This window comes from Prionailurus bengalensis, chromosome D2 (assembly GCF_016509475.1).
Source record: "Prionailurus bengalensis isolate Pbe53 chromosome D2, Fcat_Pben_1.1_paternal_pri, whole genome shotgun sequence".
NCBI lineage: Eukaryota > Metazoa > Chordata > Mammalia > Carnivora > Felidae > Prionailurus > Prionailurus bengalensis.
In genome coordinates, this window is record NC_057351.1 from 31703559 (window position 1) to 31757889 (window position 54331).

The 54331-nt window shown below is 55.6% G+C and overlaps 1 protein-coding gene across 2 annotated transcripts; it reads left to right on the forward strand.

The window, feature by feature from the left end:
• The first annotated feature begins 1117 nt into the window (after nt 1-1117).
• On the forward strand, nt 1118-44701 carry SLC29A3 (solute carrier family 29 member 3). Of its 2 annotated transcripts, XM_043596560.1 has the most exons (7): nt 1124-1212; nt 4235-4533; nt 26336-26418; nt 33703-33929; nt 37452-37614; nt 42453-42908; nt 42997-44701. In XM_043596560.1, coding segments are annotated over exons 1-7 (1269 nt in total). In that variant the 5' UTR covers nt 1124-1211; the 3' UTR covers nt 43037-44701. The 2 variants fall into 2 exon arrangements, with proteins under 2 accessions (XP_043452494.1, XP_043452495.1); XM_043596559.1 differs by having other exon boundaries at nt 1118-1212; nt 42453-44701.
• The last annotated feature ends 9630 nt before the right edge of the window (nt 44702-54331 follow it).

Here is a 54331-nt window from a genome sequence, read left to right on the forward strand (position 1 = left end):
ATAAAGATTGTTTCAGAGAAGGTTGTTTGCCAGGGGAAAAGCAAGAGCCTTATCATGCGGATTGCCTTATCTTTCTTTGAGGGAGGGGAATGGGGAGGACCCTAGGTGACAGATTCATTGGGGCTGACGGAAAGAAGTATTTCCTGATTGACCAGTTAAGGCCACCTTTCTGGAGGGGACATTGAAACTGCGCTGAGTTTGGGGATTAAGCTCCGGTTTGGGAACTCAGTCTAAATGGCCATCTGGGACCTGTGGCTTTCTTTTCTTATATCACGAAATCACAGGTCCTCACTGCAGGGCCTGGCACGCAGTAGGCCAACTGAATGAAGGAAGCACGGTGTTCTGAGTCTCACCTTGCCCCAAAGGCACCTAGCACTGAGCCCACCCTGTGCCTTGGGGGGCATCCATCACAGGCCCGCAGAGACTTTAGAACCGCGGCTGCATCTTGGTTTCCCATATGCCCAGCTCTCCTTGCCCCTCAGGCATGTGAGGGGTTAGGACACAGTGGACGTAAGGGGCATGGCAGAGAGAGAGGGTACTTCTGGTAAAGGTGGCCCCCCTCGGCCTGTCACTCAGACACAAATGTCTGGGGGCTGGTGGGAGGGCCTGGCAGACGATCCTGAGGACCGTGTGCCCTCCAGCCCAGCCACCCCTCTGCCTCAGCCAGACAAGGAGTCTCCGGAAGGCGGTGACAAGGCAAAGCGCCATGGCGCTGGCCTGGCATACGGAAGGCCGGACACCATGCGCAAAAGCTGGGTGGCTGGGCCAGCAGAGGGATCAGGGAGGAGTGAGGCGCTGCAGTTAGAGGGGGCGCCCTCTGCGGGAGTCTGGGGGCAAGGTGGAGCTCTTCTGGGTCCCGGGGTGCAGGCTTTGGAGACGATCGGGTCCCCGGGTCCGGCTCCCGCGGGGGGGGGGCGGGGAAGGAGCGCGCAGGGCCCCCGCGAGCTCCGGGGCCAGCACCGGCGGTGCACCGGGCGGCCGGCGCCTCGCTTTGTCCGCCCGCGCAATGGGCGCGTAGCCGCAGCCCGGCGCCGGCGCGCGGGGGCCGGCCCAGGACAAAGGGAGAAGAGGGTTTGCAAACCGGGAAGCGCCGGCGTCAGCGGGCCGGGGCGGGGCCGGGAGGCGGAGCTCGGCCTGCGGCCCCGCCGAGCCCCTAGTCGCAGTGGCCGCGGCGGCCGGGGAGGCAGCGGCGGCGGCGGCGCGGCGGCGACAGTAAGTGCGGGCCGGAGGTCGGGCGCGGGCCTGGCACCCGACCAGCTCTTCAGGCTCCCGGCGGTCCCCTGGGGCTCGCGCTTCGGCGGCCTCCCCGCACGAGCCCTCCGGGGGACTGCTGCACGGGAGAGACCTCGGGGCCTCCGTCCCAGCCCCGGCCCCTCCTCTTGGGCGCCTGTCGCTGTCTCCCATCCCATCGTCCCTTCTCTTCCTTCTTGCTCCCCTCGCCCTCAATTTCCCCCTTTCCGGGTCGCTATCCTCTTTCTCTCCCCGCGCCCCATTCTCTGCCCTCCTCTTTCTCCTCCTCGTGGATTTCCTGAGACCGGACCTCACCACCTGGGGGGCCCGGGTAGGGACACATCAGCCCAAAGTATCCAGAAGGTGGCTGACGCTCAGTTCCAACTGGGGAGTCTGAGGCTGGAGGTGTCCACAGCCCCAAAGCCCATTCTGCCACGGCCTCTGGGCGGCGCCCTGTGTTCCCCAGCAATGTTTTCCCATAGGTTAGCACCAGCTCCCCTGCCCCCCGTTTCACAGGCGGGGAAACCGAGGCCCGAAGGGGAGATTGACTTAGCCACAGTCAGAAACCAGGTCGGAACCGGCAGCCACTTCCAGATGGTGGCCTGCAGCGGCCCCAGGCACCACCCACTTCTGCTTCTTGGTGCAGGCGCTGCCCCTACCCCCACATCCCCCAGGAAGGGAGCAGGGCCAAGCCCGGCCGGCTCCTGCAGGTGCCTGAGGGGCACGCGCCAGGCCACAGCCCGCCCGTGCTGACGATACCACGGCTCTTCCTTCGGTTTCTTTTTCTTTCTTTTTAATCCAAAAGCCAGCAGCTAGCTTTTATGAACCATAATAAGACTTTGCTCACTCCAATGCCCTGGCCTGTGACCCAGGTCGGAGAACATTTCTGGCTCCTTCTTCAGAAGCTCAGTCAAGGCTGAATGGTCCCGGACAAATAAATGCCTGGAGATGAGAGTGGGCTGGAGTGACCCCACCGTTGGCCCCCACACCCGCCCCTGTAGCTGGAGCATCTGGAAGGAACCACTTGCCCTTTATGTCTGTTGTCCTACACGGGTCATCATTTTTACATTTTTCCACACTAATATAGAAATTTGTGTGTGTCTGCACATGCCTGTGTGCCCATCCTGGTTAGTTTGTTAGTGCTGGGCTCCCTGTGGATCAAGGCTAGGAAGGGCTGTGCTCAACCAGGGGAGTTGAAAATAGACTTGCTGGCTTGGAGGCTTAGGTATGTACCTCTTGCCTGCCGCTCCGGGGTACAAGCTACCCCGGTAGGAGAGAATATCCTGGCCACGCAAAATCCATTCATTCAGCAAACATCGCTGAGGGTGCCCTGCACCCTCTTTGCCTCTGCTCACAGCTCCCTGGCCTTGAGGCCTTCTAGAAGGAGATCTGGACTTGGAGCCAGCAGACGTGGGTTCACACTGCCAGCCAGCCTCCTCTCCCGCCTGGGCCTCAGTCTGCTTGGCTGTGCGACCTCTCTCTTGCCATTTGGGGGGCTGTGTGATCTCGGGCACATGACGGAACCTTTCCGAGACTCTCTCTTCCTCTGAGAAATGAGTCTCAGCGTAGTGCCTGTCACGCTGGGCTGTTGTCAGGCTCAAGTGCGGGCCTTTGGTCGGCATTGCATGGTACCGGGTTGTGTGTTAACTCTTGGCGATTCTTACTGCTCGAATGTGGGACAAATCAAGGCCTCGTTCTTCGCCCCTGAAAAAAGGAGGCAGTAATTCCTGTCCTGACTTCCAAGGAATGTTGTGTGGCCCTCCTGAAATAGCAGAGAAGGCTCTGTGCCTGCGGGACGGGGTGTTCCCCTGTCCCCAGGGAAGAAAGGCTCTACTTGGCCTGGCTTGATGCTGTGACTTAAGGCTCAGCCTCTTAATGGGAGCCGAGCTGCGCTGCGTTGATTTCTTGATGTATTGGGTGACGGAGGGGGAGGGGAGCTGCTACGGGAGACACTACAGTGTCCCATCGTCAGCTCTTTGGAAGTACTGCCATTTATCAAGCTGCTGCCATGTCCTAGGTGCTATGTAGAGCATAGAAGCAGGCATACGACTTTTCAGCCGAATCCAGCAGCCAGCCAGCCAGGTGACAAGCCCACGGTGGCAGGGAAGACGCTGACGTCTGTGTAAGAGCTGCTCCCACGGTCCAGGCACTGACAGCCAGCTGCGGTTGTATAACCATCGTAAGAAGGCCTCCCTCGGTTTGCAGACGGGGAAATCGAGGCTCCAAAGCATGGCCACTTGCCCAAGGTCATGTCGGCGATGGTTCCTAGCAGAAATTTCGGTTAGTCTTAGGTGCTATCGCAGATTGGGAGTGGCCGTCTCCTGGTGGGATGTGAGGGACAGAGGTGGGGGCCGGGGCAGGAACTGCCAACCCAGCCTTGGCCGTGGACCCGGTGTGTGACCTTCCACTCTTCGGACCTCTAGCTCCCGCAAATTAAATGAGCGAGTGGACTGTTAGATCTCTTAGACACCATGGATTTTTGGTGGTGGTTGTTTTTTTAATGCTATTTACTTTGAATGTCTTTGCTTCTATTTATGGTTTTATTTCTGAACACATAATACATTCATGTCGTTCGAAATTCCAAAGGCACACAAGAGTAGGGAGTGAAGATCCCTCCCTCCCCATCGCCCCCAGCCTCCCGCCTCAGACGTAGCCACTGTTTGAAATTTCTTGTGTGTCCTTCCAGAGGACGTACATACGTATGTGTATATATTCTCCTCCCCATGCAGCCCAGCCCTGCCTTCTGGCTTATTTGCTACCTGTGTTGGCCTGCGTGGGAGTCGGGGGCGGGGGGCGGGGGGTGATCCTTTGGTCACTTACCGTTCCGATATCTTGTCTTTCTCCCTGATCCTTTAAACGTGAAGCTCTCTGTGAAGCTCTCTAACCGTGCTGTGGTGACCCAGGGTGGGGGTGTGGTCAGCTTGTAGGACGGGTGCGTCCCTAGCTGTGCCCAGGCTAAGCTTCTGATCACCTGCCCTGTCTCCGTTTCCCTCTCCTCCAATAGTGGCCATGATCTCAGAGGATGACTTTCACCACAGTGCAAACGCCACCTACAGACCTGCAGGCAGCAATCTCCGAGCTGACCAGGAAGCACTCCTTGAGAAGCTGCTAGACCGCCCGCCGCCCGGCCTGCAGAGGCCCAAGGACCGCTTCAACGGTACCTACATCATCTTCTTCAGCTTGGGCATTGGTGGCCTACTGCCATGGAACTTCTTTGTCACTGCCAAGGAGTACTGGCTATTCAAACTCCGCAACTGCTCCAGCCCAACCGCAGGGGAGGAAGCCACGGGTTCGGACATCTTGGTAAGGAAGTGTTCATCCCGGGAGCGGGTGGGGGCGGTGGGAGCAAGCCGCCTGGTTGGGGCGAAGGGCAGCTTTGCTTGGGTTTCCAGGATGCCGAGAATATGGATGCAAGCCAGCGAGTTGTGTGGAGCACAGTAGAAAGGCTTTAATCCCGCGACATGCTTTGCGTTGTGTGTGAGGCCTCATGCTTCATGTGGTGGGGAAAATGGAAATAGATAAGACACGATGGCAGCCCTCAGACTGCTTACTGTTTCACTCGGGCAGAAGACACGAACGGTGAATCTGTGCAGTGTCACAGGGTGAACCCAAGAATCCAGAGTTCGTGACTCCGGGGATTGGAAAAGGTGGCTCTAATAGCATTAAGGTCAGCTGTTACAGAAAGTTCCAAAAAAGCAGTGCTAAAACAAGCTGGAAGGTAATTTTTCTCTCGTGTTCAAGTCTGGAGGGGCCAGCCCAATGCTGGTATGATGTTCCGTGGGGTCAGAAATTTTGTCGCTCTATCAGGTATAGCTTCCATATTAAGGATCACCTCACAGTCCAAGATGGCTGTTGGAGCTCCAGCCATTACCGCAAGAGGAGGAAGAGAGGCATAAGCACATTCCTGGAAGTCACACTCATTGCTTCTGCTTACATTGCATTGGTCAGAACTGAGTCACATGAGCACACGCGCTGCAAAGGAGGCTGGGAAATGTAGCCTTTAAATGTTGTCATTATCCCAGAGAACCGTGTGCCCGGATAAGCTGAGAGGTGGTACGGTTAAAGGCGATGGGGGGAAACGAAGACTCGAGGATAAGTCCTTGTCACCAGGGGAGAGATGGCTGTGACTCAGAGCAGGTGGAGAAGAAGGGAGAGGAACTTTCAGGTGGGAGAAAAAAACCTGAGCAGAGGCAGGATGGGGGAAAGTTCTGGTGTGTGAGGGGCAGTAAAGCACCGAGCGTTACTCGATGTGGGGTGCACCTAAGAGAAAAACGAGGCTTGAGGTCATTGCCCGGGCCCCGAAGTCCTTGCTCAGGCCTTGAATGCCAAGGTGAGCAGTGGACATCGTGTTTAGTCGGCAGTGGCACCACGCCCCCTCCCACCATCGGGGCCCTTCACTGTGTGGTATGACTTTTCCCTCGGGCAGGGGCAGTGTTGAAGAAATTATTCTGCCACTTGTTAAAACGGTAAGGAAGGCTCCACTAAGGGAGAGAGGTCACGCTCAACTCCAGATACTACAAGGACGTGTGGGGATTTATAGCCGAGGAGGAGGGTGAGGGCTCAGTGGATGAAAAATTAGTATGAAGAGCCCTCAAGGGCAGGGGGATTCTTGCTAAAGGCAGGCCAAGGGCCTGTCCACCAGGGGTGGGGGATGTGGAGCTTGCTCCTATATCCAGGGCGATCAGATATCAAGGATGGGGTCTTCTGGAGAAATTGACTTAGCAGGATTCTTGCTAGGACTGGGCTGGGCCAAGGTCAAGGCCTAGTGGAGAAGAGGACTCAGAGGTTTGGTTAATCTTTATCTGGAGCCTCGGTGCCCACAGCCGATCTAGGCTGGTGTCTGCTCACTCCTGAAAGCTCACGGATGGGGAAGGTGGGGCATCTCTGAAAGCCTGCCAGATTGGGGGTTGCCAGCTGCCTCTCTCCTCCAGGAGACAAGAAGAGGGAACGCTAGCAGACGGAGCCATACCCCTCAACTGGCCCAGGCAGTGGCTCACCACCCCCTTTTCTGAAAGCACTTTTGAAATCCCTGACCTAACCCTGAAGAACTTTCCCCAGTCTTGTAGGGATAAACCTGACTTATTGACTGGAGCACCCCTGTTGTCTGTCTCAGGGACTCTACGTGACTCCACGTTGGAATCACCCAGGGAGTTTTAAAAAAAATCCCAGTCTGCGGCGCCTGGGCGGCTCAGTCGGTTGAGCGTCTGACTTCGGCTCAGGTCACGATCTCACGGTTTGTGAGGTCGAGCCCCGTGTCGGGCTCTGTGCTGACAGCGTGGAGCCCGGAGCCTGCTTCGGATTCTGTGTCTCCCTCTCTCTCTGCTCTTCCCCTGCTCGCGTGCTGTCTCTCTCTCAAAAATAAGCAAAGATTAAAACAATTAAAAAAAAAAAATCCCAGTCTGAGCCCCACCCCAGAGATTCTGATCAAATTAGGCTGAGGTGGGGAATGGACAGGGTTATTTTAAGACTTCACGCCCTCTCGCCTGGCCCCAGCCCCTTGATTCTGACCCCCTGCCAATGCCTGTTCCTATTGACTGAGGAATTTGTGGACACCCCCAGAGCCAGAGCAGTGTGGTGTAGACCCATTTCCACAGCTGAAGGGATGTCATGGGAAAGTAGTCTAGTAGTTTATGTTTATTTATTTTTTATTTTTTTATGAAATTTATTGTCAGATTGGTTTCCATACAACACCCAGTGCTCATCCCAGCAGGTGCCCTCCTCCGTGCCCATCCCCCCCCTCCCACCCCCCCATAAACCCTCAGTTTGTTCTCAGTCTTTAAGAGTCTCTTATGGTTTGCCTCCCTCCTTCTCTGTACCTTTTTTCCCCCCTTCCCCTCCCCCCTGGTCTTCCGTTCAGTTTCTCAGGATCCACAAAGGAGTGAAAACATATGCTATCTGTCTTTCTCTGTATGACTTATTTCACTTAGCGTAACACCCTCCAGTTCCTTCCACGTTGCCACAAAAGGCCCTATTTCATTCTTTCTCGTTGCCACGTCGTATTCCATTGTGTAGCTAAACCACAGTTGCTTTATCCATTCGTCAGTTGATGGACATTTAGGCTCTTTCTGTCATTTTAGTCTAGTAGTTTAGAGCCTCCTACTCAAGGTGTGGTCCCCGGATCGGGCATCACCTGGAAGCTTGGCAGTGAGGCAGGCCCCTGCCCCAGACCAGCTGAGTCAGGAGCTACACGCTAACAAGCCCCCCAGGTTCCTGAGGGGCGCAGTAGAGTTTGGGAAACACTGCCTGGGGCCTGGCTTCTGGAAGCAGACTGCAGGGGTTCACACCCTGCCTTTGTTTGTGCCTGGCTCTGTGGCCCCCGTGCTGCCTCATCTCCCTGGTATGTGACAGGAGAATGCTGCTATCACCAGCTTCTTAGGGTCCTTACGAGGATTAAGTAAATTAAGACGCGTACAAAGCCCTGAGCACAGGCTCGGAGAAGCTACCCCTCTAAGTTGCTGTATAAACATTATTATCGTTATTATCACTCGGGGGATGGGGCCCACACTTCTAAGCTGCGTGTGGCCCTGGTGTATTTCCAGACGTCTGGCTTGGCTGGGGTGCTTTATGATCCGCTTTTATGGACCAGTGACTCAAGCATCCCGGTTTCTGCCAGCCTCGGTAAATTACCCAGCCCACTTGGGCTTCGTCCAGAAGATCCCCGTCTGTCTGGGCCAGCACCCGGCCATGGCAGCCCCCAGGGCTAGACGGAGCGTGCACCTGTTCTGTCCAGCACCTCCCCCCTTCCCCCCACCCCCGGCCCCGGGAGCAGGCTGCCCCGGGCAGGAGAGGAAGCACAGGCCGGTGTCTGGGAGAGGGGCCTCGCACAGTGGACGTGTACCGCGAACTGCTCTCGCTGTAAGGCGGTCCCTTCCCAGCTGCAGGCACTTAGCATTCCAGGCCCTGCTACGATGCTTTATTGCCTCTTTCCAAGCGTTGGCAGGTGCAGATGTAGTATCTGCGGCTGCCCGGAGCTCCTGGCTCTTGGCATCACAGATGAGAGACCTGTCACCCCTCGATTCATGGGCCGGGTTTGGGAAGCGAGCATGCTGGGGCGTCTCTGCATTTCGCAGGCCGTTTTTCTTTGCCTAATTCCTCGTTCCTGCCACCCACCTCCCCAGTTCTTTCCCGCTCTCTTCCCGATTTCCCTGCAAGAAGGGGCTGGCCGGCTCTGGCACCTGAGGGCCACTTTGGGCCAAGGAGGGGGAGAGTCAGATGGGTCTGTCTCCAGCCGCCACCTGCAACTCCATAAGCTGTGGGTCTGGATGTCGGGTTTTTTCTGTACTTTCCTTTTAATATTTCCCAGGGATGGATACCATTGGATGGGGAGTTGGGCTTAGTAGGATTGTTTGTACAGAGCCCCTCCCCTCCGGTTTATGTCACTTTCAAGATCACCACCCGTCCCAGGCTCATTCCCTTCTGCCTAGAACAGTTTGGGGGATGATTTAGAAAGCGTCCTGCTCACCCGCCCCCTTGTCTCTAGTCCCCGGAATAAGAACTTTGAATAAACCCACCACAGGCCTTTGGGCCCAGAGCCCAGAGCCCAGAAAATTACAGCATAAACAAGGAAGAATTTCTCTGAAAAGGTTGTGCCGCAGGGCACCACGGTGGCCGCCGTCTTCTGTCTTCTGTCTTCTGAGCCCGACTCTGGGCCCCCTGAGCTAGCAGGGGTGTTCAACTCGCCTCTCGTTAATTCTGTTTCTTCAGACAAAAATCCAGGCCCAGAGAGGTTCAGTAACCTGCCTCAAATCACATAGCGAGGAAGGGCTGTTGAGAGTGTCACGGAGAATTTAGATGAACACATGTTTGCAAACTTGGTCAGGCTCAGAGAGTGGCGTAGAGGGGACTCTCCCGGAGACGGGACCACCCCGCACCCTGACTCTGCCAGATGGAGAGCCTGCCCTTGGTCCGGCCTCCTTTTCCACCCTGGGAGAACAGGTGCCTCAGCAGAATCCAGCCCCTGGATTCTGGACCCACCTTCCAAGCTGTCGGCATCCCCGATCCCTTCCCCACCCCCGCCTGGGGTTTGTAAGCCATCCCTGATCCCGCGGGGCATTCCTGGCCCTCCACTGGCCTCTCCTGCAAGCCTGTCTGGGCTGCCCCTGGGCCAGGGAGGATAAGCCACACACGCCCCTCTTCCTGTCCCCAAGAGGAGGGGGACTGCACCTTCTCCTGGTCGTTCCCTGCCATGAGCCCTGCGTGGCCGCCTCCTCACACACTCTTCTTATGTGCCTCGGCCTGTCCAGGGCTCCTCTCCGAGGGGACTGCAGGACACGGCCAGGTCATTGGCGGGGGGGGGGTGGGCAACCTACAGTCTGCCTTGATGTCAGAAGGGCTGGGCCCCCGGCCTGGCAATCTGCTGCTGCCCCATCCAACCCATAACTGGAGGGAGCCCCAGTAGCCCAGTGTACCCCCATCAGGTGCTTACCCCACGACTCACTATGTTGAGTGTCTGGGGTGGGGGGGGGGCAGGGCACTGCTCAGCACGTTGCCGGCCTCAGCTCATTTAACCCTGCAGCACCTCCACGAGGCAGGGCTGTTATGATCCATGATGAGAGTGCCCGCTTCACAGATGGGCACGCCTCCCCCACTGAGCTGTGAGCTCATTGGGGACGGTGAATGCAACTCTTTTATCATACATCCCTGTGCCCTCGGCCGCCACAGTGCCCAGCACGTCGTAGCAACAATAAAAATTCGTTGCGTTACTTTTTGTATGGTTGGGGAGGGGAGCCCCATCACCCCAATCCAAGATAGGGATGGCCTGGGTCTGCAAGGACCAGAAGAAGATCCGGGAGTCACGGTGGCCACCACGAAAGTAGTCCTTTCACGGGCGTTGCCACGGACATGAAGCAAGACCCTGACGTAGGGAAGGGACACAGGTTGGTCTAGTTCAGCAGGTGGGGGGCCTAGGACATCCCCTCATTTATAGCACCCTCACCCTGGCCCAGCCCCTCAGGACTCCCCCCCCCCCCCCCCCCCCCCCCCGCCAAAGCAGCAGAGCGTGACTCGGAAGCTATTCCTATGAATAAGGACAGACATCTCAATCCAGAGAGGTGGGGTTAAAGGAACCAGGGTAACTGGTTTGGAGAAGAGTAAACTGGAGGACAGGTTATCAGAGGGGTCTTGGCAATGACCTGCTGACTTTATAAAACCCCTGCTATGAAGCCCATGCCTATCCGCCTTTGGACCTACTATCTTTATCTGCGGGATAACCTGGTGAGTGAGGTACTGTGCTCCCCAGTTTCCTAACGGAGTAACTGAGGCTCCCTGGCCCATGGTCATCTGCTAGCGAGTGATAGAACTGGGTTCTGGAGCAGTCCAGAGGTGAGCAGGGCCTGTGCTGCTAACCAGCGTGCTCTCTGGTCTCTCCATCTACCCCGGTGGAATAGACTAGAATCCCGTGGCGAGCTTTTAAAGCCTACCTGCCTGCCCCAACCACCCATCCAATTCTGGTGTAATCGAAGGAGGGGCCTGGGCACGAGCATTGTTAAGTTCTCCAGGTGAGGCCAATATGCAGCCACATGACCCCAGTGAACCGTTACCATGGGGGGGGGGGGGGGGTTGGGTAAGGAGGAGCTGTTCTCTGTCCCCACCAGAGCACCCACCAGGCTACATGATGAGAGTTCTCTGGAAGAACTTGCTCCCGGACAGGTCATCAGAGCTCCCCTCGGCTGCCGGCTTTGGGCCCCCTGTGCACACAGACCCCGGCGGCATCTACACAGTGTTCGAGATACCACCCAGAGGGAAGCGCTCCCCAGGAGCCCAGCCACTGTGCTGAGGGTCCTGGTTCGATCAGTAATTTCGCAGCATTTGTTAAACACCCTGCTGTGTGCCAGAGGCTTTATTTTCATTGTCCCTTTTGGTCCTTCCTACAGCCCCAAGGGATAGGGATTATACCCATTTTATAGAGCAGGAAACCAAGGCTCAAAAAACCAAGGGAGTCTGTGCTCACTAAGCGCGAACTAAGTGACAACCGGGACTCCAGCTGGGCTGCCGGAACCCATGCCGTCCATGGTCCTAACCCTGTCCTCCCTACCAGCGTTTGCAAGTGCTTTCAGACGGCTTTTGACCACAGTGCACATTTCACTGGGCAGGACTTGTGTCTGCGACAGGGACAGTAGCATCCACTCGCGAACAATCTCTGGTCAGAGTTGGCAAAGAGGAGCCAGTGATTGTCAGTGATGATCTTATAAGTAAGTGGCTACAAGCCACCTAGGCTGAGGACGGAGAGCTGCCTTTGGATTTAACCTCGCGTGGGTCCTCTGCGGCCTTGGGGAGCAGTGCCGAGGGGGAGGGACAGAATCTGGACCCCAGGCTGTGAGCCAGAGGACACAAGAGGAACAACACTGGAGGCGGCAAACGTGAATTGTCTCTCGGAGTTTTGCCTTCAAAGCTCTCATTCTGGGGGCGCCTGGGTGGCTCAGTCGGTTGAGTGTCCGACTTCTGCCCAGGTCATGATCTCGCGGTTGATGAGTTCGAGCCCGGAGCCGGGCTCTGTGCTGACAGCTGGGAGCCTGGAGCCTGCTTCGGATTCTGTGCCTCTCTCTGCCCCTCCCCCGCTCATGCTCTGTCTCTCTCTGTCTCGAAAACAAAATAAACATTAAAAAACAAAACAAAACAAAAAAACCAAAGCTCTCATTCTAGAGGAGTGAGGCAGGAGTTCCAGGGAAGTGTGGTCAAGGAGGGTATGGATTTCCTGGCTTGGTTTTATTTTTAACTCAGGAGAAAGAGCAGCCACTTTGTGTGCTCATGCAAGTGGCCCAGGAGAGAGGGGAAGGCCGGTGCTGAGGAAGAGGAGGACGCACGGTGAGCAAGGTCCATGAGCGGAGGGCATCGGCTCCGGTGCACGGGGCCGGAGGGGGGGGGTCCCAGAAAAGAATGCAGGTGATTCATCCGTAGGAGAGAAGGCAGCCGACGATAAAAGGAAATAAAACTGTAGTCGTGACCCATTAGATGGATCTCAGATTCTTCAGTGGCTTGCAGCCTGTAATTTGAAAACCTCTGCTCTACCTGTTTGCCTCGAGCCAGCCATGAGAATGCATTTTGCCCTCATTGGACAGAGGAGGAAAGTGTAAGCAATAAGTAACTTGCTGATGCCACAGGACTGTGAAGACAAGAGCAGGATTGCATCCCAAGGGTATCTGAGCCTGCATCATGTTTCCTGGTGCCCTTGGCAAATACCCAGATTCCCAGATCCCGCCCTGCTGGCTCCTTCCCCCCAGGGTGGGCCCGGTGCCCCTGATATATCAGGGAATCACTTCTCCATGCCACATTCTGTTCCTCCAGAAGGATGTAGACGTATCGACATGTTCCTGCAGACCAATCCTAGTGCCACTCGGATCCCTCCAAATGGAAAAAAAAAAATGCACGGACTCCATTTGGGAATCCGCTATTTAAGAGCAAAATTCCAAAGAATGGTGTTGAAACGCCTTCCTTCCCCCCGAAAGCCTATCGAGGCAGGATTTGATCTCCTGAAGGGGAGATGGCAGAGACGGTCTGGGGCTCCGGCAGGACAGGAACGGACTCCGGGCTTCCTGTGCAGGGCATGGGTGAGTGGCCATCGGGCAGAGAAGGCAGGCCCCTCCCCACGGCCGCCCAGTGGCTTTGGCTAGTGGGATGGCAGCCCTAAACCATTTTTAAAAATTAGAACCAAACGTGAGTCATTTTTTTTATTCCCTTGTCCACCCTCTGATTCTAACTGCAGGCCCAGCCAGCAGGCTATTCCCAATAAATATACCTGTGATGGCTTTTTCTTCTGTTTTTAGCTCTCGCTGCGTCCTGCAGAGGGAGAGAAAAAGCCCGACTTGAAACGCTGTCAGTCATGCCTTTGGTGGCCTCGACTTCTCAAATACTCTTTTTATTTTCTCCGAGCGAGCTCGCGGCCTCCGCTCCCCACCCACGCCTTGCTCCCTGGCCCCCCTGGGCTATCGATCGCTCCCCACCCCCCCTCCGCCTTCGATTTTATTTCCTCCCGCACTCGTCCTTGGAATCCAGAGGCGATTTCCTCGACAAATTAGAACATGGCCTGGGCCTTAAGTGCTCAAGTGTCTCCTTAACTTGATTGATCATCGTGTGTATCCTGAGAGCGGAGCCAGACCACAGTCTTTGCCTGGTGCCTTCGTTACAGGGATCATCATCTGGGAGGGGTCTCTGGAGGCAGCGAGGGCTGGAGGGTCCCGGCTGGCCTCTCGGGGGGTCCTCTGTGTGTGTTGTTTGTGCACACACCTGAGGCCTGAGCGGCCGTGGTTTCCATCTCCCTGCACACATGTCAGGTGCTGGCTGGGTCTACTCAGGGCTCTCTCTTCTTCCTCTTCCCGGTGGTTGTCCTGGGTTTCCTTCTATGGAGAGCAGCCAGAGCACCCCCACATGCCGTATGCCTGGTCCCTCTGCCTCGCTGTCAGTCCTGGGACACTGAGGCATGTCGGCCCTCGGGGGACTGCAGAAGGGGCCTGATGAGAAGAGGGCTGTGTGGGTAGATGGGGAGTCTTCTTAGAAGGCCTCCTCCTCCTCCTCCTCCTCCTCTTCCTCTTCCTCCTCCTCTTCCTCTTCCTCCTCCCCTCCTCCTCTTCTTCCTCCTCCTCCTCCTCCTCCTCTTCCTCTTCCTCCTCCTCTTCCTCCTCTTCCTCCTCCTCCTCCTCCTCCTCCTCCTCTTCCTCCTCTTCCTCCTCCTCCTCCTCCTCCTCCTCCTCTTCCTCCTTGCCCTGGCCACGTGGTCAGGCTGCAGAAGAGGAAGGACAGGCCAGCCGGAACATCAGCAGTGACCGAGCCCTGAGTCAGCTCTCACCCCTCAGAGGTCAGGATCGCTTGCACGTGGATTGATGAGGCTCACTGTGTCTCTGGCCCTTCCCTCTCTCTGGTTCTGAGTCCTTTCTCTGCCTCCTGAGGTTTCAGCCTGAAGGGCGGGTAGGCGAACAGAAAGGATGAAAATCAGAGGCCAGCTTGCCTTGTTGGAGAGCTTGGGAGAGCTTTGGTGGAGGGGTGGGGTGGAAGGCTTGACAGAAGTAATGCTCCCCTCCAGTGGTAGAAAGACCTGAGGTCGAGGAGAGCTGGTTTGGTTTCTTATGCTGTTTCAAATTTGCTGGGTGACTTAGGGCTCTGTTTCCTTACTTAAGAAACCAGGTGGGGGGCATCTGGGTGGCTCAGTTGGTTGAGTGTCTGACTTGGGCTCAGGTCATGATGTCAAGGTTTGTGAGTTCGAGCCCCACGTTGGGCTCTGTGCCGACAGCTCGGAGCCTGGAGTCTGCTACGGATTCTGTGTCTCCCCCTCTTTGTCCCTCCCCTGCTCGCACTGTCTTTCTCTCTCTCAGAAAATAAACATTTAAAAAATAAATAAATAAAAATTAAAAAAATAAAAATAAAAAAAGAACCGAGGTGGATGTTGGCCAGCTTTTTCTGCAAACGGCCAGATGGTACATAGTGGAGGCTTTGTGGGTCACGTGATCTCTTTTGTAAGCTACTCTGCCCTGTACCACAGATAATCCATAAACAAATGGACCTGACTGGTTTCTTTTTTTTTTTTTTTAATTTTTTTTTCAATGTTTATTTATTTTTGGGACAGAGAGAGACAGAGCATGAACGGGCAAGGGGCAGAGAGAGAGGGAGACACAGAATCGGAAACAGGCTCCAGGCTCTGAGCCATCAGCCCAGAGCCCGACGCGGGGCTCGAACTCACAGACCGCGAGATCGTGACCTGGCTGAAGTCGGACGCTTAACCGACTGCGCCACCCAGGCGCCCCCTGACTGGTTTCTAGTATTTACAAAACTGGAGATGGGCAGATTTGGGGACAGCCGATTGCTGAGCCCTGGACTAGGCGCTCCCTTACAGGTCTTTCCCCACTAGTGTTCTGAGATCTGTTATAGAGGCACCTACCCTGGCCTGGGTTCTGTTTGGAACGCTGACCGCTGTCTGACGTATCATCTATTTATTTGTGCGTGCATTTGCCAACTCTCCTTGACCAGGCAGTCAGTTCCATGAAAGTGGGAACTTGGGCCGAGTCCCGCGTGCCTAGGATGTCTACTGAGCTCAACCAATACGTGCAGAATGATGACCTCATCTCTAAGGGTTTGCGGAGGGCCCGGCTGGTGCTGGGCCAGCGAGGAGAGGGACCAGGAGGAGGGCCCCCGTCTCAGGATTGTGCGCTGTGATCCCGCACTCAGGGTTTGGACTCACGGCAGGGTCATTGTTTGACCGGCACACTCGGGTGATACCGGAGCAGACAGTCTCCACTGCCCGACCCGCCGTGTGCTCTACTTAACAACGAGTTGGTCAAGCCTGAAACTTCCGGGTTCCCCTTTGTTTCGTTCTGTCTTCGCGCACCCGGTCTGTCAGCGAATTTTGCTCATTCCGCCTTCTGAAACGTCTCAAGTGCCTCCGGTTCTCTCCTCCGTAGCCAGCACCCCTGCCTCAGCCTTGCTGGCTGCTGGCCCTCTAAGGTCAATTCCATGGCCATGGAGGCTACAGAGGGGGTCTCTTTAAGGTATAAAATAGGCCATCCGCTGCGCCAGGTAAGGGCACAAGCTCTGTGGACAGAGGGCTGGGTTGGAGCTGTGTGACTTTGGGCAAGTGCCTGACCTCTCTGAGCCTCAGTTTCCTCATTTGCAATATGAATCTTCCCTCAGAGGGATGCTATAAGCATTCGGAACAGCAGAGTGCGGGAAGGGCTCTGGGAATGTGTGCCAGGACCAGGTTTCCCAGCTGGTTAGGATCTTGTAGTGGCTTCCTGCTGCACTTAGAATAAGATCCAAACTCCAACCTCTGCCTGTTCGCCCCGCCCCGCCCCTGACTCCAGCTCGGTCTCCCCCTTCTCTCCCTTACTCCCTGTAATCCAGGATCAGCTTGCTTTGTCAGTTGCTTCAACACACCAAACTCACTCCTGCCTTGAGGCCAACCGGATGCTGTTCCCTCTGTCCAGAATGCTTGTCCCCTCACCCCTCGCGTAGCTTGTCCTTGGGTCCAAATATCACGTCCCTCAAGAGGTCGTCTCTCACCACCCTCGCCAACATCAGCACCCCCACGAGGCTCTATTATAGCCCCTTACTTGGTTTTTCTGTTTATTGCACTTAATATAACTTACAGTCTCCCCCATCCCCACCCCTTAATTTGCTGTTTACGCTTTTTCTTGCCTCCCTCACTGGAACCTCATGGCATCCTCAGCCTCTAGCACATTTTGGCACACATAAGGTGCTCGGTCGTTACTGTCAAATAAGTGAATGGGCTCTATCTGCCTTCGCTGTTTCCTGAATGAAGAAGTGAATGGATAAACACATAGCCATTGTTACCTGCTGCTCCCCCTGAGTTCAGTCCACCTCACCTGCCGGGTGACCCCTGTTGTGCGCAGCACGGATCTTATCAGCGCTGTGCAGAAGCCTTCTTCCATGGCTCCCTAGTTCCTTCTGAGACAAACACCCCTCTTCAGCCTGCTACCTGAGACCATCCGTAGTCTCCCCTCCCTGCCTCCCTCACCTCACATGCCCCGTCATTTAACCAAACTGGAGCCCCCAGGGTGTCCTGGAAGGGGGCCAAGGAGAGGGGCCTGTGTGCTGAGGAGCCTGAGGAGGGCTGGGGGGCCAAGGCTCCATAGAGGAGCGGGGAGGTAGCCGAGCCCTGCAAGGCAGACAAGGGCCAGAGTCGCTCTGGAGTTGGGGAGGCAGAGGGTGGCCAGGCCCAGGGAGAAGCTTGAGCAAGGGGGTGTGGGGGAAACGTGGGGGAGGGCCTGGAGCCCTGGGTGGCAGAGGGGAGTCCGGGGGTGCGGGTGGGAGTGCAAGCCACTGTCCTTTGCTAGGGATGTGGGATCTAGGGACAAGTGATCGACCTGGGGTGGTGAAGAAAAGCAGAGAAACTTTGAGGAGGGCCACCGAGAAACGGAGCCTCGGGAGAGGTGGCTTGGGGTCCTCTTGAAGGTGTGCCTGAAGGCCTGTGATTTGAGAGCTTGGAGCCGGGGCTCAGCAGACCACCCAGGCGGGATTTGAAAATTGTTGAATTTCAGTGAAAATTGTTTTGGAGGCAGAGATGGATGGATGTAGGCACGGGGTTTGGGACTACTCGAAGCCGGGAGACAAGAGCGTCCCAAGGCAGGAGTGTGGGACAGAGGAAACTCAACGTGCGGCTCGGGAGGCACCTCTGGTGGCGGAGTGCAGAGGTAGACTGAACTGCCTCGAAAGAGGAGGAGGAGGGGTGGCCTGGGAGTTCAAGTGCAGAGCGCTGGAGGGAAGGTGTGGCCGTCTCCTGTGGCTGCCGTGACCAGGCGCTCAGATGTGGGCACAGGATTTGCTTCTCACGGTTCTGGCGTCCAGAAGCCCCAAACAAAGAGGCCAGCAGGGCCATGCTTGCCCCCAAAGACTCTAGGAAGAATCTCGCTTGCCTCTTCCGGGCCCCGGGGGCTCCTTGGCACTCCCTGGCTTGTGGCCGTGCGATTCGGTCTCTGCTCTGTTCACGTGGCTGTGTCTCGGCATCCAATGCCCTCTCCTGCTTATGTGGACACCAGTCATCGCATTTAGGGCTCACGCTGGTCCCGTGTGACCCTATCTTAACTAATTGTATCCACTAAGACTCTATTTTCCAAATCAGGTCACATTCTGAGGTTCTGGCTAGACATGGGCGCTATTCAACCCATTATAGCCGGGGGGGCCCATGGTATAAGAAGCCTGACCACGCCTTGGTTATGGGTGGGCTGCAAAGAGGCCCCTTTGGAGGAGTCTTTCCCCAGAGCAGTCTGGGAGGGGTAAGGGTAAGCATGGAGGGCATAGGCTGCCTTTCTAAGGAGTTTGTGGCAAAAGGGAGGAGGGACCTGGGGCTGGAGGCAATGAGATCAGACAGGTTGTTTTCCTTAGCTAGATGAGAAGGAAAGCCAGCAGTGAAGGAGAGACGGAAAATGCAGGCAGGGAAGGCAAGTGTTCATGGTGCAGATTTCCTAGAAGTCAGCTTAGGCTGGGGGGAGAAGGTGTGCTCTACAACAGAGGTGGGGGAGGCAGGGAGGCTCATTCCCGAAAATCTCAGCCACTCTGCTTATCCCCTGGCGGGGATTCCAGAGGAGGTGTAAAAAAGGATCGCGGACTGGGGAGGGCCTCATGGGTGAGCAAGATTTACAGTGGCCCCGAGGAACCGGGGCCTGGAGGTGATCCATGAGGCCGAGCCTCGGTGGGCTGATGTGGGAACCGAGTACACAGGTCTGTCCTTTGAGTGGCTCGGTCTGTCTGGCCAGCATCTTTCCGGACCTTACTTGTCTGATTCTGACCCAGCTTTGTTCTGCCCTTGGGCCCCTGGATACCCCATCACGCCTTGGTGGATCCGGGCTCCCGGGTCCCTCACCTCTCTGGGCCCTGAAACTGGCATTGCCCAGCTGGCCCCCCCCCCGCCCCTCCACGCCCCCGTTAGCTTTCCTGGGCCAGTGCCCCCACAGGAACCCAGAGGCAGGAGGCCAGCTGCAGCCCTTGGGGACACCTGCCCTCGGCTCGCTTCGTGGCCGATGCCAGGGCGATGGCGCCTCCCCGCAGCATCCCAGGCCATAGAGCTCGGCCATCCGAAGGCAGCAAGTTTGCAGCAAACTATTCTTGGCTCCAGCCTGCTCGCTGCTGCTAATTTCATGCCCCTGTGATCCAGGTAACGCTTTGCTGCCTCGAGCTGCCACCCCCGGGCCTGAATCGCTTTTTCTCGCCCCGCAGGAGCCAGCTGCCTCTGCCGCCGCGCTCTCGAGGTGGGGGCTGCCCGAAGCTGCCTGGGAGCCGCCGGGCGGCCGGGCACCGAGTTAGTCTGCCGCAGCTCGTGACTAATTTGCTGCACTTATTTCAAAGTGCCCAAATAGCATTTAGGGGAGAAGCAGCTTAACCAGGGCCTGCCAGAGATAAACGGGCTCATTTCGGGGCCTCCCTGCCCGAAGAAACCTCTTTACCTGGACTCGGAGCCCAGAATTAAATTCTTCCAGAAGAGACGCTTAGCACGGAGCCTCTCGGCGTGGCGGAGGAGGGGGGACGCGTTCCCCGTCGTAAAATGGGCCTCACATCTGGCCAGCTGGCTCCGGTGGGTTTTTAAATTGCGTTTGCCGAGCGGCTCTCCCCTTTTCCCGGGGTTCGCAAACAGGGCCGGAGTGGGGACGGATGAAAATGAGTTTCTCATCTCCATCACGAGCGGATCGAGTGCCCCGCACCCAGGCCAGAGCGGCTCCCCCACTCCTAGCTGGCACCGCGGGGCCAGGCTCCGTGCCCGGTCTGGGTTTGGGACCCCACCTCCCCTCAACCCGGGGCGCGGGGCGCTGCCCGAGTTTGCACAGCCAGGAGAGAAGCTGGAAGCCTGCCCGGCTCTTCCCACCTATTATGTCCTCTGTACCATGGTCCGTGCTCCTCAGCGGACCGTGGCCATCCATTTCGGGTGGCTGACAGAAGTGACGGCTCTTCTCTGCAAATGTTTCCTTTTAACTCTGCTCAGAGCCACAGCCCTGTGGAAATGCCCTGGGGAAGGGACCGTTGGGGTTTAAGGAGAAGAGAGTGAACCGCAGAGGGGAGAGGAATCAAACCCCGTCGTTTGCTGGCTTGGGCAGGTCACCCGTGTTTAAGGGCTGGGGCAGAGAGCCGACGCCTCCCTGGTGGCACCTCAACTTCCACGAGCTGGTCCCTGCTCACTGCCGGGAAGACGCATGGGCTGCCCACGCCGGCCACTGGGGCGGCCCGGTGACATGCCTCAATCCCGGGGACGTCTGCGAGGCAGGCGGCCGCAGCTAGAGTGGCGAAATATCCCCCCACCCCACCCCTGCCCTGCCTGTATCAGGAGATCTGCCACTCGCCAGGTAGGCGCCTCTGTGCAGGTGATCGCCTCTGTGGGTCTCTGGCTCCGTATCTGTAAAACGGAAGCACATCAGCGCTGCCTTGCTCTTACAGGCTGCGTCAAGAGCAAAGGGCCTGAGGTCCGTGCAGGCCACGCGTGAGCGCTTTTGATCACTTGGCAGTTACCCGGTGCTCCGCAGGGGTTCCGTGTTGCTACTTGGGTTGCCTGACCAGTGCCAAGGATGACTTTTGGTGTTACTGCTGCCAGGGTGCTGAGCCCCCCCCCGAGCCCCCAGGTAACCGCAGCATGCAGGGAGATGGCTGAGGGCGGGGAGTTTAGGTTAGCTACACAACAAGAAAGATACTCTTTCTTCCTCAGCTGGGCCTCGCCTCCCACGGGCTTGGCGAATTCAGAATGGTGGCGGATGGGGCCACTCCCTGAGCACCCTGAAAGGGGGGAGGGCGTGGCGTGCCCTGGTTACATTCCTGCCTCTCCCAGCGTGTTTGGATTCAATGGTTTTGTCGCAGTTCAGCAGATTCCTGTCAATGCCCAGGAAGTCCGTTCCAACAAAGGAACTTCGTGAGTGGCGAGGAAGCATCCCTCCATGCCTTTGCACATGCTGTTCCCTCCTCTTGGAGTGCCGTCTCTCCACCAGCAGCCCCTCCTCCCCCCTCTGTCTGGCACACTTCCCCCAGTCTTTCAGGCTACAGTCTGAGAGGGCCTCCTGTGGGAAGCCCTCCGGCCCCTCTCTCTGTCCTCCCGCCACATCTCGTGTCCACTGTGCTCGAGCTATAGGATCGTGCCAGGCCACGTGTCCCCAGAGGGCATCAGGCACCCTGTCTTTTCTCTCTTATACACCAAGCCCCCAGCACAGTGCGGGGCACACAGGGGTGGCTACATGTTTGGTAAACAAGGGAAGGGGTTGTGGGCCGAGGGCCGTGGGATTTGCCTCTGGGTCTCCTGACGGCTTGGAGAGGCCTTGTCTTCTCATCAGGCCCTGCCCTACTGCATCCACCCACCTTCCGGCCCTGCCTTCTTGCTGAATCAGTTTTCTGCCTGCAGGAACGTGAGCCCTAGACCGATCTCCTTAGGACTTAGGTTTTCCATGGAAACCTATAAACAGGGATGCCGTGGGGCCCCTGGGTGGCTCAGTCAGTTAAGGGTCGGACTTCGGACTTCATGGTTCATGAGTTCGAGCCTCACGTTGGGCTCTGTGTTGACAGCTCAGGGCCTGGAGCCTGCTTCGGATTCTGTTTCCCTCTCTCTCTCTGCCCCTCCCCCACTCGTGCTCACTCGCTCTCTCTCAAAAATAAACAAACATTTGAAAAACAAAAAACAAAAACAAGGCTGCCATGTTGCACAACTATGAAGAGCTTCATTTATATCATAGCTTCAGGACTGGTGCCTCCTGTGGGTGTGGAAAGCATAGCCTCCGCTGTCACCCGAGGTGGCCTGGTGCCACTGCCCCAGTGTTCTCCTCATTCCTGCACTCCTGCGTGGCTGGAGCTGGGCGTTGGGGTCTTTGGGTTCACCCTGTTCATGGTCACGGTCGTCAGTCATGTTGGGGGGCACCTGGTGTGATAAATAACAGAGCCTTTTGAGGCAGCTCTTAGGAATCAGTCCCAAGTGCAGGCGAACTATGGCATGAACCATCCCCAGCCATCGCATGACATAAGATTGCCCCATGGGATGGAGATGACAGGTTGCTTTGGAGGGGGCAGGCCTGTTACCAATGTTTTTGAACCAGTATTCAGACGTTTTTGCATTTCCCGGGGTAAAATAGGAGACGGTGGCCCCAACATCCCTTGGAAGAAAACGAGATGAACCCAGGAGGGAAATGCCAGCTGCGAGCCTGCAAAGGGCATCATCCAGGATGGAAAGGAGGGCCTTCACTGGGGGATGCTTCTTAGAAAGAAGCCCAAGGCCACACGTTCCATGCCAAGGCCATCTCAGGGTGTGCAGTTCTAGGGAAGCAAGAGTGAGGGAAAAGGGAAGTGAGGCGGAGATGAGAGAGAGAAAACGCAGGCCGCAGCATTATTGGGCTGGCCACAGCTTTGCGACGAAACACAGCTGGCTGCTCAGGCGCCCAGCACACATCCAGAGAAGCCACGGGGGCCACCGCATTTTTGAACAGTTGGTTGGGGGAGACGAAAGTCAAGAAGTTTATCTCTTGTCTCCTCTCCATTTCCTGCCTCTCACTGGTCACAGCCTGCCTCGCGGGGCTTCGCCTTCCTCGACTTCGGGGAGTGTCACCTGACCCTTCTCATTGTCACCCGGGGAGCAAGAGCCTCTGGGACGCAGCCTGGCCAGGACCCGGGCACAGGGGTCTCTCCTCAGCAGCCAGCTCCTTCTCTGGGGGCAGCCGTGACAGTGGCTTTATGACCGGGAGGTCAGGTAGCGAGGCAGATGTCCTGAGAGCCAGGCAAGGTGAGCAGATCTGGTGGTGGCCCATGAACTGAGTCCTGTTTCTTGGAATCTGTGCACGCCACCCGCAAAAAGGATCCTAATTTCGGAGGATTTGACAAGGACCTCAGCAAGCATAACCTTTGTCCCCCTCGTGGACAGACATATTGGTCTTCGTGTCTGGCAAGATCATGCTCAGCTGTCCCTGTTTCCGATGAGACGCTGAGTTTAAACTACAAGAAGCTGGCGATACTCAGGAAAACCCCGATAGCAGGACCTCAGCTGTCTAAAGCCCTCTTTTTTTTTTTTTTTTTAATTTTTTTTTTCAACGTTTTTATTTATTTTTGGGACAGAGAGAGGCAGAGCATGAACGGGGGAGGGGCAGAGAGAGAGGGAGACACAGAATCGGAAACAGGCTCCAGGCTCTGAGCCATCAGCCCAGAGCCCGACGCAGGGCTCGAACTCACACACCGCGAGATCGTGACCTGGCTGAAGTCGGACGCTTAACCGACTGCGCCACCCAGGCGCCCCTAAAGCCCTCTTTAATTAGGAATCTATTGCTGTGTAACGAAATACTACACACTTTAGTGGCTTAAAATAACGCATTTATTACCCCACGGTATCTGTGGTCCAGGGGGCGGGGCACAGCCCTCGGCTCCGGGTCTCACACGGCCGCCATCAAGGGGGTCACCAGGGGTGTGGTCTCGCTGGAGGCCCGGCTGGAGAAGGATCACTTCCAGGCTTACCTGGATTGTTGGCAGAATGCAATTCCTTGCTGTTGTGGTAGGACTCAGAGCTTCAGTTCCTTGCTGGGTGTTGGCCAGAAGCCTCTCTGAGCAACTAGGGGTCACCTGCAGTTCTTGCCACATGGGGTTCCCCAGCATGGCCACTTGTGCCCTCTAAGCCACCAAGGGAGAGAAGAAAGGAGACCAACGAGACAGGTGCTACCATGTCGTGTAACATATCCCCAACACACGATCACAGATGTCGGTGGCCCCTTGCTTGGTCAGAAGCAAGTCACAGGTCCCACCCACACTTAGCAGAGGGGATCACATACAAGGGTGTGAACACAGGAGGCTGGGACTGTGGGGACCATCGGGAGGGTCTGCCCACCACACCTCATTTTGCTAGAACTCTATTCACAGGCAAAAGCGGCAAGTAAGTAACACCCCCCCCCCCCCCCGCCTGCATGTTTATATCAGGAACTAAGTTTAAAAAAAAAAAAAAAAGACAGCTCCCTGGGGTATGCTGAGTCAACCCACATAGCCATCTGCAGTCCCCAATCTGTACCAGTAGAAAAATGGCCCAGGGTCAAGTCCATTCTGCCCCTTCTGTGTGCTCTTTGTGAAGCAGAGAAAAGAAGCTCTGTCAACAGAAAGGGAGTCACAAGCCCTACTCGGGCGTCAATATTTAAAACCCTCTCCAACATTAGAAGGATAATTTTCTGCTTAAATATCGACAAACCGGAACATTCAATTACCTAGAAAATCCCCGTTCCTAAAATGTTCAGGGAACCTGAGCTTGCTTGAAAAAACAAAGACAGAGACTCTGCATCCCATGTGATGGTCGTTTGTAGACTGGCCACGGAGCGAGCAGCCACTGAGTAAAGAGAGCCTCGCCGGGGGCTCGGATTTGGGGCAGGCTCGGCCCCCACCTGCAGCTGTCTCTTCCTCGGGGCCTTTCTCCATGGTTCCCGCCTGCCACCTGCCTGGCCTCACGTAGGCTCAGCCACTGTGTCAAGACGTAATTGACTGAGTGCCTCGGACCAGTCCAGGCTCTACTGAGCCCATCAGGGCAGGAACAATGAGGTAGCACCTCAGAGGAGGAAGGCTATTTCTAAGGCTCATGGTTGATGGGCCGCACTAGCTGTGATTATCATTTTAATTGCAAGGCCACCACAACCTGATATTCAGGGTGCAGATTTCAAAGACCGCAAAGCACTCTGCAGGCTTAAAAAGGGACCGTGGAACAATCCGTTGCAGACCAGGAGGAGCTCGTTATGGTATCTTTCCTTCTTGCACTCCACGCTGCGGTCAGACTCCCCCAGAAAGGACAGATCTGACCCTCTCTTTCAAGGTTTGACTCCGTTCCCACCACTTCGGGGACCTTTCCCCAAACTGGTACTCGCTCCCATTCTCTCTCGTGATCCGCCTTCCTGGTCCCACTCCCCCCACCCGGAACCCCTTATAGAACACACTGCTCCTACCTCTGACTTGGCAAAAAAAAAAAAAAAAACCCACGGAATTCTGACATCTCTTCCTGTGGTGTTTTGAGATGAAAATACCTTCACACTCTATCCTACACTCCCAGTGGGATGCTTCGTTCTTAACGGGCAAGAAGCATGTCTCATTCTCCGTAGTGATCCCTACAGTCGCCACACTTCTTTGCACATTGGCAAGCTTTTGCACACATTGTCCTTTGTGCTTGGCACATTTGTAACTCAAAATGTTTCCTCAGTGAAGTCAATCTGGTGAGCTTTCCAGAGTAGAATACTCACAGCTTCTTTTTTATTTTGTCGAGTAAACAATATACTCCATATAAAGCCCTTGTATTTGGCACACAGTAAACGCTTAATACGTGTAATCTATTACCACGGTTCAGAACCCATGATCGTTACCAACCTGGGGTTCGTGGTGCAACGTACAACAACCAAAGCCAAGATCTGTCAGCCTTTTCTAATTTTTTTTAAGACAGGTGTATTGAGAGATACCAGATACACAGTAAAATCTACTCTGATGAGTGGACAGTTCTCTGAGTTTCGAAAAACGCTTTCGGTTGGGGTGCCTAAGTGGCTCAGTCAGTTAAGTGTCCGACTCGTGATCTCGGCTCAGGTTGTGATCTCATAGTTCATGAGTTTAAGCCCCGAGTCAGGTTCTGTGCTGATAGCCTGGAGCCTGCTTGGAGTTCTCTCTACCTCCCTCTCTCTGCCCCTACCCCACTCGTGCTCATTCTCGCTCTCCCTCTCTCTCAAAATAAATAAATAAACTTAAAAAAAATTAAACACACACACACACACACACACACACACACACACACAGTTGCCCTACAGCTTTCATAATCAGGATTTCTTTGTCGTGTGGTCTCATGTACACTTCGTCTGGAATAACCCAGAACTGCTTCTAGAAAAATGCCCTTTGTCCTCATCTTGGCCAGTCTAGGAGCCATTTTCCAAAATGGCTTTGACCTTGGGTAGCAGCTCTATTGAGGAAGCAAATCCAGAGTTGGAACAAAGTTTCCCTACAGGGATCAGTCTTGGTGTGTGTCTTTTTTTTTTTTAAACTAACTTTTTCATGTTTATTTTGAGAGAGACAGACAGAGAGTGTGCTTAGCAAGGAGCCCGATGCAGGGCTCGATCCCATGACTGTGAGATCATGACCTGAACCTAAGTCAAGAGTCCGACGCTTAACCGACTGAGCCACCCAGGCACCCCTGGGTTGGTGTATTTCTCAGAGGCCTACTTGGTTGCAGGAACATGAGAATGTGGCTGGGTCACAACACGCATTTGGATAACTGAAATTTGGCAGTGGGCAAAGAAGGCCGGTGGGGCACAGTCTTTCTGTGTATACGTGCTCACAGTTGAGTCCTGTCCCCATTGCCTCCCCTGTGGATGGACACGTAGAAGAGGTGGGAGTGGAAAAAAAAAAAAAAAGAATAGGTGGGAGTGTGGGCTGCAGAGCATTGGGGGCCTGAAGGCAGGGACAATGTCTTATCCTAACTTGTGTCCCCAGCACTTAGCACAGCTTATGTTGGCGTCTGTTGTGTGACCGAGTAAGTGGTCCTAGGTCGTAAAGAGGCGGGCCCATGCCGTCTTGGGCTAGACTTATCCATCAGTCGTATCTGAAGACAGTGGGGAGAAGCCCCCCAGGAGGGCCCTGGCTCCGCTCTCGAGTGGGGCCCTCCCGTCCCTCCCAGGTGACATCAGCAGCCTCCTCACTTCTGTGCTTGCAGAACTACTTTGAGAGCTACCTGACCGTTGCCTCCACCGTTTCCTCCGTGCTGTGCCTCATGGCGAACTTCCTGCTCGTCAACAGGTAGGCCACTTCCTTTCTCTGCCAGCCCCTGACCCTCACCTCCTTGCGTCTCCACTTGCCTTTCGTTCACAGCGGCTGCTTTTCTGCCGACTTCAAGGGCAGCAGCCTAAGTAGGGAGGCAGGCAGCCCACACTCCTCCATAATGATGGAGAAGTCAGATCCGTGACCTCCCGATGGGATGCCCAGCTGGGGAGCTGGTCTTTCACTTCCCAGCCACACGCCGTGGCATGGTGTCAGCAGCCAGCAGGAGGCATGTGGGGACGTGGGTCTTCCTCCTTTCCCTCTCATGGGAGCCTGTCAACAGCTACCTGGGCCGCAGACTTAGCAACCAAAGGACAGCATGTAGATGGCGGCGGGGGGTTGGGGGGGTGCTGGGGAACAAGGGAGGCTGGTTTCCCAAGCATGTCTGAGAGCCGTGGGAAGTTGAGAGGCTGGCACCCCCCAATCCTGGCTCTCGCTCTGGGGAAATGGGTCACCGGCTCACGTGTTGACCACTCGCAGAGGGTCAGTGGGGAACGTCTGACACTGTGTTAGAGTGGGGGCCGGGAGAGAGCTGTGGAGGAAGGACTGATTTAGGAAGTAGCCAGGCAAGTTAGCATGGCCCTTAGTCCCACTGGGGGACTATTGCCATCCACTGTCATTTAGGTTCACAAGAGCAACAGCCCTAGCTACTCTGCCTACGTTGCCCCTGAGTTACCACCAGAGACCTGGGCTTCTCTGGGCACAGCCTACTGAAACCTTAGCTCACCGATGGCCAATCAGTTTCACTCAGTGCAGCCACATTTATCGTGACTGCCTGGATCTCGGGGGGAACAGGACCCTGAGGCAGGTCCGGCCGCAGGGAGTGTGCCGCGATTGATTGGTGATGTCTGCTCCGCGCATGGGAGGAGAGAGGGCAGCACCTGTGCCTCACGTGTGCTAAGCCTGGATAGACCGGACTCTCCAAACATAAGCTATGGGGCTGTTCCAATCCCCTGTCATTGCGCTAAAATGACCCCGAAGCACCGTGATTTAAGACCGTAACAGTGGTTAGTATCGCTCAGGATCTGGGAGTCATCAGGCTCAGTTGGGAGCTCTGGCTTTGTGTCTCTCATGTGGTTGCAGACAGCTGGGCTGGAGCTGCTGGGCCTTCGCCGGCCCCTGTCTCCTTCTCCCCTCCCCTCCCCTCCCCTCCCCTCCCCTCCCCTCCCCTCCCCTCCCCGTGGTCTCTTGCAAGTTGGCCTCAGGCAGGAGGATTTTTCCTGGTGTGGCTAAAGAGCAGGTGCTCCAAGAGAGCAAGGCAGAAGCTACAAGGTCTCTGTAGCCACATGGTGGCACTGACGCTGGACTCAGCCGGTCAAGGCACTCACCAAGCCCACTTGGTTTCAAGGGGACACGGACCCGCCTGTCACGAGAAGGAAAGTGAAAGGATTTGCATCCATTTTACAACCAAGGTGCAGGCTGTAAGAGCGAGAAGCAGAATGGGCTCCAGATGGCCTGAGGGCTTTGCAACCCAATCATAAACCAGCTGACCCTTAACCTGCCTCCTTGTGCCTTCCCCTGGCGCACAGGGCTACCCTCAGTGTCCTCAAAGGTGGGGTGCCGCCTCCAGAGGACCCCCCCCCCGCCCCGCTTCCAGGAGGAGGGAGAGGAATGGAGCTCAGGGCAGGGCCACGTGTCCCCTCAGCATTGCCAGCCCCTGGAGGGAAGAGCTGGGTCTTTGGCAGAGGCTCACAGGAGGGAAAGCAGGAGGGAAGAAAGGAAGGGGACACAAAGGGAGGAGGAGGATGAAGAGGGGGTGACAGCCGTGGTGGAGAGCCCCTGGGTCTCTCTCACTACCCCCTCCTTTTCAGGACTCTCGTGATCCCCTCCGTCCACTCGCCTGGCTGGCCCTAGGGATGCGGGTTTGTCCAGCAGGGATAGCCCAGGCTCGTACAAGTGACGGATCTGGAGTCATTGTCTGAACTATAACAAAGGGTTGACACCTGGTGACACACAGCGACCCGGGAGGGAGGCCATGACATTAGCCACTTTTCAGGTGAAAGTCAAGAGATGTACCCAAGACCACAGGACCAGTAAGGGATGGCCCAAGCTGGCATCGTACCTGGGAGTGCCTCCTCTGTGGTCGTGGGGTCTAGCAGGCCAGAAGCCAGCCTGGGACAGGGGTCAGCAGTGGTGTCAGGGGCCAGCAGTGACAGGGATCTAGGAGAGTAATCTCTAATAAGAGGAGTTAGCACTTTTTTTTTTTTTTTTTAACTTGTATTCAACTTTGAGAGACAGAGACAGAGTGCAAGCAGGGAGAGGCAGAGAGAGAGGGAGACATAGAATCCGAAGCGGGCTCCAGGCTCTGAGCTGTCAGCACAGAGCCCGACGTGCGGCTCAAACCCACCAACTGTGAGATCGTGACCTGAGCCGAAGTCAGATGCTCAACCGACTGAGTCGCCCAGGCGCCCCGAGCATTATCTCCTTTAATCCTTACAACAGTCCGAGAGCTGGAAACTTGTTACCTTGTTTTATAGATGGGAACCAGGCTCACGGAGGTCACATGGCTATTAGCAGGGTGAAGCCAGATGAGAACTGGGACCCATCTCGCCCTACACCTGTACCTGGAACCCCTGGACCACTTGCCTCCTAGTTTGCCGGCCCCTCCCTACAGCCAGAGATGCACCACAGACCCGGAAGGAAGGAGGTGGTGAAGAAGGTCTAGGTCTGTCTGTAGCGGGGACAGTGGATGGCCAAGGCAGCCACCCTCCCGAGGTCAGGCAGGGAGCTGGCTCTGAAGGCTTGGCGTTACAGGGCACCCTCCAGAAGGTCCAGCCCACCCCAGGACCCGCCCTTGCCCCTCTCCTGCCTCCAGCAGAAGGGCGAGGACAGTGTGGGGAATGCTCGCAGGCCTCCGTCTGTTTCTGGGTTGTGGGAAGATGGTTTGGGGCTAAGCTGTTTTTTATTTAATGTGCGAGATTGAAATGTCTCCTTTTTTCCCCTCCTGGAGAACCCTGGCTTTCTCTGACTGGCTCATCCATAATCTCCAAGTGTTTTATTATGTTAAATCTGCAGCATCATAAATACTTATGAGGAGGATTTACATTTGAGAGACTTATGAAGAAATCAGTCCCCTGGGGTGCTGAGCCCTCATGAGCAAGGGGGTGGGGAGCTGGCAGCCCTCTGAGAGAATCTCATATTAACGTGGCCTGCCCCAGGGTCCCGGGGCTGAAGCAGTCATCTTGGCTATCCCCCGTCCGAGAGCAGAACCACGGACTCCGGGGCAACATTTGCCTGGACTTTCCCCACAATCCTAACGGCATCGCCGTCCCCTGGGCCACGCTCCCTGCCAAAGTGGAAGAAACAGAGTGAAGCCAGCCTGTCCCCCCTTAGTGCCTGTGGGGTGGGCTTCTTGCCATAAAGCTTTATGGGCATTGAAAATAGCCCCAGGCAAGATCCCTGAGGTCCTGGGGCCCAGGGATCAGGGATCAGGAGGAGAAAGGGTCCTGCGGCAGGTAATTCGAAGGTAAGGAGGAAGCCTGTGCGGGTGAGGGGCCTGTGGGGGCAGCAGAGCGGAGCAGGGAACTGAATTGCTCTTGTCCTGAATTTGGCGTTTACCTCCTCGTCTCCCACTCTTCCCTCGGCTGCCCGCCCCCGGGGGTGCTGGGTGAGAAGCCCCCCCAGCTCTCTCCAAAGCAACCTTCCCGTTGAGGCAACTAATTACTTTGCTGTGGCAGGCCCCAGAAGCTCCTGTGATGCCATCAGCATTCCTGGGGTGGACCTCGTCTTAGGCCGGGTCTGGGAGGAGGTGGTTAGAGGCAGAGGCCGCTCTCCGAGGCTGGCTTCAAGGGCTGCAAGTGCTCCCAGGGGTCTCCCTGCTATGCTGAGGGGGTCAAGAAGCAGAGAGCGACCGGGGGTTAGGCCCAGCGTGAGAGCCTCCTTGCACTGCCCGTAGGCCTTGCCTGCCTGTGCATTCACTAGATGCTCACCGGTGCCTCCCGGGCCCTGTGCCCACCCTGGGCCAGTGGGAGAACAAGACGGGCCACTGTCCTCCTCATGTCTCCCAGGCTGTCCTGGGCCTTCTTCCTGCCCCAAGGATCATGTTAAAGCTTTTTGGCATCGGTCCCCAGCCTCTCTCTCCACTTGATTACCTTAACATGTATAACCGTAAACTGAAACATTATGTTGAACCAGGCTGTGTGCCCTTGCTAGCTCTTATCTTCGGGGTGTTGGGGCAGTTCCAGTTGCTGGGAGAGGGTGGGGGGCACGGTGTGACAAGGTCGAATGTGTGGAACTACCCCAAGCATCAGAAGTAAGGCCTGACCACAGCCTCCAGGGCACCTGGTGTGCACTTACACCCAATTCTCTGGGCCCCCAGGGGCCCAAGTGCCCCATCTGCTGCCCATCAGCTCCTGCCCAGGGTGAGGCCCCTGCAAGCCCTGGGAAGATGCATCCTGGTGTGGGGTTCCCCAGGAGCAGCCCCTGGAACAGGGATTTAAGTGAGAGGAGTTTACTTGGGAAGAATGGAGAAAAGGGATAGAAGGAGAAGACTGCTAACACAGGATGCCTATCAAACCAGCTCCCATAGAGAGTGACCCAGCTGGACCCGGGGACTCTGGGAGCCAGTGTGGAGCACACACCTGAGGGGGAGGGAGCTGGGGTGTTTATCCACCCACTTCCCCATCATTGGTTGAAAGCTGCTCTTGGGGTGTGTTAATTACCTGTCACTTGCAGCCTGCTTCCTGGTAGCGGCAGGGCATGGGGGTGGAGCATCTAACCATGCTGCTCCCCAGCTAGCAACCCTGAGGTGCCTCTTGGTGCTAGTTGGCATTCTTGGTAATAAACAGTAGTGACCCGAAGAGGGATCACATTGTCGGATCTAGGAGAGTGCGTAGGTCCCCAGGGCTCTCCTCTTGCACCATCCCTGGGCTCTGTGTGTGTGTCTGCCTGGCTTCATCCCAAATGTGATCTCTCTCCGTGCAGCCGGCCAGGTGGCAACCATTAGCCCCCAACACAGTCATGGCAGAGAGTGAACTTCTCTCCACCTTTCGGTCCTGGGGAGGACTGGCTGACCCCGCCTGGCGCACGCGCCAATCCCTAACCCAGTGCAGCGACCGGTGGCATGGGACGCTCCAGTCACCCCAGACCCACTCATCACGTGGGTGATCATCATTTGTGGCTGGGTCAGTGTGCACAATATGGCGGGCCACCTCTCCAGAACAACTTGGCACACAAGGAAGAGGGTTCTTCTTCTTTTTTTTAATGTTTATTTATTTTTGCGAGAGACAGAGACAGAGTGTGAGCGGGGGAGGGGCAGAGAGAAAGGGAGACAGAATCCGGAACAGGCTCCAGGCTCTGAGCTGTCAGCACAGAGCCCGACGCGGGGCTCGAACTCACAGACCGTGAGATCATGACCTGCGCCGAAGTCAGACGCTCAACCGACTGAGCCACCCAGGTGCCCCAAGAAGAGTGTTCTTTGGGTAAAGGGATGCTGGCAGACAAAGCCTGAACTCCAACTCTATACCCTACTCTGGAGATCAAGTCTTGGCACTTAGCAGGGAGGCAAGACCCTCCAGGATAGGGCTCTGCTTCTCTCCAGCCTCTGCCCCCAGTCTCACCTGCACCCAGAGGCCACTTCAGTTCCCTGAACGTGCCGTGCTCTCTCTCTCACAAGACGCGTGTGCTCACAGCCCGACACACCTTACACTCCAGCTTAGCACCTGACAAAAGACTGTGTGACACCCAGGGTGGGTTTGGTGCCCCCTTGGACGTGCCCGGGAGGCCCTGTGGCCCTCCCGATGGAGCACTGTCCCTTGTCTGTCCTGTGTCTGTCCCACACAGCACAGCGCTTGACACACAGTAGTTGCCCAACACACATTTGTGGAATGAACACACCAGAGAGAAGGGGTGTTAACAGAGCTTCGGCAGACCCGGGTCCTCATCCTCGCTCCCCACGGACTCACGCCGCGACCTTGAACTGCCTGTTCGCTTTCTCAGGCTCCCCTCTGCCCCTTACAAAGCAGAGGCAGCACCTGCTCTCCCTCCAGCGAGGATCAGAACGAGGATCAGAAAAAACTCAAGTTAGCCTGGGGCCACAAAAGCACTTTGAAAAATCCTTGCTTCTCGTGCTCATCATTTTACACCTATTTATGTACATATATATGTATTTTTTTTTTTCCTTTTTACCTTTCAGGTCTTTCTTTTTTATTAAAAAAAAAAATACCGTGTATAACTAATCTGGCTTTTCTCCCAGCCCTCACCCACTGGTTAGCGGGAAAATTAAGCAAACATCCAATCCGGCTTAAAGCTTAGTCTAATCTGATGATTTAAACAGCCCCTTTAGATGATATACTCCCTGGAATAAAAATGTGCAGTTTCTTAGAGAGCCAGCCTTCTCTGCTTCTCCCTTCAGGGCAGTGTCTGGGCAGATGGGGGCTGGGAGGAGTGTGTACCCTACTCAGTTGGGGGTCCGCCCTGGGTGCAGTAGCCTGGCATCAGTGGCTGCCCGTGACAACTGAGACCATCCCAGGAGAATCCTTCAGTTCTGGACCACCCGTATTTCCTTCCTTCCGGGGACGTGGTAGAGTGTCATTCTGAGAGCGCAGACTGGAGCCAGACCTCCTGGGGTCTCAGCCCAGTGACGTGGAGCAAGTTCTTCAGCATCTCTGACCTCAGTTTCCTTCCCTGTCTGTGCAGGAGAGGAGAGAGAGCCTGTCTTATGGGGCTGGCGTGATTCAGCAAGCCAGCACATAGAAAACATTTCGAAGAGTACTTAGCACAAATTAAGTACTCGCTGGGTGATTGCTGTATGAGGATGATGATTTTCTGCCCTTCCCCCTCCTCCCCCGCTGCTAAGATTTGGGAGAGGGAAGCCCAGAGGGTGGTTGCTCCGTGGAAACATTAGACAGACCCGGTGGGGGCTCAGCCCTGTGGTGGGGGAGTGGGGACTTGCCTCGAGAGCCCCCATGTCCTCCTGTCCTCGGACCTCACAGCAAGATGAAAAGAAGCAAGATGACAAGGAGCATTTTCCCTGAGCTGATACTTGCCCTTGAACTCTGCACCCTCCCCTCTGCAGAGCCTCCCTTCGGGTGGATCCATTCTCCTCCCTGCTATGCAGACGCAGAGGCCAAAACCAGAGTCACTGACCCAAGGCCACAAGCTAGTGAGCCAGAAAGGCAGGATTCAGGCCCAGGCCTCCAGGCTGCAGAGTGGGCCGTCCCAGCCACTGAGCTCACCTGCTTCCCTTGAGAACCTTCGCCAACCCTGGTCTGGCGTGGGAGGCCCCGAGGGGATCTCTGACCGCTTCTGGCATCCCCACTCCAGGGTTCCGATTCGTGTCCGTGTGCTGGCCTCATTGACCGTCATGCTGGCCGTCTTCTTGCTGATGACCGCGCTAGTGAAGGTGGACACCTCGTCCTGGACCAGTGGCTTCTTTGCTGTCACCATTGTCTGCATGGCAATCCTCAGCGGCACGTCCACCGTCTTCAGTAGCACTGTCTTCGGCATGACTGGCTCCTTCCCCATGAGGAATTCCCAGGCGCTGATATCAGGTGAGAGCTGGGCTCCGGGCAGCGGACGAGGTCGGGCCCCCTGGGAGTCACGCGGTGGTGGGGGGGGGGGGGGAGGCAGAGGGGAGCATGCAGTGGTCCTTCCAGAAAAGGAAACGACTGTTAGCTGTGTGTCCACTATCTGTTATTGGGTAACAAAGCACCCCAAAACTTAGTGGCTTCAAACACTAACGGTCATTTCTTTGGCCCACACATCTGTGATCTGGGCAGGAGTCGGCGGGGACGGCGGTGGGCTTCCCCGAGGCATGGTGCCTGGGTCTCTAGAGTGAGCATCCCCGGAGACCCAGGCAGAAGCATCATTTCCTTTCATGACTTAGACGAGGAAGCCATTTAGGGCCACGTCTACCGTAGCCACGAGCCCACCTGGATTTGAGGGGAGAGGACACAGACCCACGTGTGACAGCGGGACAACATGAAAATCATCCTGTAAGGAGAGCAGGCGGGAGGGAAGCCAGCTGCAGCCAATTTTGGCAAGAATGTGTGCCTACCAAGCGCCATCTCCCGGGACCGCATCCCTTCCTCCCCTTCCTCCCTGTCCCTGCGCCTTCTGTCCCCTTCCGTCTTTCCTCTTCCTTCCTCTTAGCTCCTCCCCCTTTTCTTCCTTTCTCATTTTATAGAAGACCTATGTGCCAGGGATTCACAGATGAACAAGACCCAGCCTCTCAGCAGCCGATAGCCTGCCTAGCAAATAAACACCTCCATTAACCTTGAACTCTGGCATCCTTTGGGGACGCAGATGTGTGACTCGGGCCAACCCCTCTGGCTGAACTTTGATGCTGATCCTAAGCCTGGTGTCCAGGCCTCGGCAGCTCTGCTCCCCCGCTCAGATGTCCCAACAAGATAAAAAGGAGGTGGGTCAGTAAGAATCTGTGCTTTTGCAGAAGACACCATCCCTTAAGGCAGAACCAGGGGCCCAGCTGCCCTGTTCGGTGTCTGGGCACGTCACTGTTGTGTGAGGGAATGCCGTAAGCATTTGCCCACCCGAGAAGGATTTCACGAAGAATCTGCTCTGTGTCCACTAATTAATCATGCCAGGCTGTACGTGGCAGGGATGACAAATACCCTGCACAAGTGTGCCCATGCCAGTGCCAGACATCACTAATAGATCCGCACCTTTCCTCCTGAGCCTCTGAGCCCTTCTCAAGTCACCCACTAGAGGTGTTCGTATCACCAGATCGGAGTTCAGATGTGAGCTCAAGTCTGTTTGCCATTTTCGCCATCAGATTAGGCTTTTGGCTGTATCCCGGGAAATCCTGGGGCCTAAAGGAAAATAAAGGGGACCCGTTGCCAGGTTTTTCTTTCTTTCTTTCTTTCTTTCTTTCTTTCTTTCTTTCTTTCTTTCTTTCTTTCTTTCTTTCTTTCTTTCTTTTTTAATGTTTATTTATTTTTGAAAGAGAGAGAGGAAGAGAGCACAAGCCAGGGAGGGGTCAGAGAGAGAGGGAGACACAGAATCTGCAGCAGGCTCCAGGCTCCGAGCTGTCAGCACAGAGCCCTACACAGGGCTGGAACTCAGGAACCACGAGATCATGACCTGAGCTGAGCCAAAGTCGGATGCCACCCAGGAGTCCCTATTCTAAGTTTCTGGAATACAATCGATAAGCCCCTAGCAGTGCTTCAAGAAGAACACGCCTAGCCTGAGGGAAATGGCCCTGATCGTTGGATGTAAACTCTTCTGTCACCAGAGTCTCCGAAAGGAGTCCTTGTCCCCTCCTCTCCCTCCATCCTGCAAGGGGCCTTTCAGGTACAGCTGGCCACCTGTGAATCTTCTAGAAAAGGGGACTCTCCTATGAATTTTTCAGAAAGCCCGTTTTTTTTTTTTTAATTTTTTTTTTCAACGTTTATTTATTTTTGGGACAGAGAGAGACAGAGCATGAACGGGGGAGGGGCAGAGAGAGAGGGAGTCACAGAATCGGAAACAGGCTCCAGGCTCTGAGCCATCAGCCCAGAGCCCGACGCGGGGCTCGAACTCACGGACCGCGAGATCGTGACCTGGCTGAAGTCGGACGCCCAACCGACTGCGCCACCCAGGCGCCCCTGAAAGCCAGTTTTTGAAAAAGTGGAGAATTCTGGTACACAGGCTTCAATATTAATTACCCTGGGCCCTAAGCCAGTATCATCACTCTGTGGCGCCCCCATCGGGTGTCCTTCCCCCTGGAAAATGGGAGGTGGCCCCGTCTCCCAGAGACCCCCCCACCCCCCCCCCCCACCGGCCCCCATCGCTTTTCGTCCAGAGGAGCCCATCTGTGAATTCCGTGTGTGCTGGCATCTGAGGAACAATTCATTTGTTTGGGACTGGTGTTTTTTTTAAACCCCTCATTTGCATGTATTTCCATAACTGATGAGATAAAAGGAGGGAGTCATGAAAGATGAGCTCCCCGAGGCCTGGTTTGTTGTTGATGATAATATTGTAAATTCCCTACAAGTTGGGGAGAGAGAGGGAAATCAATAGGCAGCGATGTTAAGATCTCTTCCTCGGGGCAGCCGGGAAGTGTCTTACTGAAGTTTAGCTCCATTTCTTACAAAACACCCAGGTGGGGATTACCGCTTCTCGGAAGTTGGCTCCCTCTTGGCCAGGGGTTTACCCTGTTGTTGCCGCTTTGATGTAGGAGGGACAGAAATAGCCAAACGCTTAACTGGGAATCGGAGAGGATTGATAGGGCGTTTCTGTGTGCCAGGCACCCTTCTGAATGCTTTATGTGTAGTAACCCCTTTTATCTTCACCACAGCCCTTTGAGGTGGCTATGAGTAGCATCCCCATTTGACAGATGAGGAAATGGAGGCACAGAGAGGTTCAGTGACTTACTGGAGGCCACGCCGCCAGAAGTGGGAGAAACCGGTATTGGGCTCGGGTGTTCCGGTCCCAGAGTCTGAGCTCTTCATGACTGTGCTAGCTTTCATTTCTTTGCAATCCTTTTAAATCCCAATCTCTGGCCCACCCCGGCTAAGAAGGCTCACCCTGAGGCTAGGGAGAAAGGGTCCTCCGTCAGGGCAATGGGCTGTTCCCTGCAGAGCCTCCCTGTAGGCGAGGCCCTACACTGTCCCTCCCCACTCCTGCTCTGTGCAACAGTGGGCAGAAAAGTGCCCCCTGATCAGAGCTGTGTGGCAATGACAGAGCAGCCCGTGCCCACGCCGACCGGCTTGCTGTTTGCGTTTTGCACGAAGCACCTTCCTGCCTCCTTGAGAATCCGTATCCCGATCCCCTGTTGTGGGCAGACTCATCCATTCAGCCAGGCAGTGCAACATACCCACCAGGCCTCCCGTGATGGATAGGACGAGTATTAGCCCCATTTTACAGACTGACAAGCCATCTGCCGGGGGGGCCTGACACCCCACACGGTCATAGGGTGGGTGCTCAGGCCGCCCGCGCTCGCATCCTGGGAGAGGCCGCAGCCAGCTCTCAGCAGGGGGAGTTTTTTATCTTGGTTCCTTTAAGCCTGAGCAGAGAGGGGGCGGGCCCGGGACCGGGAGGGTGGACCCACGCCCACCTTCTCGGGCTTTCTGCAGGAGGAGCCATGGGGGGCACCATCAGTGCCGTGGCCCTGCTGGTGGACCTGGCCGCGTCCAGCGAGGTGACGGACAGCACTCTGGCCTTCTTCCTGACCGCGGACGTGTTCCTGGGGCTGTGCGTGGGGCTCTGCCTGCTGCTGCCGCGGCTGGACTACGCCAGGTGAGGCCCGCCTGTGCCCGCGCCTTCCTCTCGGGCCCGGCTTCCGCCTTTCAGTGAGGCGCTCACGGTCTTCCGCCCTCCGGGTGGGTGTCCGCTTTGTTTTCTCTTCCTGCCCGCCGCCCCGCTGGGGTGGGAGCCCCCCCCCTCCCCGCCCCGAGGGCAGAGAGAGTGTGGGTTTCGCGCGGTGCCGCACCCCGGAGCCCCGAGCTCTCCCCGGCTCGTACTTGCCCCATCCATCGGCCGGGCCAGTGGATCCGGGCGGTGGGCTTTGCGCTGCCCCCCGCCTCCCCGCCCGGCCGGGGTCTGCCACGTTTCGGACGGGGATGCCAGGCGGCGGGAGTGGGACCGAGGGGAGATCACGATGAAAACCAGCTCCGTTCGCCCAGCGCCCGCGCTGGCTTCTGCCCGGTGCTCGGCCCGGCCTGACGGGCCACCTCTCATCCGGGGCTCACGCACCTGTTCCTCGTAGGGTGCGGCACTACGCTTTATCACGAAAAACCTGGCTCCCAGGGGCTGAATTTCTTGCCCGGGGCCCACAGCCGGCCAGCAGCAGAAGCAGGACTCAACCCCGACTCCAAACCTGCGTTCTATCCTCTGTCTTCCCAGGCCTCTCTCCACCCTGCGGCACCTGTCTCCTTACTTCCGTGCTTCTCACCCTTTCTCTCTCTCTTTCCCCCTTTTTGTTTTCTTTCTCAAGTCCCAACTTAATTTATTTGTTTGTTTATTTAAGAGAGGGAAAGCGTACTCACAAGCGAGAGAAGGGGGAGAGAGTGGGGGCGGGGGGAGGGGGGAGAATCACAAGCAGGCTCCACAGTCGGTGTAGAGCCTGACACGGGGCTCGAACCCACCACCTTGGGATCATGACCTGAGCCCAGATCAAGAGTCAGATGCTCAACCGACTGAGCCACCCAGGCGTCCCTCCTCCTCTTTCTTTCTTGCTTCCTGCTGTTCTTTTAAAAACAACTTAACTCGGCTTTTTTTCTCGGCTTTTATGCTTTTCAAGGCATCTTCATGTAGGAGATGGCAGGAATTGTCTAGCCCATTCTCTAGGTGAAGAAACCGAGGCAGCGAAGGCCGGGGGAGCAGCCGGTGGCCCCACGGTGTGGGAACTGGCAGAGTCCTTCCACAGGAACCCATTTCCACAGGACCCCATTTGGTGTGGCGGCACTGAGCTAAGCGGTTTACACGCGTTTCTTTTCTTCGTTCATCGTGTGCGACAACTGTGTGCCGCCGTGACTGCCCTCCCCCATTTTACAGATGAGTAAACTGAGGCTTTGGCAAGTTAACAGAGATGCCCAGGTTGCCCACCTGGTGGGTCACAGGCTGGGATTTGAACCCGGATTTGTTTCCACAGCTGCGCCCTTTGCGCCACATCATGCCGCATCCCTGGCTTGTGACTGCGAGGGTCTTTCGTCATCACGCCTTCCTCCTGTCCCGCTGAGAAAGTCTCCTCGGTGACCCCCAGGGCCCCCTGCCTTCACCAGAGTCTGCCGAGGCACACGTTTCTTTCTCCAGTTGGAGGACCGGTATCACTTCAGCTCAGTGGCCTCCCGGGGATGAACGGGGACCGAGCGCCCTCACGCTGGGTGTCCCAGGTGGCCACGGACCCGTGAGCCTACCCACCCCCTCCGCAGCACCTTCAGGGCCCTTCATCAGAAGTTGCCTAGCTGTGCTGCACGGCACCGTCCCTGTGATCCCTGAGGTCTGGCTCTTCACTGTCCCCAACACCACACACACTGCCTGATACCTCGTTGCTGCCGCTGAATTTACCTTCGAGGCACAGAGTGGACAGAAGGCAGGAGCCTCCCAGGGCCCCTGCTCTTTGCCTGTGTCCTGTTTCACGGTGCTTCGCCCGGGTCTGTTTCCAGTGCGGTGGCCAGGCTTCCCCGTTTGCCCGGGACGGAAGGGGTTCCCACGATGGGGGGCTTTCGGTGCTAAAACCAGGGCAGTCTCAGCAGAGACAGTGGGTCACCCTCGTCTCCAGTCTCACGTGGGCAGGCCAAAATCCTTTCCAGCTGAGCCTGTGAGACAGGGAACGCCCAAGGGCTACGCCGCCCCGTGGAAGCTTCTCTTTCTTTGCTGACTAAAACTTTGGTCAAGACTTCTGGGTTGACAGAAGCGCATCTGAGGACGGGGCTTTGGAGACACCGGTGCTCCCGGAGCTGCTCAGACTAACTCGTAGTTAAAAGGGAGCCCACTGGTGCCGCCCCAGGAGGAACGGAGCCGCAGGGCCGTGTGGGAGACTGCTGGCTGGGGGAGGGGGCACATGAGACAGATCTGAAAGAACTTAATGAGGAAGGGCTTTGGCCAGGGGAACTTGGCGTGGAGCTTCCCCAGAGCGGACTTAAGGCTGGGACCTGCTGCTGAGTAGAGGGGGAAGTCAAGACAGAGTTCAAGGCCGCAGTGCCCAGCTCAGCACCGCATGGAAATGTGACTCGGAGGAGGAACCGTCCCGCCAACTCGCTTGTCATCTGTAGGCACTTAGGATGGGTGGACCCGCAGGACGCTCGGAAGCTCATGGCTGCAGGGCTCCTCCTGCTACGGAGGAGGAAACTGAGCCCAGAGAGGGGAGTACCTGGCCTAAGGTCACATGGGGAGAGAGAAGTAGGGCTGGAGCCAAAGCCAGCCGCCACCAAGCCACCCACCAAACCACCCCTTTCCCAACCCCACCCCAGGCCTTGGGTCTGAGGTGCGATCACGCGCTCAGCCTATGGCTCCTGGCTCTCAGACACCTGAGGCCCAGAGAGGTTGAGTGACTCGGACAAGGTCACACAGCAAGGTAGCAAGGCCAGGTGACCCAAGCCTTTTCTACTCTGGTCAGAGGAGCAGAAATCGAAAATATTGATAATATTCAGTGTTGAGGATATGGGCGGGAAAGACACCCGTATAGGCTTATTAGTTACTTACAATTGTGTTTTGAAGGGTCACTCTGTGCCTGGGGATTTAGCTGGAAACAGGCAAACGGGGTCCTTGCCCCAGGGAGCTGTCTTCTATTGGAGGAGCCAGATGATAAAACCAGTAAACCTCATCTAATGATTACAAATTGTGGTCAGTTTTTTCAAAGAGACAGACACGATGGCGTAGCGATTTAAAGGGGCAGGTTACTGTCGATAGGGCGGGGGAGGGGGACAGCTCAGAGATAAATTGTTCCTACCTGTTTGCCGAGCAGTTTCCTGATATCTTATCAAAATGTTAAAGGTCCAAACCTTTTGATCCAGAAGGTCGTCTTCTAGAAGTCTGTTCTCCCGAAATACGAGCATACATGCACAGGGTGTCTGTATAGGATTATTCATCGCACTGGTATTTGCAGTAGAGAAAAATTGGAGCTAACCTAAATGTCCACCAGTAGGGGAGCAGTTACACTGTATGTTTATACAACAAATTACTGTGAGCTACATAACAGAGAGGCATCGAGTCACATCGAGTCACATGTCCTCATAGTAAAGACAAACCACCAGATCTTGTTCTTAACGCAACTATGTGCACGCATTTAGGTATTGCGGTTATGTGCGTATTCGGGCAGTCATATGATGTATTTATATACACGACCTATAAAATTTATTTAGGAATGTTCCTGTTGCAGAAAGTTTTACAACGTGTATAGCTTGATCCCACTTTCCTTCGCTTCAAAGAAATGGAACGAGGGGGGCGCCTGGGTGGCTCAGTCGGTTAAGCGTCTGACTTCAGCTCAGGTCATGATCTCACAGTCCGTGAGTTCGAGTCCCGCGTCAGGCTCCGTGCTGACAGCTCAGAGCCTGGAGCCTGTTTCTGATTCTGTGTCTCCCTTGCTCTCTGCCCCCCCCCCCCACTCACACTCTGTCTCTCTGTCAAAAATAAATGAACATAAAAAAAAAAAAAAGAAATGGAACTAGGAACTGGGTGTGTGTCGGGCAGGGGGGGTGTCGGCACCCCCACGGAACAACAATAGACACCAGGCTTTTAACTGTCGGTGCCTCTAAGGAAAGAGACCCAGGGTGGAAGTTCTCATCCTACTCTTGTCATTTTTCTTCTGTGTTATTTGGTTTCATTGCAAGAAGCATGTGTTATTTTTATAAGTCTAAAAACTTTTTTTTCATTGGTTTTAAAATTTTTTTTTAATTTTTTTTTTTTTGAGAGACAGAGTACGAGCGGGGGAGGGGCAGGGAGAGAGGGAGACTGAATCCACGAAGCAGGCTCCAGGCTCCAAGCTGTCAGCACAGAGCCCTTCGTGGAGCTCGAACCCGTGAACCACGAGATCATGACCTGAGCTGAAGTCGGACGCTTAAGTGGCTGAGCCACCCGGGCTCCCCTTAAAATATTTTTAATGTTTCTTTATTTTGAGAGAAAGAGAGAGACAGAGACAGAGTATGAGCAGGGGAGAGGAAGAGAGGGAGACAGAATCCGAAGCAGGCTCCAGGCTCCGAGCCATCAGCACAGAGCCCGACGCGGGGCTCAGACTCACGGGCTGTAAGATCATGACCTGAGCCAAAGTCGGACACTCAACCAACGGAGCCACCCGGGTGCCCCTAAAAATTGATATTTTAAAATGCTATTTTATCTCCATTTCTTCTCCAAAGCAAACCAAAACCAATGGCTCGCCAGGTGGCGATTACTGCTGCTTTCCTCTGTCCCTGCTCATGGCACGGTCACCTGCCTTTCGGGCAGCACCAGGACAGGCAGGCCGGGGACTGTGCAGGCCTCCCTCTGGCCACCCCGAAATACATACATCATCGGAGGGCATCCCGAGGCTGCCGGCCATCTGGGGCTTAGGCTTGAGGCAGGGACCTACCTTGTCCCTGGAAATCCCGGGTGACCCTGCTCTCAGGGGCCCTCTGACCACAAGCCCTCTCCCCCTGCAGGTTCTACCTGAGGCCTGTCTGGCCGGCCTGTGTGTTTCCCAGTGAAGAGCAGCCACCCCAGGACTACCCCAGCGCCCCTTCGGCAGCCCCTGGATCCGGTGAGTCCTCAATCCCGCCCCTCCGCCCCATCCTGAAGAAGACAGCCGGCCTGGGCTTCTGTATCATCTACCTCTTCTTCATCACCGGCCTCATCTTCCCCGCCATCTCCACCAACATCGAGTCCCTGGACAAGGACTCCGGCTCGCCGTGGACTACCACGTTCTTCGTCCCCCTCACCACCTTCCTCCTGTTTAACTTCGCGGACTTGTGTGGCCGGCAGGTCACGGCCTGGATTCAGGCGCCAGGGCCCAGAAGTAAGGTGCTGCCCGGGCTGGTGCTCCTCCGGACCTGTCTCATCCCCCTGTTCGTGTTCTGCAACTACCAGCCCCGCGTCCACCTGCACACCGTGGTCTTCCGGTCCGACCTCTACCCGGTGTTCTTCACCTCCCTGCTGGGGCTCAGCAATGGCTACCTCAGCGCCCTGGCCCTCATGTACGGGCCCAAGATCGTGCCCAGGGAGCTGGCCGAGGCCACGGGGGTGGTGATGTCCTTTTACGTGTGCGTGGGCTTGGTACTCGGCTCGGCCTGCTCTGCCCTGCTCGTGCACCTCATCTAAAAAGGGGCGATGGCAAGAACTTCGGTGCCGTGTGACCCTCGGGAGCCTCAGGGAGATGGGGAGCGGGGGCCGGGCCGGGCTGGGGCAGCATGCAGGACAGAGCTGCAGCTGGGCACGCCTAGCCCTTTTCTAGCTGCTGGTTACATTCCATCTTGTTTCATAGCCTCTTCGGAACTTCGTTGCCAGTGTTGACTCGGGGCTGTTAACGAGGCCAGTGCTGAAAGCAGACCACAGGCCCTTTGCCTGTCCCAGACTTTCTCCCTCCAGAGGATAGCAAGATGTGACAATTCCCAGTTCTCCCTATCCGGGGCCGGAGGGGGGAATGGGAATCCCCTGGAATGGCCAGTTCTCAGGCCCGAGACCCAAGGCCTTGCGGACCCCTGCTTTCTGTGGGTGAGAGTGCACCCACCAACCAGATGGGGGACCCCAGAAAGACAGGCCTTCCAGGAACCCTTCATTCCCTAAACTGGGCCTCCGGAAGTCACCCCTGTGCTAGGGACTGAGGATGTCAGGCCAGCGTTTTCAAACAAGGATCCTTAAAGTGGTCTGTGGCTTGCGTCAGGGTGGGGTCTTTTAAATGTCTGTGTTTACAACATGTCAAGGCCATTGGTTCAAGGGCATAAATGCCTGGATATTTAATGAAAGCCGATTGGTGGCTGTATTAGTTGGGGTCTCGGCGGGAAACAGCCTACTTACTCAAATTGGATAATTTGAGAATATTTGAAGAGTGGGTGTAGGAATCCTAAGGGGTTGTGTTTTATATCCCAGAAATAGGAAGATCATTCTACCTCCAGCCAGGGCTGGGGGGCAGGGGGCGTATCCAGCCCACCGTGACCCACGGGAGGTGTATTCCCTTGGTTCTTCTCTCCCTCCCGTCTCCTCGAAGGCCCCTGTGGACTGAACCACAGCCACGGAGCAGGCAGAGAGGTAGAGCCTCGGCTCGGACAGAAGGTGTCCCGAGTGGGGCCATCGGCCCCTCTGCCTTTCATAGATTTACTTAGTATTCACATCAGTACAACTCTGAAGCTTTGACCAGCAGTGCTCGGTGCTACTCTGGCCTGGTTTGTCCCAGATAGCTGGGTATCTTGAAGTTGTTGTTTCAAAAGGCGACCCTCAGATTGTGTGGCCCCCACACGATCTTCTGACACGAGCAGTAACTTGCAATTTACATTTCTTTCAGTTCCTCGAGGGCTTCTGCAGGGCTGTTCCTTGGGGGAACGGGCTGGCTTGGGAATCAGAGAGAAAGGAACTAGACCAGACCAGGAGTTCTTTCTTGAGAGAGTCGTGCAGAGAGAGCAGAGCTTGCACCCCAAGAAGCAGCAATCCTGAGAGCCATAAATCAGCCCGCTCCTTCTCCGAAGGGCTCGGGCGCCCTGGTGTCCCACAGACAGCCGACCGGCCGGGGAAGCAGCCGGTAATCCACCCAGTGGGAGCAGCTTATGTTCCCCACCGGCTCAGGCTAGTACGCACTCCCTCTCTTCAGCCAGAGAATTAAAATAGACACCTTGAAAGGTTTTCTGGAACTTGGTGTCTTGAAAAAATAATTTTTTTTTAACTAAAAATAAATTCTCCCGTCCTCCCGCCCCTTGCAGAAGCCTGAAATCTCCCTTGTTTTTTTTTTTTTTTTGTTTTGTTTTTTCCACCGACTTTAACGCTTGGGGCAGTGGTCTGGGTGGTGACCCATCACCACCTCAGGTGTGTTATAGGTGGGTGGCATTGTCTGTTTTAAAGTAGAACAGCGGTCTCTGAGCCTGGAGATGGGGACCACCTTGGCCCAAATGAGTAGTGGGGGCTCAACTGGAGGGAGTTGGTTCTCAGAAGTCGAAGCGGTGTCCCTGTTAGGGACGTGATATGAAATGAGTGCGGAGTGCCGGGGGCAAGAGGGTGGCCGGCTGCAAGGATGCAGCCCTGGGGGCACGGGGGACATGCCAGCTTCCTGGTTGGGGGCGGGGGGGGGGGGGTGGCAGAGGAGGCGTCGGCTGCTTGGCTGGTGGGAGTTACCCAGACTTTTGCTCACTGGTCTTTGTTGCCCACTTTAGCGGGCATTTCACAAAGGGTCATTCCTTCCCGGGCAGGGAGGAAGGAGACGAAGGCGGCATCGCCCTGCAAAAGGGCAGACGGTGACGTTCAGACCCCGTTGTCCCCGGTCACTATACTAGCTCATGGGGTTAGTCGCCCGTGACCCCATCAGGCTTGTGGGACTAGTTCACATGCTTTGGGGGAGTGAACGAAACTTGCTAAAGAGAAGGGGATTTTTCAGCGTGAGGGTGGGGGAGGCCCCAAGAAGCTGGCTTTGCCTAATAGTCTCTGATCTAGTCCCACGTGCCAGTTTTTAGTGCAGGCCTTTGTATACCTTCCAGACCACGCACAGCTTCACTTTCCTCCTTTTATTCTACGAAGAAAGCCGGAGACAGCTAAATTAGCTGACTCTTCATCTAGTGGTGACAGGTGCTTCTAAGAAGATGCTTGTTCCTACAAGAGGGGATATTAGCAAAGACTCTTCATTCTGCTGTCTCCGGCCCAGTGCTCCCGAGAGAAGATTTGGGGCCCCTTAATCAGCTTGGATGTGATGTGGGAAGAGGTCACTGCAGGACCCCGGCTTCTGAGACAATGTAACGCTTTTATAGAGAATTCCCAAGTAGAAGAAAGAGGCCAAAAATCAGCTGAGCGATTTTATTCCAGTGGCGGCTAAATTTACAGCCCAGGCTTACCTATCTATCTGTTTTCCGTCATCACTTCCCTGGTGACAGCATTGTCAGGGCCATGGCCCCGGGTCACCGCTGCCTTTCACCCACGGCCGAGGTAGGCCGCTTCCTAGTTCATCTTTGACCCTGGCAGGATCCCAGAACGAATTCTGGTCCCACAGCAGATGGAGGCTGGGAGTAGTCAGTTGGCCACAGACCCAGGGTCCAGGGCCGCCTTGCCACCAGCTGCCCAGAACCCCTGGCCCAGTGCTGCCCTGCGTCAGGCACTGTACCCCAATTACTTTCCCATCCGTAGATGAACACCGTGAGGCTCCGAAAGGCTAAGTAATTTACCCAAGGTCACTCAGCTATTAAGTGGCCTAGACAAGATTCAAACCTAGGCCTTCCTAAACTCAGGTCCTCGCCTGCCCTGCTCTCTTGCTCCCCTGGTTGAACCTTGATTTTCTCCTTGGTTCTTCATACCCGTCTCCCCTCCTCCTCACTCCGTGGCCTGGTGGGAGCGTCATGCCCAGTAGATGTATTGCCCAGAACGCTGGCACCGGCCCTTGCCTAACTGATCTGACCAGGCCCCCTGCTGGACTGGGTCCCCGCGGGCCCCACCACAGGACCTTGGGCTGCTTCCAGGCCTTTCCCGGTTCGGTCCACTCCGGTCCCCAGCCCCTGCCCTTCTAGTCCCCACGGCCCCTCCTCTGCCACACCGCACCTGCTGCTGAGGTCACCCCAGCGTGGCTGTTTGCTGCTGCACCATCCATTTTTGGACCCAGGGTTGTAGGAAGTTTGGAAGTCAGGAAGCCCTGCTCCCAGCCCCACCAGGCACCGGTTACGTGAGTCGCATCGCCTTTGGTGCCGCACTTCCTTGTCTGTAAAGGGGATGATCAGAAGTTCCGGAATGTGACCGTCCACTGTGCCACGGAGCCCGCCTGGCACCACCACTCACACACACACACACAGCCAAGCCCACATAGGCCGAGTGGCAACAGGGCTCACGGCGTGTGTAGCAGGCTGACTCAAGAGCGCCAGCCCGGGAGACCACCTCAACTTAGGCTGCCGTGGGCTTGACCCCAAATCCTCCCTGCCCTCACCAGACTCCAGCCAGCTGACGCACCGGCCCTGTGCACCCCCGGAGGGCAGTCCCTGCCCTGGACTGCCAGTGAGAGAGAGCTCCAGGCCTGCAGCGTGGGGTCAGGGACTGGACAGTCGGAGGCTTCAGGCACCCAGACCACTGCGGGAATTCTGGTTCTGCCACCTCTAGGTTGGGCACTTTGGCCCAGTCTTGCTGATACCTTCTCACCTCTGAAATGAGAGGCTTCTCGGGGCTGTTGCGAGAGTTAAATGAGCCCCAGGGTTGTGGGTAAAAGTGCTTAGCATGTGGCGGATCGTCAACGAACGTGTTTCCTCCCGCTTTTTGCTGCTGCCTGGACAGTCTGTTGTGATGCTCAACTCCTTCCCTGCGGTGCCCGGCCCCGGGGCCCCGCGCCTCCAGTCCTGATACCTGCTCTGCGATAACCCTCCCCGGGTCCTGCCTAGACGTGCCTGAGCTGCGGGGCAGGATGCGTGAGGCAGAAAGCTGGAGATCCGAGACCCCAGACCACACTCTGCCCCTCACTCTGGCCTCTGGTCTGGCCACTTCACTTTCTTCCTAAGCCTCAGTTGGAAAAACGGCCACCTCCACACGCATCTTGCCGCCATCATTGGCAGGCGGCCAGCTAGCCAGATGCCCTTTAGACACTGGTCGCGTCTCCGAGCGGTTCTGAGAGTCTCCGCTCTGGAGCCGGCCTGCCTAGGTTTGGGTCCTCACCACTTCCTTGCCCTCGCACCATGGGCAAGTTGACCCTGACTCATTTTCGCATCTGACAGTCGCGGCGTGTGGTTGTTGGGTGCGGCAAGTGGAATGGTGTTGACACAAAGAAAACCTTTAGAATCGAGCCTGGTGTAATCGGCGCTGGTCACCAGCTTCTGGCAGACTCTGTCTTCACGCCTTCGTGGTTTACCTGACTAACCTGTCAGGACTAACTCCTTGACTTTGCCTCGTTCCCTCCCTAGGTTCTGGGCTTGTCCCCTGTGCCTGCCGCCTGGTCCCTCCCCCGCCCACCTCTCAAAGCCACACCTCCCACAGTTGGGGTCAACAGAGGCTGCTTGGACCCTCCCCAGGAATGTGGCTTGATTGTTTTACAATCACTGGGGTGGGGGTGGGGGGGAAGGACAAGGCGGGGAGAATGGAAGGGAGGAAGGAGAAGGGAAGCAAAAAGGGAGGTGATGAGGGTGGGCTGGCAATCAGGTCTCACCCCAGCCCCAGGAGGCTTTGGTGACTGGGAGTAAGAGGCATCACGTAAAGTTTCCAGCCCTGGCTGCTGGGTCTGTCTTTAAGAAGCAGCTGCTTTCCTTTCCTTCCCTCCTCACTTACCCACCTTTTGTTGGAGGCACCAGAAAGGTGTTTCTGGTCCACACCACACGGGGGGGGGGGGGGGGGGGGGGGGGGGGCGCGGAGAGGGGACAGTCTTCCCATTTTACAGAGAAGGAGACTGAGGCTCAGGTTAAGTCAGCAAGAGGCCAAATTGGAATTCAGACCAGGGCAGTGAGGTTCCAAAGCCTGGCTTCTCTCCCGGTCACCCTGCTGCCTAGGTTTTCTCTAGAAGGTTTTCCGATCTGAGGAGCCCAGGGCCACATGCTGGGCGGGCGGTGTGGAGTATGAAGCGTACAGCCTTCCTGAGGCCGGATTAACCAGTCCAGCGTGAGTCACAGCGGTCACCCAGCCTGCCCTCGGCGCTCCCGTGGTGTCCGATGTAGAGCCACTGGTCTTCAGTTACCAAGGCTGCAGGCTTTACAGGCACTGAGGGCAGAAGCCAAGTGCAAGGTTACAGAGCATGTGATTACAGGCAGAGAGCGCCACTGCCTGGACCTTACACGTCAGATGCCTCACGTCTATCCTCACCGGGGTGCCAAGGAACCAGGGGTGGGGCCCACCGCCTGGGGCACTGAGCAGGGTGACTTGGGAAGTCCTGAGCCGACCACACCTCTATCCCTGATTCAAAGGCACCTAGAGCTGGGAGGGGTCCTGAGGCCACCAAGTCCGCCCGCTGCCCGTTGGCAGGATGATCCTTGGGTTGCTCTAGTTGTCAGGCACCCGGCCCGTGCTGCTCTGAAGATTCTTGCGGACCGAGTCCTGAAGGCCCAAGGAGATTGAGCATCTCAGTCCTGCCCTTCTGCCCCCCAGCCTCATCCCTGCTGCTCTGGCCCCAGGCCTGGTCTTTGGAGTGCAAAGAGGGCAGAGCATGTTAATGACCCTGGCCCTTTTCTTTCTTTTTCTTTCTTTCTTTCTTTTTCTTTCTTTCTTCTTTCTTTCTTTTTCTTTCTTTCTTTCTCTTTCTTTCTTTCTTTCTTTTCTTTTTTAATGTTTATCCATTTCGTTTTGAGAGACAGGGGAGCGGGGAGAGGCTCAGTGGGAGAGAGAAAGAACCCAAAGCAGGCTTTGTGCCGTCAGCACAGAGTCCAATGCAGGACTCGAACCCACAAACCGTGAGATCATGATCTGAGCGGAAATCAAGAGCTGGACGTTCAAACGACAGAGCCACCCAGGCGCCCCTTCCTACTTCCAAGAGCCACACAAGTCTTGCCTGGGACCCCTGGGTGCGGTAAGAGGTTCGCGGAACCCTGAGAGCGTGTGCAGAAGTTTGCGTGCTTCTCCCGGGCAGAGGGGCCACCGCATCTACCAGGTTGTCAAACAGAGGGTTGCGCGTGCGAAGGCTTCAGACCCCCTGGATGCCAACGACCTGCCCTGTTGAGATGGTGTCCCCCGGACAGAGCTCAGTGCCGAAGGCCGGGACTCTGGAGCCAGGTTACCTGATTTGAATCCTTAGAGGTGGGGGTGTTTTCTTTCCTTTTTCTTTTTAAGTTTATTCATTTATTTTGAGAGGGGGGCGGGGAGAGAGCACATGTGCCAGTGGGGGAGAGGCAGGGGGAGAGAGAGAGAGAGAGAGAGAGAGAGAGAGAGAGAGAGAATCCCAAGCAGGCTCCATGCTATCACCACAGAGCCCGACACGGGGCTCGAACTCATGAACCGTGAGATCATGGCCTGAGCCGAAATCCGGAGTCAGACGCTCAACCCACCGAGCAACCCCCCTCAGCGCGCCTGGGAGAGTTTCCTTTGGAGAAGCTGGAAATCAAGCAGACCTACCCACAATGCGTCAGTCGTGGTCCAGAACTGGGAACCAGTCGCCGGATCACACGGTGCTGGAGGTGGCTTCAGGCATGAGTCAGAAAGTCACACATCCGAAAGGTCCTGCCACGCTGGCCTGTGAGCACCCCCAAGGCGGCCGTCTTGGGGTTACCCTGGCTAATCTGATTTCCAGAGAAACGGAGAGCTGCCGCCGCCCACTGGGCCCATTAACCAAGCATGTCAGTGCATAATCTTGCTTAATCTGTTCAGCTCCACCACGAGGAAGTGTTATCATCCCCGTTTTATAGGTGCCACCCCAAGACTCAGACACACAGCTGCTGAGGGGCAGAGCTGAGGTCCGAGCGCAGGTCTGTCTGACCCCAGGACGCCAGCGCCGCTAGGTTACTAGAGCAGCGGGCGTTCCCCAGCCTCACCTGGAGCGCCGGACGGGGTGCAGCGTGCTGTCCCCACCCCCAGAGCTTCTGATTCCCTAAGTCTGGGGTAGGGCATGAGATGCTGCCGGTCTGGGAATCCCACTTCAAGAACCTCTCTGCCAGACCACCAAAGGCTGATGAGGGCCCCTCAGGAGCTCACACCTGGCCCAGGGAGCGAGAACAAGGGCTCCGTCTGCTCCCGTTCCAGCCGAGGGCTCAGGACTGGAAAACCTTTAAAGAAGCTATTGCGTTGTGGACACTCAGTCACCGTCCACTTAAAAGTGATCGCAGACTCAGGGCAGGGCCTGGGCACTTTAAGGGCCAAAGTCATGTTCCCCGCTAGCCCCAGAGGTTGGCATCCAGTGGCTTTACCCCCTCGGTTGGCTCTTTCCCACCTGCTCCCTCCACCATAAATATTGAGGAGGGAGGTGGGAGGAAGGGTGAGAACTGACGTCCCACCCACAACTTGGAGGTGACAAGTTGGAAGGAGCTGTGGTCTCACTCCCTCCCCTGCGTTCTATAATTGGGCAACATCAGCACGGGGGTGCAGGGCCGCCTCCTGCCAGGGGCAGGGTCACACTTCCTACCTGTTCTCTGGGCTCATTAGCTGCTGAGGTGGTGGTAACTGCTTTTCATTTTGCTGAGTCTTCGCTGAGAGTCAAAAAGGGAAATGAGCCATTACCGAACAGCCGAACAGCAACGCTTTTTGCAACAGAAACTGAATTGACTGCATTTTCTGATAACCTTCCGTGAGCCAGGGATGCAGAAGTCTGGCCTTGCTTTATCAAAGTTGTCGTTCGGAAGAGGGTGGTCGGCGGCTCGCCTCCCGCCCACAAAGCTCTGGGAGAAGGGAACAGGAGGGGGTAAATGCCAAAACGTGCCGGGCCTGTTAGCACCATGCCAGCTGGCCTGTTGGGAGGACGTTTGCACAGCAAAACTCTAAGTAAAGTCCGAGAATTCCAGATGCAAACCCGACCTCCCAGGTTGCCATAAAGGTATGTATGTCAAGGTAGAAGGAAGAACATAAATTCAAGTTTGCTAACTGACTTATAATGTACATATTGAGACACAGGGGATGTGGGTCTCGATTTGTGCTCTTGCCCTGGGCCCACAAATGTTCCTTTTTTATTGTTAGAAGTTTGAGTTCCACTTCCTTTGAGCCAGACAGACTTCTTTAGTTTCCTCTTTATCTGTGCCTGACTTCCTGTCCCCTGTCTTCCCAAATATTCAAAGCTGTGCCTTATTTAGACACGTGGCCAGGACTCATAGAGGTCTGTCGAGATTTCAGGGGCTCCCTTCTCTTCCTTAAACCACCTCTCACCACCCCCCACCTCCCCCTTGAGACACACAGGACAGACCACAGGCAGAGATCATGGGTCCTTCCTGGGCCTCCCTTTTGCCTCCTAAGCAGTTTTCAGGCAATGGATGCCTGTGCAGCTTCCGGGTAAGAAGACAGAACTTCATGATACTATCACTAGGGTAGCCCCTAAGCCACGGGGACTGGATGATACTAAGCCTTGGGCTCCATCCCAGACCCTAGAAACCTAGATTTTTGTGTAGGGGGCAACTATAACAAAAGGGGTCCTGCCTGATCCTCCCCATCTCCACCCTGGCAGGGGAAGGTCCTCAGCTGGCAGAGGGGAAAATCAGTCGGTGAGAGACAGCAGCCAACGGCTCTCCCCCCCTTTGGGTTCTCCCGACTCTTCCTGGCTCGCTGCTGGGTCATCGTCCACATTTTGCTCCATATAAAACCCTTTTCCGACGTCCCCTTCCTATTCAGACACCCTTCGGCCGTGCTGGGACTGATCTGGAAGTGGGGTTGCTTGCCTCTGTGAGTTAAGTCTCCCCAGCCCCAGAAGGGGAGACAGGAATAGCTGCCCCTCCCCCTTGCCTCTGTGGCCCTAGGAAAAGGCAGCAGCGGTGGGTGAAGACTTTGTTTGGGGCACATCAAATTCTGCCCAACGGCTTCCCCTGCCCTGTGCCTGAGGTGGCGGCAGGTAGAGAAGGCAGGGCGTGAGGGGACAGCCTGGTGGCGCACACAACGTGGCGTATCTCCTGCTCAGACCCGAAGAGAACGAGAGCAGAGGCTGCATAGTGGACAACTCCACGGACTGTCTTGGCCACTGGGTCTTCAAGTGTGACAGTGAGCTCCAGGTACCGTGCTGGGGTTCTGAGAGGTCACGAGCCCGAATCCCGCACGTGGAGGTTCTTCCCTTTTCGGTTCTCTCGATCCTGCCTACCCACAGGAGCAACTTCCAGTGCCTGAAAGCCTTCAACACCTCCCTAAAACTTGCTATTTTCCCTTTTTAAAAAATTCTTTTTCTTTTTAATTTACATCCAAATTAGTTAGCATCTAGTGCAACAATGATTTCAGGAGTAGATTCCTTAGTGCCCCTTACCCATTTAGCCCATCCCCCCTCCCACAACCCCTCCAGTAACCCTCAGTTTGTTCTCCATATTTAAGAGTCTCGTCTGTTTTGTCCCCTTCCCTGTTTTTGTATTCTTTTTGCTTCCCTTCCCTTATGTTCATCTGTTTTGTATCTTAAAGTCCTCCTATGAGTGAAGTCACATGGCATTTGTCTTTCTCTGACTAATTTCACTTAGCATAATCCCCTCCAGTTCCATTCACGTAGTTGCGAATGGCAAGATTTCATTCTTTTTGATTGCCGAGTAATACTCCATTGTGTGTGTGTGTGTGTGTGTGTGTGTGTGTGTGTATACCACATCTTCTTTATCCATTCATCCATCGATGGACATTTGGGCTCTTTTCATGCTTTGGCTATTGTTGATAGTGCTGCTATAAACATGGGGGTGCATGTGTCCCTTCAAAACAGCACACCTGTATCCCTTGCATAAACACCTAGTAGTGCAATTGCTGGGTTGTAGGGTAGCTGTTTTTGATTTTTTGAGAAACCTCCATACTGTTTTCCAGAGTGGCTGCACCAGCTTGCATTCCCACCAGCAGTGCAAAAGAGATCCTTTTTCTCTGCATCCTCGCCAACATCTGTTGTTGCCTGAGTTCTTAATGTTAGCCGTTCTGACAGGTGTGAGGTGGTATCTCATTGTGGTTTTGATTTGTGTTTCCCTGATGATGAGTGAAGTTGAGCATTTTTTCATGTGTCGGTTGGCCCTCTGGATGTCTTCTTTGGAGAAGTGTCTATGCGTGTCTTTTGCCCATTTCTTCTCTGGATTATTTGTTTTTTGGGTGCTGAGTTTGATAAGTTCTTTATAGATATTGGACAGAATGATATCAGGCCTCAGTTCAAGGTCTTGCCCACTAGAATTGAGACTATTTTGGTTTTATTTGCATTTCTTTATAAGGTTTTTTGCATCCTATTTGTGACAGGTGGTATTGGTTTTCTATTAAAGTAATTATCTATAGTTTGCTTTTTTGCTTGTTTTTGTTTTTGATGAAGCAAACTCTACACCCAATGTGGGGCTTGAACTCATGACCCAAGATTAAGAATGACATGCTGTACTGACAGAGCCAGCCAGGAGCATCTATAGTCTGCTTTTTAGTTAATGTATGTAAATTGAGTTAAGGAATATTACATTAGGGGCGCCTGGGTGCCTCAGTAAGTTAAGTGTTCAACTTTGGCTCAGGTCATGATCTCACGGTTCTTAAGCTTATGAGTTCAAGCCCTGCATCAGACTCTGCCCACTTCGGAGCCCCTGTCCCTACCTCTCTCTGCCCCTCCCTTGTTTGCACTCTCTCAAAACTAAGCATTAAAAAAAAAAAAAATTAAGAGTATTAAATTTAAATATGCATGTGGCAAATACCATTCAAATTTATTATTTTAGAAGCAGGTACACTGACACCCAGGCAGGAGTCCCCAGATCCTAGAATGAGTGTCTCTGACATTCAGGAAGAACACAGACATCTATGTGCCCCGAAAACCACAGTGTTCTTCTCGAAAGTCAAGGGCTAA

Bases quoted from the DNA above. Each gene is read 5' to 3' on its own strand.
- SLC29A3 (XM_043596559.1), top strand. The intron at 4,534-26,335 runs GTAAGGAAGTGT...CTGTGCTTGCAG, and splicing joins CCACGGGTTCGGACATCTTG to AACTACTTTGAGAGCTACCT. The intron at 37,615-42,452 runs GTGAGGCCCGCC...CTCCCCCTGCAG, and splicing joins CCGCGGCTGGACTACGCCAG to GTTCTACCTGAGGCCTGTCT.